General features: G+C 39.3%; 2 protein-coding genes and 1 pseudogene across 2 annotated transcripts; all 3 read right to left on the minus strand.

Annotated features, from left to right (window-relative positions):
- Positions 1-4,197: 4,197 nt before the first annotated feature.
- On the minus strand, positions 4,198-12,036 carry LOC115825522 (major histocompatibility complex class I-related gene protein-like). Its single transcript, XM_030789308.1, has 4 exons — positions 11,880-12,036; positions 5,458-5,712; positions 5,046-5,336; positions 4,198-4,520 (listed from the first exon to the last, which is right to left on the minus strand). The coding sequence occupies exons 1-4, from the start codon at positions 12,034-12,036 to the stop codon at positions 4,198-4,200; spliced, it is 1,026 nt and encodes a 341-aa protein (XP_030645168.1).
- A 24,252-nt stretch (positions 12,037-36,288) lies between these two features.
- LOC115825526 (major histocompatibility complex class I-related gene protein-like) lies at positions 36,289-44,363 on the minus strand. The gene is made up of 6 exons (XM_030789312.1): positions 44,324-44,363; positions 43,590-43,844; positions 43,216-43,506; positions 42,041-42,319; positions 36,643-36,812; positions 36,289-36,429 (listed from the first exon to the last, which is right to left on the minus strand). The coding sequence occupies exons 1-6, from the start codon at positions 44,361-44,363 to the stop codon at positions 36,289-36,291; spliced, it is 1,176 nt and encodes a 391-aa protein (XP_030645172.1).
- Positions 44,364-71,065: 26,702 nt separating this feature from the next.
- The window catches only part of LOC115825527 (class I histocompatibility antigen, F10 alpha chain-like), a 19,034-nt pseudogene continuing 18,010 nt past the window's right edge, over positions 71,066-72,089 (minus strand).

Raw genomic sequence — 72,089 nt, forward strand, 5'->3', positions numbered from 1 at the left:
AGCTAATTCAGACGTGGATTAACAAATCGTGAAATTCTACAGCTTTTAAATGACATACATAGTATAAAAATAAGCCTCATGACCCTAGACAGAACTTTACAAAAGCATAAACTTTGGCGGAAACGAAACAAGGCTGTTGTTGCTGAAGTGGGTCGTTCATTAACCATGAGCTCCAAACTTTGGGTAAACAACAAGGCTACAGATGGATGCACCAGAAGTGTTGGATGGCTACAGACAGAGAGACTGTGCTTCTTCTGTTACGAATAATGGACGGTGATGGGGTAGATCTGCGTGCACGGTACAGTTTGAGACGTCGTGTTTATGCCAGTCGTGTGCCAAATTACGTTTGGCATATAGACGGGTATGATAAATTAAAGCCATATAGAATCTGCATCAGTGGTTGTACAGATGGGTTCTCACGGAAGATTATAGGCCTATGGCTAGAAGCCTACAAAACCAACAAGGACCCACGCATTGTCGCAGGTTACTTTATTGATGCTGTGACAGAAAACAACGGTTGTCCACAGAAAGTCAGGTTAGATCATGGAACAGAGAATAGCCACATTGCAGCAATGCAGAGCTTTCTGCATAATGGTGAGGATGACATTTCAACAGACTGTGTCACTTTGGGTCCAAGCACTGGGAACCAAAGAATTGAGCGCTGGTGGTGTACGTTGCGGAGTGAATGCATTCAGTTTTGGATGGATAATTTCGACCAGCTGAAGGCAGACAGTTATTATGACGACAGCTTCATTGACAAGTCATTAATCCAGCTTTGTTCCCAGAACACCAAACAGGTAGATGATCCCTTCCTAACATGCATGGGTGGGCGGAAATCTCATAGGCTATCACCTTTAGGGGGAGAGGGGGGAACTGGGAGGGTATCCTAATTAGCCTACTACTGAATAATTAATAGACAATAAATGAAGGGATGTTCAAACAGGTTTATATCATTATATTGAAACTACTAATAATTCCCTCATACGTCCAGTAAGTATACAGACTTAGTATTTACAACCAATACCAAGAAAGGTCACTAGGTGGCAACGGTGCGATATCATGTAACAAAACCATTGTCACCTCACCAGACATTAAACTGCTGGCTTCCCTCAGTGGCTTCAATTCAAACAGTATTTGTTTGTTAATGTATTTGTTCACATGCCCAGGCCCTCTAAATAGTCATCAAATGTAGAAAAACTCAAAGTTTAATAATTGTCTTTCAGATATATTATTATAGGTCTTGATCTTCTAATTTTTTTACAACACATATCACTGACTGCACCTGTAAGGAGATTTACTAATGTTTTCAGTGTTTTTATCTAAATATATAGGAGGAGCTTGATGAAGTTGCAGCTGCCTGGAATGGCCATCGCATAAGAGCATCTCACAATCCTAGAGCCTCTAATGGTTGCCCCTCCATACTGTATGCAATTCCTAACCTCTACAGGACTCAGAACTTCTCTCAGCCAGCTGACCAAACCAAGACTGACATTTGTCGAGAGGACTGTTGTTTTAAAGGTTATCCTTGTGATAAGGATTGTTACCACATTTGAACTTATGACTGAGCACAACCTGACAATGTCTGATGACATCTTTGAAATCACTGACCTGTACCTGAAACTTCGTCAGTCGATTCGACATGGGCTGAGGGAATAAAAGTGTAGGTGTAAAGTAAAAAGTAGGCTACCTTCTGTAACAACATAATATCAACAACGTAATATCAATTCATCACAGTACAGAACCTGTGATATTATCACAAACATAACATTAGCTCATCACAGCATAAAACATGCGATTTTATCAAGAAAATAATATCAATTCATTATCATATTATATCTATCACACACACATTGCACTCCAGAACTTTGTTCATTTCTGAACTGAAGTCGGGGTAACTATCATAATGAATGGACAACTCCAGCACACAGCCACATGTGTGTGCTACAGGACATCGTTCTTGTCCTTGGAGCTGGTTGAAGTCAATGGTAATTGTCTTCCCCAGGTACAGATCTGAGCCTGTGCAGAATCTGAGGAGGCTACACAGATGCTGTGTATCAGCGTTCAACAGATATGCGGACGGATGCTTTTGCATGTCCTTCTGGCGGCCATTTAGAGTGTCTGGAAATAAGAGGGACTTCAGAACCTTTTTGCCAGTTGGTTGAAGAGTTGTGTAAACTGTTGTGAGGTCTTCAAAGCTGTGCTGAGAACTTTCGACCACTGTTCGATTACATAAGCAGGCTCTTGAATTAGGGTTTTGTGTGCAAGCTCTTGGAGAATAGCCCTTGCATTTTTGGCTGTTGGTGCCATCCTACAACCATAGTTGTCAAGGACTTCAATTAATTCCTCTGGTGGCTTGTTTTTTTAAAAACTTATTTGCTAGTCAAATAGGGCTGAACCTTAACAGCTAATAACGTTAGCAAACGCATTTTGCGGATTTACACTGACATTATCCCACTATGAGAGATAGCGTAGCTAGCTCACTTAGCTATCCTGCCCAAAACCCACTGACATTATGGTAGTCACACTGACATTGTCGTGACAATAGTCAATGTATGTCATCACAGTATTTCAAAGTTCGAAGAGACTGTAAATGATATCGACAGCTATCTAATTACCTTTTATTCTAGCTCAATCTATGGCTGGCTTTGTGTCTCGCACTCTTCGCTGCTGTTGACCGTAAGCGGCATGCGCACCAGAGATCAGAAACAGTATGGGTCAGCATGTTGTATAGTGTTATATTTAGATGCTTTCTGAAAAAAAAATAATGGTGCAAAGCAAACACTCTGAACACTAGATCAAGAGAAACATTTAGAAAATTTTACATGAAACAATTCTGTCATGTTATAAAATACAATCCCTCTGACCTCAAAAGATTGTTGAAGACAATTTAAAAGAGGATGAAAATACATAATATTCTTCATATTTACAATTCTCTCCTCTCAGGTGTCAGAGTACTCAGCAAGACTAGAGACTGAAGTGAAAATGAAAGGCAATACACTTCTATTTTCAAATCCGGACACACAGCGTTCCTCTCTGATGCATCGGCTTTCAGATATAATCAATTCAATTTACAATTTACAATTTAGTTATTTGGCAGATGCTTTTTACCAAAGCGACTTACAATCAGTTGTATAATTAATGTCATTTCAGATATAATGAACATTAGTCTTTATGAAGTGAATACCAGTCAGATCTTCACCAAACAAGCATTCAAGAACTGTGAGGGCGCACACACACACACGCATGCACACACACACATACACACACACACACACACACACACACACACACACACACACACACAGTCATACACACAGTCACACACGCAAATTACACTCCAGTGATATTTTAACAGAGTTAAACTAATTTGTTCTAGTGGTTCTAGTAGTTAAAGACAGTGTTGGTGCATCTGTTTAAAATAGATAGGTCCATAAAACCAGCACATAATTCAAAGAAATGCACCACACAGCTGAAAAAACATTAATGTCCATAAAAATAAACAAAAATATATTTAAAAACAAAGTAACCATATTAAACGGTTGTCACTGTGATCTCTGACACAGAAAACACATAGGTCTTCTAGTAATGCAGCAGATGACCCACAGTTGGAAACAGAGATAGAGATGCTCCTTTTTGCAGGGGAAGGCAGGTCACTCATTCACAACATGAGAATAGTCCTACATGAGTCAGATGACTGTATGAAAGAGGACAAAGGAGGAGGAAGAAATATTAGAGGGAAGAACTTTTTCTCTCACACCATAAACACGTTAAACTGAGAAAAACAAACAGATAGAAGGGAGAAATTTGGTTTGAAAACTTACCAGTTAAGGATATTAATAATTTTACAGAATGCCAGCTGCAAAAAAGAAATATTGCAGATTAGCCAATGATTTATAAAACACATAAAAATCAAGAATAACTGACACTGATCAAATACACTCACCCTTATGGTTACAATGCCACCAGAACATGAATCCAAATCCAATAATTACCAAAACCCCCACAACAACAGGTATTGCCACAGTAAAGGTGATAGATGAGTCATTTTCACCAGCTGTGGATTTAAAGCCAAATAATTTAGTTTTATTCATTTTTGCTTTAAGGAGGCACATACAGAATACAGAATATGTTTGCCTATGTAAAGTTAACTTTTATGACATTCAGAATTAAAAATGTAAACAAGCCCAGGCACAAAAGTTAAAAGTGATAAATCAGTATTGGATTCAGCAGGATCTTACCCCAGGCTTTGGTGATATTTCCAGGTATGCTGCTATGTTGGACCACACAGCTGTAGTGATGTATGTCTGTGTGTTCTGCTGGTATCACAACACTCTTTCTTATCTGATAAGTCCCATCTCCATTTGGTAGCACTTTGTTTTCACTATCCACCTCCTCAACCACAGGCTGCATGTCTGACCCAAACCACTGAACCTGCACTGTTCGTGGGTAGAACCCAGTCACATGACATGTGATCTCTGTAGTGGCAGATTTTCGCTTCTCAGAGAGTAAGATCTCAGGAGCTATGGAAGAAACAAACAGCAACAAACAAGAGCAGTAAAAATAATCACTCTAACTCATATAGAAAGTAGTAGTTGACTACATTTTCCTGTTTATCTTTCATTTTCTTTGCATTTCATTCCTTTTTCACTACAATTTACTAGAGGCAAATTCCCTTATATTCCTATTTCCCATTTCTGATGTAACCCCCATGCTGGCTGATAGAGGGGGTAGGCTACTATATTCCTCCTCAAGTACATGTGGAGTTACTTACTGCTTCTTTTCACCAAACTGCAGAAGACATTTGTAGGACTGTTTTTCTTTCTTTCTTTTTTTGACTACTGCAGTGTAAACACCATTTAGTAAAACTATACAATATAGTAAATATCTGTGTTGCAAGTCATACAACCTATTTTATTCATTTATTTATTTTATTTACATTGCTTTAATCAGTTGATTTAGGACTTTGGAAGAGAACATAGCTGTTTCAGTGTTATGTAAAAGCAGATTTCTTAAATCATGAAACAAATCTGAACTTTGGAATTTACCTTTCTTCATGTGGAGTTGGGGGTTTTGTTGCTGGAACTCCTTAATTACATCAGCACACCACCTTGTGTTGTAGAAGGTGACAAGGGTTTGAAGGTTGTCTTGATTTCTGTCCCTCAGTGTCTTATAGAGGACTGCTTGAGGCACTGCGGCTGTAAATCTTTTGTTCTCACTATCAAGGCTTACAAAATCCTTTCCATTAAATGCGTGAGTTAAAAAGCCTTGCACAGTTCCATCAGGATGGAGGTGACATCCTCCATAGCCCTGATAAATGTTAACATCAGAGGAAATACCTAAAATGTGAAGAGCCTATATTAGTTCAAATTCATGGCTTTAGAATGTGAAGAGTAGTTGCTCATTGAATGTCATAAATATTAATTTTACAATGTTTTTCGGATAGAGTAATCCATTTACCTGTTAAGTTGAACTGCTGGGTGGCTGATTTCAGTGCCTCTGTTATAGTTCTTTTATTGAAATCTGTTCTGGAATGAATGAAATTCCAGTGTTGCCGTGCAGTTGTGCTGCTCAGCCATTCAGGGAGAGGCACATCGCCTTTCATATTACTGTCAAAGTAGTAGACTTGAATGTCATCCACAGTTACGACCTCAAAGTAATCCGGCAAGTCAAATCCTTGTGATGCAACAAAATACCAGTCTAAAGAATGTACCTCTGTAAATTATAAGAGAATTCGTTATAAGAATCTGAGCTTAGATTACTTCCCAATAAAAACAATAAAATACCACTCTCTGTAAACAAACGAATCAGCTCATCAGTTAATGAACTCCTAAATATTTGAGAACTTAGAAAATACCAGCGATCCAAATAGCACATCAGTCAAGGAACCTATAGAAAACATAAGATAATTCACTTTAAGACCATAACGTTAATTTCAAAGAGAAGAAAGATATGAGATTGGGGGATGAAAATAACAGTTCCACGCTACTGTAAACTGTTACTGCAAAGCGCTAGTATGTTTGTGTGTGTGTGTGTGTGTGTGTGTATGTGTGTGTGTGCGCGCGCGCCCGTGTGCGCGTGCCTACGGTGAACAGAGGTTCGTTCAAATTAGCAAACAAAGGCGAACACACACAAATGGTCTGAAGAGGTAATTATCGTCGCACAGACATGGAGATTGCACTAAGGGAGATGTGTGCCCAGGTGGAAGCTATCCCAGAAAATATTCTTTATGTTCGATTTTATTTAATCTTTTTACAACAATTCAAGTTGTAACTTGTCTAACAGTTGATACTTTTTCTGAAAGCGTATTTTCAGTATGTATGCGATCGTTATCAATCCTTAGCATCAGCTACGACTATTGCTGTCTGTAGACGTAAGTTAGGGACAACTGGCATTCATCACATACGGCTAAAGCGTTTAAATTTTGAAATGATACCCTAGTTGTTATAGTAGCCTAGAGGATTAATGTCGTCGGTGTATGCTGACCTAAAAACCGTTCAAATTTAAAAGTTCAAAGAAAACCCGTTCACCAGGAACGTATGACTCAGTTTGGCAAATTTGAACTTTTATTGCCACCCTTTTCCATATTTGCAGGCTGTGGCAGAGATAGAGGAGATTTAGGGCTCATTGTCATCCATTGGTTCTCTCGCGCACTTCTCAGCACTACTGTAGGCTATCTTTGATAACACGCTACACGCTGTTTTTTTAGAGTTAGCCTAGTGTATGTTTTAAGGGTTTTTTTGTCTTTCCTTTAAACTTAATTGCTGATGTGCACGTTCGCTGGTGTTAAAACCCGTTCCAGTCGCAAGTGCTGTGCTGTTGGTAAGTTAAACAGGCCTACTTTCTTTTAAAAAATACGAACTTTTGGTAAACTAAGCACTCCTACATTAATAATGTTATATTTTCGTTGGACCGAAAGGAAGCTTGATTTATATAATAGCCTACATTTTGTGTTAGTTTTAGCGGTGTAGCTTGTTTTGCGCCGTTTCAAGCTGTATTTTGTTAAATTTAACCATGCGTGCTACTTAATTTAGCAAGAGAGATGCAGCTTCATAGGTAACAGTCTTCTTTCCTCTTGTGCATTCAGCAGGATAGGTTAGTGCCTGGCTAGATTTTCATTTGTTTTATTTAATTTCAAATAAAATTTTTTGTACATTTAAAAAAATACATTTTTAAATGTCAGAGTTGGGTGTTTAAAAGAGAATTAACCGACCTAGTTGTCTAGTTATGCCCCAGTATGCATGAGAGGTAGATGCGTGGATTCTCCTTTATTTTATTTAATTACCAGAAAATAAATCTTAACTGGTACATACAGTTTTTATTTCCTCACACAACGCAGATGAGTCCAGGTACATTTGCCCACCATAAATCTTCAAGTATTACACCCATCCCCCATTTGACCACTTGAGCTAATTTTTTTCTAGTTAGCACATGTAAGGTCTGCTGAACTCAATGAAGGCTATGATTTCTTTCCCCTTTTCTTATTTCTTCTCTCTAATCTATAGATATGTATATGTATCTAGACATTCAACATACAAGTAGGCCAACTCCTTACAAATGAAAAAAAATCACGAAAGGGTTTTATTTAAAAATCTCAAAGTTTTGTTTTACTTACGCGACCCAACCTATTTTCAAGGGCTTGTAGTAGCGACAGCCAAAAAGCCAAAAACTCGGTTTTAAAACGGTTCAAAAAGGTTCTTGTAATTATAACAGCCCATTAAGGGGACTCGCGTATGGCCTAATACGAAGTATTTTGATTAAAAATGCGTTAATAGATTGCACAACGTAAAGCTTATTAATAACCCAATTTATGTTTTAGCTCTAAAGAAGTAATAGCCCTGTTGAATAGTAATTTCCGTTGTTTTCATCACGTATTTTTTCTTGTTTTAAGCTTATACTGTTTTACTTCCTGTTTTGATTAGAGTACTCTCGAGTGCTTAGTTGCCTCTTAGTTACCTTTAGATACTTAGTTCTTGCCACGTGCAACTTTAATAAGGAGTAACGGTAAAAGGAAACAGTAGCCTAAAAGAGAAAAAAGGCAAAACGATACAGTGAAACATTTAATGTATTAGCGTCCCCCGAAGAGGCACAAATCTGAATAAAGGAGATTTGGAATATTGCAGGCAAAAATATATTCGCAGATTTGTAAATTTATCATTTGGGACAGTTAGCTAGACTTAACTAGTAAACAGCTTTTTATGCTGGAGCACACTGAAAATGTGGTCGTATACCGGGCAACTAAATCCTCTGTCACCTACAGCTACTGCTTACGCCAGTCATTCAACCACATTATTCTTCAACGCGTGAAGAATGCTTTATCCATGATCAAAACATCTACATTTTACAATAATTTTATTTTCATTTCATTTTATTTTTCTCCTGTAACCTACAGTTTTACCCATTTATATTATGTGTGATGTGTGAGCAAATTTAGTTTCGATACCAATGGTCACACAGTGATACAAGAGATATCGTAGCTTTAAGATGAACTCCAGTTGAATCCACATCACAGGCAGCAATTTTTCATACCAAATTTATGGGTTCAAACATCGTCACAAAGTCTCTAGATTTGCGACTCTCACGTGGTCTCTGTTCATAATGGCCTACGTTAAGGCAAAGTTGACGCAACAACTTTTTACTCAGCACTTTTCCGGAGATCAGTGAGCTATGTTTTTTTTAACCTTTATTTAGTCCGTGTAAAACAGGTGCGTTTACATGGAGACTAATATTCCGTTAATAATCCGATTCAAACTCAGTCGGAATGTAAATGCCTCGTGTAAACACCTCCATCGGAATGAAATACCCCAATCTGATCGAGAATTCAATCGGATTTAAAGAGGTCGTGCAGATTTCTGATAGGAAAATATGTAAACGTTCAGTCGGATTGCCTTCTGCACTTGGAACTTTCTGCGCACGTTTATTACGCGAAATAAGACGTATTGACGTTTTACTATGCATGACAGAGTCAAAAAACATGGAGGCCAGTGCGAAACGCTGAACGAACTATTTAAGCACTTTTGGGAGAATATTCCACGCAGAGATTATATAATTATTATAATTAAAGTTACAAGTAAAGTTGTCTTAAGTAATTAACTGATCATATCACTGACCTCAAGCAAGGCTGTAACCATATATGGTTGCCCTGGCTCTTTACAAAAGCCTACTTGAATGTGAGCGTTCTTTTCGCCACTCGAACATTATTTATTTCTGCGTATGACAGGCTTAGAGATTTTTATATAGCCTTCCACTACATCGTACAGGTCGGCGCAAGGTTATTTTTTTCACAGTTGCAATGAATTCCGATTGTACGCTTGTGACATGTGAATGCCTACAAACTATCCGACTGCTTTCATGTAATCAGTATGTTCGGAATCATCAAACGGAATGATTTCATTCCGAATGAAAAAATGTATGCATGTAACCGTAGCAGAAACAAGTCAAGTTATTTGTTTGGTGCGCCATTACTGCAATACAACCTGCCCGGTAAAGTTAAAGTCCACTCCTGCTTTCGTCCTTGACACGCGAACTCAACCCAAAACGATTGTTAAAGAAGCACATTATGTTCTTCGCAGTTGTTGTTCTCTGTTATTTACAATATTCTCTGAAACCCTTTATATGAACCAGTTACATGCTCACAAAATATAGATCCCCCATCTCGACTGCTAAACAAAACAAAAAAACAAAAATCCTGGCCTCAGTGTTATCACGGAAAGAAGTTAAGGTGTTCGAGGCTTCATAATTACTACATTTCCTGACTGTAGTATAGGTTTTTGCTTATTTTTAGAATTTCGGACATCAACATCTTTGATAAATGTGTTCTTAAATGTAAAATACAGACGAGGCAAAATCTGTTGATTTGATTCAATAGGTGCGCAATAAATATTTAGTCACAGCGATATTTTACACGACGTTACGATTTTAGACTTCCACGCAGTAAGAATATGCTATCAATTACTGGATTGTTTATTGTTCCATATTATAAGCTACTTTTTCCTCAGTATATAAACAAGCTCACAAGCTCATATGATAGACTAATGTGTAGGTGAGAATATTGATCTACCTCTACAAGTGTAGTTACTTTGTAAGTTCCACGAGTTTAGAAATATGTATTGTTCATACTGGTATAAAGTTTTAAGATTATAACACACTCACCTCCAATCGATTTTTGAAGACAGTTTAAGAGAACACAGAAGCACATTACGTTCTTCATTTTTACAATGATCTATTTTAACACGCCCGGGAAACAGCAGGATTATACAAAGCGAAAGTGAAAGAAAATAACTTTTGAAAGGATATCCATGCGTGTGTCTCTGTCAGTGCTGTACAGATAACTATGTGGAAAATAACTCAAGGTTAAAGTGACTCATGAGAAAAACACTCAAGCAGAAGTTTAAAAATATCTTATATTAAATGTGCTTCAGTATCAATATTAGAAATCAAAGACAACAACAACAACAACAACAACAAAAACTAACCAAACAAAAGAACAAAAAACAATTTCACATTTCCTTGTTGTTTTATACATAGAACAGCACAACAGCGTCCACAAAACTTGACAAAATTACAAAGTTATTGCTAACCCACCATCATTTTTTCCCTTTTCTCACCTACAACTACAGTATCTCCTTCAGTGCAGTCCTGAATCACAGCGCACCTGCACCTACAGCAGCGTTTACATATTTTTCATGGAATAGTTTAGGTTTTAAAGCTGTCACCCACTCACCTCCAAATGACTGCTGAGGAAATTATAATGGGAGACAGAAGCATATTATGTTCTTCATATTTCAAATCTTTCATGCTAAGACATAGGTGAAAGAAATGCTCAAAAAATGTGAGCTTTCCTCAAGCATTTCCACTTGTTGATTGCCCTCGGATTTTACATCAATTACTTAGAATCTTCCATTGCTTGTTTCCATATCCACATTAATACTGCAATGATCTGCAAAACATTCTCTGAAAATGAAAAGGGAGGAACTGCCATTTAGTTTCACAAATTTAACAGCCTCTTGGGCAACCGTTTGGCCAAAGCCAGGGCAAGAAAAAAAGATAAACTGTGAAACATATGCTTTATTTTTGTTTTTTGTTGATGTCCATGATTTTTCAGTAATATATTTTCCAGCACTGGATGCCCTGGTGGTCAGTTCAGCTTCTTCAAAATTCTGTGCCTTTAGAGTTTTGCAAATATCTGGAAATACATAACAACATCTCTTGCAAAGCAGAGAGGCCCTCTCCAGTACACAGCATCCAAATTATTCTCACTTGTACAATGCATATGAGTTTGGTGGTGCTGTTGTTCATAATCTGATGGTGTGAAATGTTCATTGCATATGGAATATCAACTATACAGACAGATTCACCCTCCAGTATATTCTTGGGCCACTCATCAGCAAAATAGCAAGGCTTTCACTGTCAAGTTATCTGGGGAAATTTGCTCCAACGTCTGCCCAAACTTGAAAAAGGCCTTTGCCAACTACAGGGACTGAATGGCACAACTCAAACAGCACTTCTTTTGTCTTCTTTTGTGTTTTATTGATGAGATTCAATTAAGTTTTGAAGTTAGGCTGTTAGATGGTTATGTTGTTAGGTGGTTACATCGTTAGGTGATTGTGTTGTTAGGTGGTTATACCGTTATGGTGAAAACCTTTACAATACCAAGAGAAAACAAACAAAACACAATGCTACCATTACTACCAATTCCACTCCACGTGTACAGAAAATTATTTCTGTACACGCTTCTTAATAAATCACTTAATCATTCTTTTAAAAACATAAACAATTTTCACTTATATTCTACATTTTCTACCAAATGAAATCATTATATAAACCATACACAAGTACTCAATTGCACATAACATATGTCTCATGTGAATTAACTCGCCCACTAGTGGCATCCCTGTAAACAGCCAGTAAGATGAAGCTCTCCCGTTCCAATTTCAGTTCAGTTTTGGCAATTTGGCTGTCACGCAACACTTTATCTTGCAGCTGAAGTTGAAGACGCTTCTGCCGCTGTCTGCCATGTTGGAAATCGCCGCGTTGCATCATGGGAGGCAGTACCCGACGAAGTGAGCTCTGGTTGTATACTGCAAATTTTCACCAGAGTAGTACATCATCTGGGTAACTGTCATGTACTGCAAAATTGTAATTTTTCTTATACTGCATACTATTTAAAGCTTTTACGTCAAGATCAGTATACGACTAGTATGTAGTATGCCATTTTGGACACAGCCACAGTGTAATAAGTCTTCATATGCTTTCTTATAGGGCTACTTTTGATAGATGTTTGTTGTAGCCATGTGTTGTTCGTTTTTAACAGAACAAATAGCCCAACTGATAGCAAACATGTAGTACACTACACGAAAGTTCTCATACTTACATACCATACTGTATAGTAGGATGGGGAGTAGTGTGCAGTACACAGCGTATACTGGGCTAGTATGCAGTATGCAGTACTCTAGTACGCCATTTCGGACACAGCCAATGTCTCGCATTGTGTGCTCCTCTTCCGCTTATACATTTTATACAAGCTTATACATTTATAATGAATCATACATTCTTTGAATCTATACATTTTATAACTTTATAATGTAAATTTTATGATAAATACCACTACTACTACTTCTATTATGATGTCGCGATTGCAACAATTAACGCAAATTCAACCAATCCTTGTGAATTCTGCGCACCTTTGCAATTTTGTCCAATCATCGCAACTTCTCTGCAAATTTGACCAGTCATCGTAGTTTTCCGCGAATTTCACCAACCATAACAGTGCCTTGCGCAAAAACGCTGAGCCATACGTCACCATATTCACTTCTTTTATGCTGTAAAGAGGCAGACAGGTACGACACGATAGTCTCACATTTACCAACAAAAACAACTGCTAAAGATACAGTGACCAGACAACCTGGTTTGTCAGGGATTGTTTCAAGCTGGGTGTCCTGAGTCACAACAAATATCTGTAAAACACTAAAATGTCCCAGTTTTCAATATTTACTACCGATTGTCCCGGGTTTTCACCACAGTTAAAATAATAATTATAATACTATACTTATTTTCAGTGCTTGCATACATGTTTATCATGTTCTGTCCCACTCCTTATTACCTAACCCAATAAAAAACACAAACAACAATGCACCATGTGTCTGAATTCAACAGTTATTTGTCTGTATGTGAGTCAGTCAATCAGTGTGTTGTTGTCAAAGTTGTAGCTATGACGCATGTGGCTGTCTGACAGAATCTGTCAGTATGCTAACGGTTAGCATTATGCCTGAGAAAAATTCGGTCCTTTCTAAAAACCCCTAGAAGGCTGCCTGTTTCTTCATGAAGTAGCCAGCAAAGAAAATGCCGCGTTCTGCACACACTGCAGGAGTATGTTCTCTGTTGCGCACGGTAGAAATGCCAACATAAAAGATGGCCAAACGTAAGCGGCGGCTACAAGCAGGAAGTAGCACTGCTGCGATTTACTTCGCCGAGGCAAACTCTGATGACAGATTCAATTATAATTCAAAAAAAAAAAATTGCAATTATTTTTAAAATTTTCACTTGCTCCCTTTCACTTGCAAAAAAACGCCTTAGGGGAATCGCAACATGCAACGCAAATTTTTTTTTTGAAAAGCTGCCGCGAAATCAGGAATTTTAGGATGCAACAATCCCAAAAAGGCCCATGAAATCCTGGAAGGGCTGATTATTACTACTACAACAAAATAGGCTACTACAACAAAAAAGTGTAAGGCAAGACATTGCAAATATAAAAGGCAGCGCAGGTCACCCAGTGCAAATGTTCACAAATGTCATCACATGATGACACGTTAAATTTGAAATAATTCAAGCTCTGAAATGTAATATGCCCACTCACAGTTAATAGATTAGAAATGTAATTGAGGGACAAAAGTACATGTAAAAATGAACTGAAATGACAAGTCTTACAAATGAGAAAAATGCTGAGGTTGGTAAAAGTGCTTATCTGTTTTAAGGTGCAGACCTATGAGAACAAAGGACTAGTGTATTATTTGTTGGGGAAAAGAGGGGGCTGTTATTCTTGAAAGCTTATGCTATAGTGAGGTATAGTGAAGGTACACTTCAGAGAGAATCTTCAGAGGGCAGGCTTAAGGCTCAGAGGCCTTGGACAGGTGGATGTGCAAGGGACAAATCTCATATTTCTCCTGCTTCCCTGGCAGGTAAAATTAATAAACATCTGTAACAAAACAATGAGACCAGTCATAAACAAGAGTAAGAGATACTCTTTTTTTGTGATGGAGAATCATCCAGTTATGTCCAACATGGAAGTCTCACTACTTCTTTGAGTTGATTCCGTAAGCAAGTAAAAAAAAAAAAATATATATATATATATATATATATATATATAATACCAAAAAAATCCCTCCTCACCTCTGTGGGCAGTCCTCTTTTCCCTCCAAGCTCGGGTCCTCTACCAGAGGCCTGGGAGCTTGAGGGTCCTGCACAGTATCTTAGCTGTTCCTAAGACTGTGTTCTTCTGGACAGAGATCTCAGATGTTCTTCCTGGGATCTGCTGGAGCCACTCGTCCAGTTTGGGGGTCACAGCTCCCAGTGTTCGGATTACCACAGGGACCACTGTTACCGTCAAGTTCAAGTTCAAGTTCAAGTTTATTTAGAGCCCAATATCACTGTTTACAGTCTCAAAGGGCTTTATAGGCCACAACAGTCAAATCAAAACAGGACGGCACCGCCTGACTTAGTCCTCATGGCGAGCCAGAAAAAACTCCCCAAAAACCCAAAAGGGAAATGGGAAAATGGGAGAAATCTTGAGAAGGACCACAGAGAGAGGAGAACCCTCCTTTGCCAGACAGGTGTGCAATAGGTGGCGACCACATGGGCAGTTACAATTGAAAGTAAATTGGAGCATGAACAAAGGGGACGTCGATGCAGACAGGAGGCTGACAGGGGGATGAAAGATGAGAACACCAGGATGGATCGGTCCACAGGGCGGGAGGAGTCAGGATCACTGGTATCTCAGGAGTAGTATGTGTGGCTCGCCAGAGAGAGAGAGAGAGAGAAAGATAGAGAGAGAGAGAGAGAGAGAGAGAGAGACACATTGTTAGATGTTCATTTCCACATAATGGTTGAGGGAAAATATACATCGTGTGCTGAGTGCAGACAGAGACTCCAGCAAGACTAGCTGTTACAGCATAGTTAAAAGGGAGAGCTAGAAGGTAATACAGACATGATGGCACTCTGGGACACAAGGCGGCCACCCACTCCACCATCAACAAACCTGAGTGAACATGTTAGAATGGGGGGGCGACAGCATCCAAACATCCCAGTTCACCAAAAAACACTAAAGTGTATGCTCATAATCAACCTTTAAAAACACACAAACACACGTACACACACACAAACACACACACAAACATAAGCAGACAACCTTTAAAAACACACAAACACACGTACACACACACAAACACACGTACACACATGTGTCACCATTTACATCAACAAACTGATAACGATCAGTCAAGTAGGACCTAAGCCATATGTAGGGGTCGTCAGGCCGTAGAACATATTGCCCATAATTCCCTGCGCGACCGCATGGGTAATCTGTACCCATCTTCTCAGGTTTCACTGTAACGGTATTGGTTACAGCAATGGAACAGATACAGTGATGACGCAATTTTCGCCATAAAACCGCGGAAAATTCCAAACTTTCTCTCTTTTCCAGCTCCTTTCCAGCCCCGCAATTCTGCAACTCAGCGGCTGTCTCTTTTCTCTGCCGAAGAAAAGGACAGCGTAGCAAAGAAGCGAGACATTTGTACAACCAAAGTTTAATTTACTTTCTCTCGCGCAGTTGCAACTTTAACTTCTACCGGCTAGTTACACTGTAACGCACACAGTAATCGACGGAAGAAAAGGCGACCGGATCCCTTTTTACTTCTTTAAACATCGATGAACTAAATCGAGAACCCTTAAAGATCATCGGACGAGTAACGGAGCCCCGAAGATCTTCAAGTGACAAGGAAAGGAACTTCTCCCTGGACCTGCGAATCGCACTGCTCATCAGACTACCAAAGACGCACCTTCGGTCGCCACGCAATGAGCTATTCAAAGTAAGGCTGGCATCTGGGCATGCTTTAGTATTAGGATCATACGCAGTTAACGCGAAGAAAGTGTTATCATTTGAATTCTTTATGATTTTAATGTACACACTGTATTTCATGTACGATGCGGTCTTTAGCCGTTTATTATTTTCTTATGAAGGATAGATCTGGCATGCGTTCTCTCTCTAACTCCCTTTTCCTGATTGCACACCTCCAACATTGGGATTGCAGCGTGACTTAAGGGTTGGGTAGAGTTGTTGAGTTTAGGGCCTACTTACTTGAGACTAGCTCTCAAGTTAGACATTCTTTGGTCTCTCGCACACATGCGCTTCTCGGTGCCACCCCCACTCTAGTTGGTGCCTAGCACGCACGCTCGCGCACTACATCCTCATACCACGCATATTTCTTGCTGTGCACATGCGCACAGCCTCTCTCCCTCGCTCCTCCTCCTCTTTTCTGTGCGCCTGCGCACAGCCTCTCTCCAAAGAACTCCTCCCTCTCTCTTCAGTGCGCAGCTGGGCACACGCCCACATACATGCACGCGCTCTCTCTCTCTCTCTCTCTCTCTCTCTCTCTCTCTCTCTCTCTCTTTCTCTCACACACACACACACACACACACACACTCACTCATCTCTGGTCTAACACTCATTCAGTTCTACACTGAATGCCTGTACATAGACTCATCACCATTTTGTTATCATTTACCTCTTGATCATTGTATTTGCTGCTGATTATTGATTGTACCATATCAGTATTTGTTTGCCAAGTAGGATTGATTATGTTAATAAATAGTATCATTGAAATAAACTGTTGTCCTGTCTGTTTCTGCCACAGTATTCACTGAATGCCAACCTCTGCCATCAAAGCACTCCCAATTACCTTCATCAACCTGGTTGTTCATGAGTGTTATGGGTTTAGTAGTGTAATTGTAATACATTAGTACTGCAATACTCTCTAAGACTGTAGCACAGTGTTACAGCTAGTGTATCCCATTAATCTTAGTTGTTTAATTAACAGAATATTAAACACCCAAATTAATGGTTAATAAATTATATGAGACTGATTTATGAGACTGATTTATAAACCCTATCACACCTACATCTTTTGGTGTCTCTGTGTTAGGATTGCAATTGCACCTACACATAAGAGGGCCGTTCCCTTAACTCCAACAACATTTTCTAGTCTATCAAGGAGAATGGTATGATCAATGGTGTCAAAGGCTGCACTGAGGTCAAGCAACACAAGCAAGGAGACACAACCCTGATCAGAGGCCAGTAATAGGTCATTTGCAACTTTAACCAGTGCTGTCTCTGTGCTGTGATGAGGCCTAAATCCTAAGTGCTGTCTCTGTGCTGTGATGAGGCCTAAATCCTGACTGATACATTTCATGAATGTTATTCTTATGTAAGTATGAGCATAACTGCTGTGCTATAGCCTTTTCTAGGATCTTGGAGATAAAGGGAAGGTTAGATATTGGCCTGTAGTTGGACAACGAACAGGGGTCAAGGTCAGGTTTTTTAATTAGGGGTTTGATAACTGCTAGTTTAAAGGATTTAGGTACGTAGCCAGTGCTAAGAGAGGAATTGATTATTTTTAGAAGCGGTTCGATGACTACTGGTAGTATCTGCTTGAGGAAACGTGTCAATAAGGGATCTAGTGCACAAGTTGGTGATTTTGATGAAGAAATTAGTGAGGTTAATTTGGTCGCTTGAAGGGGAGTAAAACATTCTAATCGCTGATCTGATATAGTTATATTGTTATCTACAGTGTTAGTGATCAAATTATCTGGTTTAAAATTTATAGCCTAGATTGTTTGCCTGATATTTTCAACTTTGCTGTTGAAAAAATTCATGAATGCGTCGAATATTGATGGTGTGCCTGTTTCCAAGGTGCTCTTATTCCCAGTTAGTTTTGATACGATATTAAATAAAAATCTAGGATTATTTTTGTTGTCTTCTATTAGGGTGGAAAGATACATTGATCTAGCGGCACTAAGAGCTTTTCTATAACTCAGGAGGCTCTCCTTCCATGCTAACCCGAATACTACCAATTTAGTTTGCCGCCATTTACGTTCTAATTTTCGAGTGGTAAGTTTTAAGGCGCGTGTGTGCTCACTATACCAGGGAGCTAGTTTTCTCTCTCTGATTATTTTCCTTTTAAGTGGGGCCACATTATCTAAGCTGTTGCGGAATGTTAACTCTAAAGATTCAGTTGCCTGATCAAGTTCTGTGGGGTGTGACAGTGATCCAAGTTCTGCGTAGTAGCTGGCGTAAACGTACATTTATTATGATAGCGTGGCGAGGTGCATATATTATTACCAAGAAACATTTTGAATGAGATAAGATAATGATCTGAGATAGCTTCAGATTGTGGAAATGTGACTATACTTCCTACATTTAATCCGAGTGTTACCTTCACCATCCACATCTTTTCTAGCTCTTCTTTCAGCCCTTGGTATTAGTCGAGCTTCTCAACCTTTGGACTTCCAGTTCATACTCGGCACAGATGTTTCTGTATACTATGCCAGCCACTTGGTTATGCCGTTCCTTGTATGCCCTGCCTGCTAATGTCTTACACCCTGCTGTTGTGCTGGATTGCTCTCTTCCTGATGTAGTCTTGGATCTTTGTTGTCTCATCCTGAATAGTGGCTCCAACACTCACTAGTCCTCGATCTCCTTCATTCTGCTTAGTGTACAGTCTCAGGATGCCGGATTTGGGGTGAAATCCTCCATGCATTGTAAGGAGCTTTCTTGTCTTGATGTCAGTGGCCTCTATCTCTTCCTTTGGCCAGCTTATTACTCCAGCAGGGTTTCTGATGACCAGCAGGGCATAGGTGTTGATAAGCTGGACCTTGTTTTTCCCATTCAGCTGACTTCTCAGGACTTGCCGTATTCTCTGCAGGTATTTGGCAGTTCCTAGCGACCTCTTCGTTGTTCCCATTTGTCTGTGGGATTCCATGGTACTTTCCTCCACATCTGCCATGTTGCCCTCTGGTAGTCCAACCCTCCATTCCGACTACCTTTCCTCTCTTTGTTACCATCCGACCACACTTCTCAAGCCCAAATGACATGCCAATGTCATTGCTGTAGATCCTAGTGGTGTGGATCAGTGAGTCGATGTCTCACTCACTCTTGGTGTACAGTTTGATGTCATCCATGTAGAGGAGGTGGCTGATGGTCGCTCCATTCCATAGTTGGTAGCTGTAGCCATTCTTCATGATGATCCCACTGAGGGGGTTCTGGCCTATGCAGAACAGCAGCGTGGACAAAGCATCTCCTTGGTAGATGCCGCACATGATGGCGACTTGTGCTATTGTTTTGAAGTTGGCCTCTAGTGTTGTTTTCCACAGCCCCATTGACTTCTTGACGAAGGCTCTTAGTGTAATATTGATGTTATGCAGCTCCAAGCATTTCAGGATCCATGTGTGAGGCATCGAGTTGTAGGCTTCCTTGTAGATGTTATATTTAAAATTTCTCAAACCAAATGAGTTTGAAAAAACTGACCTGTAATGATGATTAATGGTGATTTTACATTGTATAATCCATTGGATTAAAAGTACTTTAGAAAAAATGCAGTAAAGTCCAAGGGAAATTGAAGTTGATTATCTATTCAAGTTACAGTACTGCCAGAGACACAGCAGAATCACACCAAGAAGAAATAGGATGGAACCAAGCATGATATGTGGTCTATCATGTTCGAAGGCAGGCTTTTTTACAATCTGCAGATAGAAAGTGAAATAATTTAGTTTTTTTTTATTTTTATCTATACCAAGCACAAACAAACATAGATCATGCCTTGACATTTTAATGTGAGCATTTTTTTTTTTTTTGCATTTTAAAGTGACAAGCTGATTAACAAAGAAAAACTGAAAAGTCACTCCAAGGGTCTAGGATATGTAACATGTATGTTACATATATCATAAATGCCTGTGAAATGGAACTATATCTTATTTGTTTGATTGGATTTATCATGGGTCTTTTTGCTGGTTCATCATGGCCTGTGTTTTGGATGATGACATCAGTCTGCATTCACCGCCTTTTTGAAGAAGAAGAAGAAGAAGAAGAAGAAGAACGTGTATTGATATCTCCCTTTTAAGCTATGTCTAGTAGTACATTAGCTTGTAAAAAATCTACTACTAGACATAATCTTAACAAAAAGGTCTTTGAAATAATGAAGATACCATAAAAAGAAGCTTAGACGTGCCCCATTCTGTACTGACACATGATCCGTTTGTTCATACTGGATAAAATACTGGACAAATATTGTGTTTCTTTCACTGTACAGAAATAAAACATGTATGAAGAAAGACAATGACCTGTGATGATACTGAATGACAAGTTTACAGCATATCATCTGCCAAAAAAAAGCAGACAAGCAATTTGATTAATGAATGTATAATAATAAATGAAATAATATTAAAAGTCCAGCAATAAGTCAATCAGATAAACTTACCATTATGTTTACAGCACCACCTGAACATGAATCCAGGTCCAACAATAACAGAAAAACACAACAGGAATTACCACAGCAGTCACTTTATATGATCATAAAAAGTGTCCAGTACACAGTTTCTAAGCAGTGCAAACAAGTATGGACAATGTAAAAATCCAAATTGGAATTTACTGTAATTTTTCAGTGACCTACACAGAGACACGTGTTTGGATTTTTTAAAATTGGTTATTGGTTATTGGTTATTTGTATGCATCTATTTCAAATACACACATACAAACACATGTGTATTTGAAATAGATGCATACAAATAACCAATTTTAAAAAATCCATTTTACATTTTAAATCTCTTCATTTGTAAGATGACTTTTCCCAAAGCAGCCTACATAATAAATACATATATTATGTGCATAACCCAGCTGGCATGAGACAATGGATTGACAGATAAATGCTGTAGTTCTTGTCACACAGAAAAGACAAAGAACATGACGACCCCAAAAAAAAAACAGTATCAGTCATTTAAATTAACTGTGACAAAATTATGTCCCATCACAATCTGTCAAAACATTGTTATATCACCATGCAAGACTGCAAACGTACATGATCTGGTAATGGTTTGTCTACATTATTACAGAACACTGTTAGTCCTAATAAAATATGAAAGCTAAAAAACATTACTAAAAACACCAAACCATGTTAGAACAGACACCAACAGAACATCCATACAGTTGAAAAACATAATTCTGTTTTGTACCTTGGTTCTGATTAAAATTGTGAATTTTGTACAAATGTACAGGACATGTACACTTAACAAAGAATATAGTGAGATGATTAAAGCTGAATATTTAGAAGTTCAGGCAAATAAAAAACAGTTCAGTACAACTCCCCCTCCAACAGTACCTTTCCACAGTGGGTGGATGATAAAACAGAGAGTCACGTGGACTTTGTTTATGAGAGGTAAGTAGATTAAACTGAATTTTTTTGTATTTCAGGTTGTGAACTACAGCCTGAATTATAAGCAACGAAGAAAAAGGTGATGAGACGATTTGGTGAGACACTGCTGTTATTTTACCTGCATGGTCACTGAAGACACCTGAGAAGGAAAGATACTCTTATGGTTGTACTTATTTTAGTAAAATATGAAAGTGCAGACACTAGGTTCAAGTGCCTATTTCATTTTACTTTTCTCTCCCTCTCTCTTTTAGAGTATCTCCCCCACACTAGATCTCCTTTTAAAGCACAATCTGCTGGACACTAGTATATACAGCAATAAACACAAAAGGTATCTACAGGGAAAATGTACAGAGGCAGTTTGGATGCATATTTATTCTTTTTTCAGGTGACAAAAACACAATGTATGCAAAATCTGCAGAAAACTTGATGGGCTTGGAGAGAAAAAGATAATAATAGAGCATATCTGCTGTTCGGGTGTTCATACAGTGTGTGTGTCTGTATTTGGATATGATACATTTGTAGATCAAATAAATAAATGAAATCTGACCTACAATAAAACCTCAACTCAATAGTTTCAACTAGTAGAGTTAGAGGTGATCCATTTTGTACTGGAGGATGATTCATCTTAAATATGAGAATACCACTCTTTATTTGTCCTTACTGAATATAAAATAAATGAATAAGACTGTTCAAGTGAACACTTGTAAGGGGAAAGAAAAGGGTTTAAAAACTGACCTGTGATGATGATGAATGATAATTTTACAGGATGCCATCTACAAGATAGAAAACAATACTGATTATATAATTAATTATGTACAGTAAAAATATTAAATCCAAGAATAACAGAGGTTAATCAAATGTACTCACCTTTTTGTTTGATGCACCACCAGAACATGAGTCCAAATCCAAATACACAAAAAAACACAACAGGTATTACCACAGCAATCACTATGGATGAGTCCTTTTCCCCAGCTGCAGAAATAAAGAAGTCTGTCCATTTCTGTCCATATAAATCACGCACAAAATATAAAATTGTCATTGTAATGTGAGGATTTAAAGAATTTAAAATGAGACATCTGTGAATAAAAATAAGAGGAAGAAAAAAATCATTTGACAGCAGGATCTTACCCCAAGTTTGAGTGATATTTCCAGGTATGCTGCTATGTTGGACCACACAGCTGTAGTTATGAGTGTGTGCATGTTCTGCTGGTATCACAACACTCTTTCTCGTCTGATAAGAACCATCTCCATTTGGTAACACCTCACCTTCAATAACCCCCTCAACCACAGGCTGCATGTCTGACCCAAACCACTGAACCTGTACTGTTCGTGGGTAGAACCCAGTCATATGACATGTGATCTCTGTGAAGGCAGAGCTTTTCTTCTCAAAAAGTGTGACCTCAGGAACTGTGGAATGAACAAACACCAATAACCAAAACAGTAAACGTAATCACTCTGACACTTAATGAAAGTAGCAGTTGAGTATATTTTCCTGTTTTTCTTTCTTTTTGCATTGTATCCCCTTTTCACTCCAATTTACTCGTGGCCAATTACCTTACATTTCTGTTCTGCATTGCTTAGGCAACCCCCATGCTGGCTGATAGAGGGGTGGACTACCCTGAGCCTCTGCAAATTCATGTGGAGTTACCCACAGCTTCTTTTCACCTTCAACTACAGAAGGAAGTTCAGTGACTGTTTATCTATTTTTTCTTTTTGATTACTATAGTTTAAGCTCAAGTTAGTCAGGATATGTAATACAGCACATCTGTGTTGCAGTTCATTCAACCACTTATTTATTTACCTACATTGCTTTAATCAGTTCATTTTAGACTCTGAAAGAGAGCATAGCTATTTCAGTGTTAAAAGCAGATTTCTTAAATCATGAAACAAATTTGAGCTTTGGAATTTACTTTTCCTCATGTGTAGTTGGGGGTTCTGTTGCCAGAACTCCTTAATTACATCAGCACACCGCCTTGTGTTAAAGAAGGAGAGAACGATTTCAAGGTTAGCTTGATTTCTGTCCCTCATCGTCTTATAGAGGACTGCTTGAGGCACTGCGGCTGTAAATCTTTTGTTCTCACTATCAAGGCTTACAAAATCCTTTCCATTAAATGCGTGAGTTAAAAAGCCTTGCACAGTTCCATCAGGGTGGAGGTGACATCCATCATAGCCCTGATAAATGTTAACATCCGAGGAAATACCTAAAATGTGAAGAGCCTATATTAGTTCAAATTCATGGCTTTAAAACATGAAGAATAATTGCTCTTTGAATGTAACAAATATTCACTTCACAATGTTTCAGATGGAGTAAGCCATTTACCTGTTAAGTTGAACTGCTGGGTGGCTGATTTCAGTCCTTTAGTTATAATTTCTTTGTTGAAATCTGCTCTTGAACAAATGGTATTCCAGTATTGCCGTGCAGTTGTGCTGTTCAGCCATTTAGGGACAGGTATATCGCCTTTGATCTTACTGTCGAAGTAGTAAACTGGTACTTCATCCACAGTTACGACCTCAAAGTAATCTGGCAAGTCAAGGCCTTGTGATGCAACAAGATACCAGTGTAAAGAATGAACCTCTGTAAAAGTCCCTGTAAAAGAGAACACACAAGACAGTGACGTTAATTTCAAAGGGATGAAAAAAAACTAGATTCCAGCAACTGTGTTTGTGTGTGTGTGTGTGTGTGTGTATGTGTATGGTGAACAGGTTTGTCATATACGGGTTTGAAGTAACACTGAAATCCTTTATTGCCACATTTATTCCACGTTTGCAGGCTACAGTAGAGACTAAGAGAACTTACAGCTGATCGTTCTCCTTTGGTTCGCTCATGCATTTCTCAATGCTACTGTATCTTCCATAACACGCTACACATTGTATATTCTCCATAAACATTAGGTAGTACACTTGCACCAGTCAGCTTGGTGTATCTTTTTGTATATATTTTTTGTCTTTCCGTTAAACTTAATTGCAAGTGTGTGTGTAAACAAGACTGTTACTGGTCAATAGACCCGTTCCAGTCACAAGCCTGTACCATTGGCAAGTTAAATACTCTGAAGCACTCACACATTAAAAGTGTGTCGTGCCAATGATATAGGCAAATTCTGGTTAATGGTCCTCTGTGAATATTAGACTTAATTTGAATATCACCTAGCTGTGACCACAACCTTATTTCAGAACCTGAACCCAGTGAAATTACAGTTATCCTGAAAAACTCTATTTGTAGCCCTGCGCTCTGAACACTGAACCTAGAAATGATTCAGAATAACTCTTCATCAGCCATACATTTAATAAATAGCATTAAATAGCATTAAAATAGCAAGTACAATAATACTCTTCGAATCCAACATCTCTAGCTAACTAAGTTCCTGGATCACCACATTCAGTGACTTGGAAATAACACATACTCAGAGTGGGAATACGAATGTGCACGTCTGTTACAACAATCAAATTCACATGGTACAGTATGAATCTAATGTTGAATAAATTGGAAATCAGGTGGAATTCAGGCATATCTGCTACACACACACACACACACACACACAACAGCATCTACTCTCAAGAAGACAAACAACTAACGGTAGACAATAACAATATCCTCGTTACGTATAGTATGTATGAATAAACAACTGCACAAGTATGAGGCATTACTCACGAAGAGGCACGCTTAACCAAAAGAACTATCTGAGTGATGTTCTAGTGGAGTTACTTACACACAAAAAGGGTAGTGAAGGAAGGAGAGGAAAGGGATGAGGAAGAATAAGAGCAGGCCCAGCTACGTTCAGGTATGAGCGACCGGAGTTATTGAGGCTGGCAGTAGGAGACCGTGAGCAAGACTTAGTGTCGGTGCCGGGGAAGTCTTTAAGCGTCACGGATCTTCCTTAGTGATGAGGCTGGGCTGATTCTTCGTGGAGACGGGCAGGACAGAACGGATGGATTTAGGCCTACATTACGGCTGATACAACCAGAGCTCAACTGGAGCTGAATCTTAGCATAGCTGAACCGTAGGATAGCAGGGAGTCTGGCATTTTATCTGATTTGCAGATGGGGGGGTGCTGCTATCCTTTTGGGAGTGTCTCTGCCTGAAGGGAGAAGACACTCCTTGGAGTTTGGGAAGTATTAATTTGAGCTCAGTTGAGACAATTTTACATAACTTTTTCCCATTAAAGAATAGTAAAATTACATCCACATACTCGTATCTGCCACATTTTATGCTCCCGAACAAGACCAAATATAGTTTCTTTATCATTAAAAACAGCACAGTTACACCGATGGTGATACAATTAGCTGCTCGTGACTTGGCTCCTGGTTAATTTTAGGTTTTATGACTATACGAACAGTTATGACTCGATATGCGTATTTAATTGATAATATCGTATGGTTAGTTTCATTTCTCTTTTGTTCTACATAGTTTGTGCCTGAGTGGAGCTATGCAGATGGGGCCTGTGGCATGGTCTGAATTCCATTCTCAAAGAGAAACTAACCTCCCAAAGTAATCTAGTCTCCCTCGCAATTAAATGTTATCAGCATTTTACCAAATGGTCTGGCCGTTGCTTGCGCTAAAACATTGAGCCTGGCGTATGTTAGGTGTTACAGCAAGTGGTTGCATTGGTCTTGGGCGCAGGGAGGTCTGGGCCATAAAAGAGAGAACTGGGATCAAAGGGGATGGGAATAGAGAGGCTGAGTGAAACTGATAGAGTTAAAGAAGGGTGAAAAAGAGGGAGAGAGTTTAATTATGCAACTTTATGCAACTTTAATTATTAAGGAACACTAAAGATTAACAAATGTCCTTTTCTTTCTAACTTTCTTACAGCTGTGCTATTGACGTGGCCTGGAGATTCGGGACTTGGGCTGTGACGGAAGGGTTGCCGATTCAATCTCCAAGACTGGCAGAAAACATCCAGGGCTGAGGTGCCCTTGAGCAAGGCGTCTAAGCCCTTACTGCTCCCTGGGCACAGGTGTGAACTCTCTGTTCACAATGTGTGTGTGTGCAATCACAGGATTTTCTATTCTATTAAACGACAATAAGTTTGATTTATATACAATTTGTGTTAGTTTTAGTGGTGCATCTGAGGTTTTTTGCCTTTTCAAGATTTATTTATTGTTAAATTTAACCATGTGTGCTTTTTAATTTAGCAAGTGAGATGCAGCTTTATTAGAGTTCTTTCCTTTTGTGCGTGCAGCAGGACGAATGCATGGCTAGATTTTCTTTCGTCTTACTTAATCTCCTTTCACAAAGTGATGGCCAATGTGCATCACAGGCAAACCGCAGTCCAAATTATTATTCCTCGACTAGTGCTCTAATTTCTATGACTAGTGCTCTTATTGCTGAGTTGACCTGTTTATCTCATCCAGCACATTTCATTGCACCACTGACCCTGTGTTAACCTACACGTGACTAATAAAACTGAAACAGAACTGAACTATTTTGATAAAAAAGGTGTTAACAAATTGCATAGCTGGGAGCTTATCTAAACATCGCCTAAAAATCAATGCCAAAAAAATAAATACAGCAGGCCTAGTGCCCGGTATTGTGTTGAACAGACATACTAATCAACCTCTGTTGTTTATCTTCGTTTCCGCCACATTTAAAAAAAAAAGTTTGCTTAATTGCGACTTTATTTTCTGGAATTACAACTTTTTTTCTCACAATTCTGACAACAAAGCAGGTGTGTGAGAATCAGTCCGTTTTACTTTTATACATATGGGTACATTTTAAAATACCTGGACAGAACAGTGTCATGCGCTGGTCCTGCTCTGTCTCCTTTCTGTCCACTTTTTGTCATTTAATCTCATTGACTCTCTCTGGTGTCAAGTCTGGGTTCTGTTCCACTGTTTCTCTTGTTTCCCCCCTCCCCCCTCTTCCTGTTTAGTCCTTTAGTTCAGTCAATGTTAACACCTGCTTTCAGTCTATTTGCCTTGTTCTGTTTGATTTAAACACTCCTTAGTTTCCCTTGTTACGCTGTTCTAGTATTGTTTGTAGTTATCCATGTCATGTTGATTTCTTTGCCTGCCATGTTCCTGAACCTGCATTCTGTACATCTCTGAAAACCTTGTGTTATCTATTGTAAATAAATGAACACTGACCTGCATTTGCATCCAGTCTCATTCAACAGTTTGACAGAATGCCAGAACTATAAATGGATGCAGCAGACCAGCTACTGGAGCTGTATGATGGGTCTTCTCAGAGGTGCAGGTAGTTCTTGGCAGCTTGCTCCCTGTACTTCATATATACAAGGAGATCCATGGGGACCTCGAGCGAATTGATGCTGTCATCAGCTGCCTGTCGAATGCCTGATGGAGTCCTCATCATGCTTTGCAGATCTCCTTTGCAGAGTCACCTATGAGGCGTTTCTCGCCCAGTTCTTTGTCACCTTTGATCCCCAGTTCATGGCTTTGGGGGAGAGGAGCTGGGGGTGCTCTGCCATCAGGGTGGTACAGCAGAGGATTTGTTGCCCTCTTCCGGCTCTGGACCAGTCATTGCCTGTTCCGCCTCCAGAGCCTTCTGGCGCTCTAGATCCCATTTCAAGAGCTCTTCCTCTGACTCTGGACCAGTCATCCTGACCCTCTGGACCTGCCGTTGGCTGCATCACCTCCAGAGAATCCGGATCACCTTGTTTCGTCTGCTGCTCCACCTTCAGAATGCCTGGCTCCTGTTCCCATCACCTCGAATACTCCTCTGGCTATGGACCCACCGTTGCCTGCTCCACCTTCAGAACCACCTGACCCCCTGGACCCGCCATTGGCTGCACCACCTCCAGAGCCTCCTGACCCTCTAGACCCTCTAGATCCACCGCTGTGTGCTCCCTGAATCTCTTGGTCCTCCCAAGTGTCTGTCGGTGTCCTCCCTGTGTTTCTGGGTCTACCCCTGGTATCTAGTGTCCTCCCTGTATCCCCTGGTCCACCCAAGCTGTCTATTGGTGCCCTCCCTAAATCTCTTGGCCCCTCTTTCGAGTTCACTCCACTCCCCAGGGTGCTGCTGTTTTGTCTGTATGTTAATTGGCTTACTTTTTTTTCTGCTTTGGTTTGTCGGTCCGTGTACGAGTGCTATCACTGATCTGTCTTCCTCCATTCTGTTCTTGCCTGTTGGTTACTTGTGTTTATTTTCTTTGGTTTAGCTGGTTGTTTATTTTGAAGATTTACTGTCCCTCCCTGTGTTATTGTTTTGTATTACTATTGTTATTAGTTTGGTGGCTGTATTTAGTTGGTTATCCTGGCATGCATGTGGCTAAGCAATTGCTGGCCATGTCGCCTTCCCCTCTTTTTGTTTGCTTTTCTTTCATTTTTTTCTCCATTTTGTTTGACTGTATATCTGGTTGTCTGTATTGAGGGTTTACTTTGTTCCTTTGGTGTCTTTTTGTATCACCCTTCTTGTTATTAGTATTGGCTTTGTCTTTCCTTCCCTATTTTGTTTTCTTTATTTTGTTTTGTTTGCCACTATTTGGTTAATGATACATTACTGTGGGGTTGCCAGAGCTTCCATTTACTGTTTGGTTTAGTCATTGTGTGTTCTTTAGTTACAGTTGCCTGTTATGGTTGTTTATTCTGGCATGATATACGACGTGGTGATGGGGTGACTACAAGGCAGTGCTGGTGATCCTCCTGGCTTGAAACGATAAGTGACATTAAATGAGGACCTTGCTATTATCAGTTTGGCTGCTTGCCCCCCACATGGTGTCATTTTGATAACTGTTGTGTTTCTTGTTTGCCTTCTCCTTTTCTTTAGTTGGACGGGAGCTGTTGGGCCAAAGTGGGTGGCAGACCGCTTCCTAAGTGGTGGAATCCCTTCACTGGCCCTTTATGGTAGAGCACTCGGGGTGTTATTTTGATTGGTGTATTCACATGTGGTTTTTAACCTCAGGACCCCTTCCCCCTTCATCTAGCCCCCTTACTGCCACAGTTAGCTCCAGCCCTGCTCCTGGGTTTCTTTGCTTCTCCCAGTGTAATAAGTATCTACATGTTCATTGTGTTTTGTGTGTTTAAGGTTGTCAGTGTCCATTCCGGCTGCCACTGGTGTACTGCCCCACTAATTGGTGGGATGATCATTTGTAATTTTAAATAAATTGTTAAAATTTGATTATTTGGTGGAATGGCGTTTCTGGTCTCTTGAGTGTTATGACTTTGTGTGGCGTTTTTTTGGGGGTGGTTTGGGTTCCAAAGTAGTTAAAAAGTAGTTCTAATTTCCTGGGAGTGAGAGTCCCCTAGGTGGTGCTGTCGACACCCTAACTTTCCACACAATTTAACCAAATTTCCTTGTTCTTCCACCACCACTCACCTCACGCAGACTTGCAGTGTTTTGGGATGAATTCCAGTCAGAAGAAAATGGCAGCTGTGAAAACTCATTGCACTTAACCATCTGGGATCTCTTTCAATGCCCCATCACTCCTCATTGCATCAAACATTTGTAATTAAAATCTTCCATTGCTTCCTACTATTTGCAACTAAATAGGCTACTCGTCTCCTTCCCTAAGTGTACTCACGCAGAAAAGTTAGGTGCGCCATGAACCATACATTCATTGGCAGTGGAAAATCTTGTATTTGGTTTTTCATTTTGGACATTGCATTTTAAAGGATAATAGAGATTAAATGGAAATGCAGAAGAGGAAGGCAAATGATTCATTGCTGGGGAGCACACACAAGAAACAGTGATTTCTATCATTGAATTTTAACCAAATTACATCAAGTACATATACAGACCAGTTGGTGTCAAGATTTAACATCATAAACCACTCACCTCCAAACGATTGTTGAAAACATCGGAAAAGAAGACAAAAGCACATGAAGTTCCTCATATTCACAATCTTCTATTCTCAGGCACCCAAGGAACAGGCTGATTCCATTAGATACTTTATTGATCCCAAGGGAAATTTAAAAATGAAATTAAAGGAGACTCCTTTGGAAAAAAAATCTTACCCCTTCGCAACCACACGAATGTTAAAGAAATCTAGAAACAGTACAGAGGCATCATACACTCTGCATAATTGCTGTTGTTATTTCTCTGTAAGGTTAATTCCAGTGATTTCTTCCCCAAAAGAAAAACTGAAACTGATTTCATGTCACGAGATACATTGCATAACCACAGGCTCTTAGTAGAATCTATTCTTCAAGAGCACTTATTACTAAACTATCTCAGTGCATAAGACAAACTATGCCTTGTTGCTATCTGATGACACAGTATTTTTTGTGTGGTTTTAAAAACCAAGCCTTACATACCATATAACACCATGCACATGATCAATGCAGTCTTGTGACTACATGTATTTCACATCAAAGTCACCCACCTCACTTAAAAGAGACAAAAACCAGGAAGTATTCTTATTCACACAATTTTGTTAAAACACTATAAAGTCTATCCAAGCTGCATACTACTGTATATTATCAAATTGCCACTGAAATTTTATTCCATAAAGTAAGCACTCGAAACAAGTATGTACAGTGTTGAAAGTTTCAGAAATAGTCTAGAAATATGAGTCATAAGCTTGTTACTTCTCTTATGGTGCTAACAGTTTGCTTGCTATCACAGAATAGGGAAGGAAAAGCTACCTTGGACCTCCAGTCACTGGCCTACCTTAAAAGCACACTAAGCAGGTGCACAATTGCAGACTGCAGCCCTTTTGTTGCTAGTCAGAATTTGTCAGCCATCCTCTACTCATTCATCAATGGTCAGTTTCTGAACAGATATTACTTGGGTGGCAGACAATTCTCAACTCAGCAGTAACTCTGACATGGTAGTGACATGATAGTGACAGGGTATTGACATGGAAGTGGGTGTCATGCTGGTGAGAGTGTATCAGGCAGAGCAGCATGGCTGGGGTTTTTATTTATTTATATAACAGTGCCACTGCTATTTTGAGAGTGGATGGCCACCCAAAAATATCTAGCTGACAGTGGGTCTGTGATAGGAAACTGTCCACTAATGAAGAGCTAACGTAGATTGCGCATGGCAACAGATCAGTCATAATGTGTAACAGGACGCCAACAAGGTATACCCTCACTGGTCCCTTTATCTAATAAATGAAGTGACAGTACTAACGAGTCTGTGCCTGTATTTGAACTGAACAAAATGTAGTATAAAAATAAAACTTCCGTCCAGAAATACCAAATTTAACAACCATTATACCAGTTTGACTTGCTTAAACTGAGATTGTTAGCCTTTAGCTGTAACATTTCACTGTGTTGTATTCCTCTGTGGTGGTTACAACTGCAATCTGTCAAACAACACTGAATTACCTACATACTCACATTAAATCTCTGGAAGACAGGAGGACAGAGAACTGTGGGGTTGGACTATAAAGACTGGAAAGAATGGTATAATATGATATGATATTATGATATATTTATGAATCTAAAGTAATAACAGGTGAATGTGGGGAACCCTGAGTCCTGGTTTGAAAGTTCTTAATCCTGTTTGGTACTAGGCAAGAACTCAGAGAACAAATGGGAACCGACTGTGCAACAGCAATCATAAGAGTAAATACTAAGCAACAGATACTGTCTCATACTCGAATAATAAGACTATTTAAGTGACTTTAACATAATTTTTATTTTTATGCATAACGCCAGAGAATGTCATGGAAGGCAACTCTATGGTGTCAACCGGTGTATTAACAGTAAGCAAGGCTGGCATAGTCTAATGTTGATGCTGAGGTTATCCACATCTGTAAAAGTGGGTGGTGGATGTAAATGTGAGGATGTCAGGTAAGGCTTCAGGTCAAACCACCATCAGGAGAGTCTTTGTGTCACATAACATACAATAACCCTTTTCTAACAGTGGGCTGAACCATCAGCAGAGTTGATCATCCAGGAAGCACAGTCTGTTGAACTGTAGCCAGTTCACTTTCGGTTCAGGCAAACTTTTTGTTCCCACTTTTTTTAAAAGAACATGATATCTGATTTTGATAACTGTCTTGTGAACTATCCATGTTAATTATTTTGTAATGAAACTAATTAACACAAACAAAGTGTTAATGAGCTAGACACAAACAAAAAGTTCTTTGAAACAGTGAAGAAATCAGTCAGGTGGATATACAAGTGACAGAAATAATATTTCACTTTCAGCAATCACAGGTAGGCTATGCAGCAATGCATGGCCAAAAAAAAAAAAGGAATAAGCACGAACCTTAGATGTGCTCCTTTCTACAGTAGAAGATGAATCAGTTGTTGACATGGGAAAAAATTAGAGAATATAAAGAGAAGAACAGGGGTTACATATATAATATCTATTTCTCTCACTGTACACAAATCAAACTGTGAAAACAAACACATACAAATGGAGAATAAGGGTTACGAATGACCTGAGATGATAATGAATGACAAGTTTACAGCATATCATCTGCCAAGAAATAAAAAAACAAACAAATAAGTTTTGGTTAGTCAATGAATAATGATATAGTATTAAAATCCAGCAATAAGTCAATCAGACAAACTTACCATTATGTTTACATCACCACCTGAACATGAATCCAAATCCAACAATTACACTAAAAAAATACAACAGGAATTACCACAGCAGTCCTTGTCATGAACTGCAGAGATAAAATGAAATAAGTCATATCTCATTTTGTCCATATAAAGAATGTACAAAATACTGAATGTGTCTTCCCATTCAAATATTACAATTTACAAAGTTTCACAATGATTTTGAAGCAAAACTGAGAATTCATCCCAAGTTTGCATGATATTTCCAGGTATGCAAATATACTGGACTACACAGCTGTAGCTATATATGTCTGTGTGTTCTGCTGGTATCACAACACTCTTTCTTGCCTGATAGGTACCATCTCCATTTGGTAGCACTTCACCTTCAATAACCCCCTCAACCACAGGCTGCATGTCTGACCCAAACCACTGAACCTGCACTGTTTGTGTGTAGAAACCAGTCACATGACATGTGATCTGTGTAAAGGCAGAGCTTTTCTTTGCAAATAGTCTGACCACTGGAACTATGGAATGAACAAACAGCACCACTAATAACAGTAAACTTGATCACTGTATCATACATGGAAAGTAGTGGTTGGCTATGTCTTTACTTATTTACTGCAGCACAGTGCTTGAAGTAGTAATTTTGCTGTAATTCATACAACTTTTTTCCCTCTCTTATACTGCTTGTTACAGTTAATTTCATATTGTGAAAGAGAACATCTCTATTTCTTTGTTAAACATAGACTGCTTAGGTCATGAACACAAATATGAACTTTAGAATTTCACAAATTTCGGTCAGTACACCACATTTTGAAGAAAGAGGCAACGGTTTCAAGGTCGGCTCGATTTCTCTCCCTCGGTCTCTTATAGAGGACTGCTTGAGGCACTGTTGCTGTAAATGTTCTACTCCCAAGATCAAGGCTGTGGAAGTCCTTGCCATTAAATTTATGAATTAAAAAGGTTTGTGTAGTTAAATATGAACGGAGATCACATTGGCCATGGCCCTGATAAATGGTAAATGTTTATATATGTTAAATGTTAACTTGTCAAGTTAAACTGCTGAGTGTCTAATTTCAGGTCTGTTGTTAAATATTCACTGTGGATATTTGCTGTGGTAGCAGAATAGCTCCAAATTTGTGCATTTGTGCTGTTAATCCATTCAGGGACAGACACTGCACCTGCCATATTGCTGTCATACTAGAAGACTGGCATGTCATCCACAGTAATCACCTCAAAATATTCTGGCAGGTCAAGGCTATGTGATGCGACAAAAAATGCATTGAGCGATTGTACATCTGTAAAATACAAGAGAATTCACTCTGAAAATGTGACCATACAGACTGGAAAAATAAAAAATGTCTTGTCAGAATGGATATATTATTTTCAAATCACAGCAAACTGTTTACTGTATAAATAAAAACAGTTTTCTAACATGTTGTATATTTTAGAATGTTACACAAATTAAGAATCAGATTTGAAGTTTCAACAAAATTTTATCCTGTTTAATCCCAAACTTTACTATCTTATGAGAAAACTTATACCCCTTGAATGAACCCATTACAGAAATGGTATTCTTTTTGTGTGTGTATATATATATATATATATATATATATATATTGCCTGGGAGCTTGCCGGTCCTGCACAGTATTTTAGCTGTCCCTAGGACTGTGCTCTTCTGGACAGAGATCTTGAATGTTCTTCCTGGGATCTGCTGGAGCCACTATCCCAGTTTGGGGGTCACAGCTCCAATTGTTCTGATTACTACCCTGCTGTTATGTGCCAGATTGTCTCAGGGGTGTCTTTGCACAGTCTGTGCCTTGGGTCCTGCCTGATGTAGTAGATCTCGGCGTCTATTGATATTGTACTCGGGGCCTGTTCCTGTGCTGCCATGATCAGTGCCTCTGTGCTGTCCTTCAGTCCAGCCTTGTCCAGCCACCGGTAGGATTTCTCGACGTCTAACACTTCCTCTATTTGACTGTTGTACGTGCCGTGCAGGGGCTTGTCCTTCCATGATGATTCCTGCTCCTGTTCTTCTTCCTTCAGAGGTTTCTCCTGCCTGAGGTATTCACTAAGCACTTCATCACTTGGGGCCATCTTCCTGATGTAGTCTTGGATCTTTGTTGTCTCATCCTGAATAGTGGCTCCAACACTCACTAGTCCTCGATCTCCTTCATTCTGCTTAGTGTACAGTCTCAGGATGCCGGATTTGGGGTGAAATCCTCCATGCATTGTAAGGAGCTTTCTTGTCTTGATGTCAGTGGCCTCTATCTCTTCCTTTGGCCAGCTTATTACTCCAGCGGGGTTTCTGATGACCAGCAGGGCATAGGTGTTGATAAGCTGGACCTTGTTTTTCCCATTCAGCTGACTTCTCAGGACTTGCCTTATTCTCTGCAGGTATTTGGCAGTTCCTAGCGACCTCTTCGTTGTTCCCATTTGTCTGTGGGATTCCAAGGTACTTTCCTCCACATCTGCCATGTTGCCCTCTGGTAGTCCAACCCTCCATTCCGACTACCTTTCCTCTCTTTGTTACCATCCGACCACACTTCTCAAGCCCAAATGACATGCCAATGTCATTGCTGTAGATCCTAGTGGTGTGGATCAGTGAGTCGATGTCTCACTCACTCTTGGTGTACAGTTTGATGTCATCCATGTAGAGGAGGTGGCTGATGGTCGCTCCATTCCATAGTTGGTAGCTGTAGCCATTCTTCATGATGATCCCACTGAGGGGGTTCTGGCCTATGCAGAACAGCAGCGTGGACAAAGCATCTCCTTGGTAGATGCCACACATGATGGCAACTTGTGCTATTGTTTTGAAGTTGGCCTCTAGTGTTGTTTTCCACAGCCCCATTGACTTCTTGACGAAGGCTCTTAGTGTAATATTGATGTTATGCAGCTCCAAGCATTTCAGGATCCATGTGTGAGGCATCGAGTTGTAGGCTTTCTTGTAGTCAATCCAGGCGGTGCAGAGGTTGGTTTGTCTGGTGTTGCAGTCTCAAGCGACTGTCTTATCTACCAGTAGCTGGTGTTTTGCTTCTCTGGTGTTCTTTCCGATACCTCTCTGGGCCCTGCTCATGTATTGAGCCACGCGCCTACTCTTTTTATCTGCTATGATGCCTGACAGGAGTTTCCATGTTGCGCAGAGGCAGGTTATTGGCCTGTAGTTGGATGGGACTGCTCCCTTCTGGGGATCCTTCAGGATAAGGACTGTCCTAACTTTGGTTAGCCATTCAGGGTGGGTCCCATCCATTCTTAGCTGGTTCAGCTGTGCAGCCAGGCACTCATGGAGTGAAGTTAGCTTCTTTAGCCAGCAGGCATGGATCATGTCAGGGCCCGGCGCCGTCCAGTTCTTCATACCTGAGACTCTTTCTTGGATGCCCGCCACTGTAATAGTTAATGGATCTTACTTAGGGAGGGTGCAATGGTCTATTCTCAGGTCCACTAGCCACTGAGCACTGGTGTTGTGTGATGCCTCTTTCTCCCATATGCTCCTCCAGTATTGTTCAGACTCCAGCCTCGCTGTATCTATTCCCTTGTTATTTCCCTGCCACGGAGAGTATACCTTGGATGGTGCAGAGGAGAACATCTAATTTATTCTCCTGGCTTCTATTGCTGAGGCGTACCTCTTCAGGTGGGTGGCCAGGGCTGTGAGTCTTTGCTTGGCAGTTACTAGGGCCTCAGGTATGGACAGCTTGTTGTACTTCTCTGGTAACCCTTTCTTGCTTTTACCTTTCTATAGTTCTGATATCTGACTAACCTCCGTCCATGTTGCCTTGATCTTGGCCTCCAGCCTCCGTCTCCGTGGAGCGTACTGCTCCTTGTGGCTAGTGTCTATCTTATAGCCAAGCATCTCAAGGATCACTGTTGCTGTACTGTATATAATCTTACTGGTTTCAGTGATGGTCGCAGTATGGATTGTCCATCGTGCTGCATTCACACCCTTGAGTAGACTTTTAGGAGGTACTTCACTGATAACCAGCAGGGGTTCCAGGTGTACAGTTTAGTTATGATCTTCAGTTTCAGGTCAGCTGCTCTTGCATTCAGCTCGCAAGGGCTTATTGGGGCTTGGTACCCAATCTCGGGGTGTGGGGATGATGACATCTCCCCCCTGACCTGTCATCCTGGCTCCCCCATGCTGTACCAACTGTACTGCTCTTTGTGGTCATTAGTTTAAGCTAACTCGCATACATCACATACAGCTAAAGCGTTGGGTGTTTCAATTTTGAAATGATACCTTGGTTGTTAGTAGCCTTGAGGATTAATGTCGTTGGAGTATGCTGACCTAAAAAACGTTCAAATTTAAAAGTTAAAAGAAAACCCGTTTGCCTCTCTTTGCCGCCTTTGAACGCACCTCTGTATTCGCTACCAGATGGGCTGATCAACCAAAGCGATTATTTCAACTACCCTCTCAGTGATGTTTTTGACCTTGTCTCGAGGAAATTTCTCTCTCCTTTTAAAAGTATATCCTCCAATGTGTGTTGCTTCGGAGCAGCCTTTGCCTGTGTTACCTGAGTTAACTCGTTGTATTCCGCTGAGTGTTTATTTTTTAGGTGCCATATCAAAGTGGTAGTAGCCTACTGAACGCAGCTCTGTGCTACTACCACCTTGCGAAATGGTCACATTGCAAATGTGACCGGGTGAGGAGGAGGCTAGGGCAGATAGGTAGGTAAAAGGGCACCCCCTGAGACAATATATATACAGACAACGCCACTTTGGGAATTTCGCCCAAAGAAATACTTTTAAACCTAATCCCTCAGTAAACAGCAAGTGTTGCACAGGACCTTTATTGTAAAACAAGAGCAGAGACGTGGTTTTCAAGTATCATAAGAGTAAAGTTTATTTGAAGTTGCTGTAATGGGGGAAAAAGAGCTGCAAGATATTGTTCGTGCAAGAGAAACAACACTTTATTTAAATACTAGTAAAGTTTGCTAATTTAATAAATAGCTAGAGTTAATGTCAGCCTACTCCCACCTTAAATTCATTAGGGAAAGTTGGACAGACTATTCAGGTGTTTGGGAAATAACCCTCAGCATAATTTTGAGTAATACACCTTTTCTTTTGCGTGTGCTGCACGAACCATCCACTGTCTGCCTCGAGAAACCAGACATACAATTTTATTGAGTCTAGTTCGCCAGTGTTAGCCCTGCTTGTAATAGTCAATTAAAATGCCTTTCCTTTTCCATCCCCTTTTGTAATAAATAGTTGTAAGCCTTTGAATTTTCACTACTGCTTAGTCTTATATGAACAGCAAACAGCATGCATCAGAGAAGTCCTCATTGAATACGTGCTTTGTGCTTGAATGCTAGGTGTAATTACTCTTGCTGTTTGTATTTAGAATGTGATAGGCTATAATGTTGTTTAGCAGTTTCTGTGTGAGTGTATGAGCACAATGATTGGCAGAAGTGGCTGTGATGCAAGGGGTACCAGCTAAAATCTTGCCTAGGGCACCAAATTGGTCAGGGCCGGCTCTGCGCCTGAGTATAATCATGGAAAGAATTTTGTACCTATTTGCTACATGTACATTAAGGATATTCACGATTTAAATGTGATGAGCTCTGAAACTGAAAATATAGGTGAAGTAAAAAACAGTGACTGCAGTCAAAGAGCGATAGAGATGGAACCACATTGATGTTTGTCATGACGTTTCAATCTATTTGTGACGTTCGCACAGAAGAATAGAAGATTATAACACGCACACAATTCCTGTCGTTTGTTGAAAAAATTCCAAAAGAAGACAGAATCACATCAATTTCTTCGTATTTACACGAGTCTATTTTCGGACACCTGAGGGACAGCCAGACTACGGAACAAATGAAATGGGATACATCTTTGTTGTCAAAAAGGGGCGTGTCTCTGAACTGAATACTCCAATACTCATTTCTTTACCGAAGTTCACTCTTATTAGCAAAAAGGGAAAGATTCAATGCAAGATGCTGAAATGTCCCTCTTATCATGATTCAGAGTGTTTCCACCCCAACTCCGATGCATAAGCCTGACCCACTTCACTCTCCATTTGGAAAACAAAGGCACTGTCACATTTTCTTTTTTAAAGCATGGCACACAATATTACAAACCCAATGTTTTGTATACACTTTGAATAATAATAATAAATGTAAGCATTTTATTTTAAATGAGATGGGCACATTCATGAATAAAGGTCATATTTAATCTTTCTTTTACTGATCAGTGTTTCCTGGGTCAAAGCCACACGACCTACTCCAACAGATCCCTCCTGATGTGAGTGGACAGTAAAACAGGGTCTGATAGACTTAGAATTTGTTGATAAAAGGAAATGAGATTAAATTGAATTTTCCCATGAAGCAGAGCCTGAACTATGAGCGGGGACAAAAAAAAAAAAAGGTGAGACAGTTGTTCAAAATGCTGAATGCTTGTGAATTTAGTTGGGAATTTACTGGCATGCTCAGTTTAAGACACTTGAGAGGGAAGTATGCTGTTGTGGTTGTGTATGCTGTAACGAAACACTCTTCAAAAAAAAAAAAAAAATCCTGATAAGCAGTATAAACTTCCCTCCTTTGTACTTATTTCATCCCTCCCCCTTCTTGTGAGTAGTTTCCCAAAAGATACACCAATAACCACAGCGCCATCTAATGGGCATTTGTGTGTATGTCGGTAACAATTTAAGGAAAATGCTTCTCCAGTTACTTGAAACTGAAACACTCAAAAAAGATATGTATCGTAAATGAATGACAATTTCTCACCATGCCATAAGCAAGACTTAAAAATTTAGCACACAAAAAAGAAAAAAAAAAAAGAAAAGAAAAAAAAAGCAGATGGTTTAAAGTGCCTTACACAGTTCAATTTACGATGGATGCATCAAAACTGGCCATGACCCTGATAGATGTTGATGTTAGAGGATATACTTCAAATACTATTAAAGTACTTTTTTAGTTCCCATTCTTAACATGCTACCATTTAGAAGATAGCTCACCATCATTAATGAACTCTAAAAGCTCACTGAGTACACAAAATGTTAAAATGGTAAATAGGCCATTTACCTTTCAAGTTAAACTGTTTGATGGCAGATTTCAGAGCTTACATTGGCTTTTTTGTTGTTGTTGTTGTTGTTGTTGTTGTTGTTGTTGTTGTTTTCGCTCTCTGCGAGACAGTTTATGTTCCTCCAATCTTCGCCTGTAGTGGTGCTGTTCAACCATAACTGACACTTTTGGGTGCCATGGCAATAAAGAATTATAATATTAATTCAAAAAGGAAAACAAGACTCATGCAAGGCACAGTTATAGGCTCAGACTTAAGATAAAACTAGAATGCTTTAAAAAAAAAAAAAAGGAAAGAGCATACTTCTTTTCCAGCCAATATGATTTTAAGTGTCTTGAAAGAGGTTTCTTCTAAGAATGTTTATGGCTGAACCAGCTATTAACATTCTGAGAATTCTCAATTCATTCACTCATTCACATTAGTAAAAAGCTGAGAATTCCTTTTGGCACAGTTTATAAAACAAAGAGCTGAGGTCTCTCTCTCCAGGCAATATTGTTGCCTGATGACCCATTCAAAACATTCAGTGTTTCCTCTCATGGCTCCAATGTACAAACCTTACACACCATCCACCGTCATGCAGGGTCACAGCAATTTTGTTCAAGACAACTGTAAATGATTCACATCAAATTCATCCAACTCAGATAAGGCATATAACAAAAACAAAAAGTATTTTTTATTTGAAATGCTTTATTATTACACTAATATGTACTGTAATATTGCATCAGTAATAAAAATATCTGCACATGTTGTACAGTGTTATATAGTATTTATATGCTTCTTGAAAAAAGTGATTGTGTGAAACAAACACTGTGAACTATAGGTCAATACAAAAATTCTACTGGAATAATGTGTCATGTTTTACAATAATATCCCTCTACCTCTAAACAATTGTTGAAGACAATTTAAAAGAGGACAATAACATGTCTAATTCCTCATATTTACAGTCATCTCCTCTCAGGTGTCAGAGTAGGTGTCAGAGACACCAAGGATAGAAGTTTAATTGAAAATGAAAGGCAATACTCTTGTATTTCCAAATCTGGACACACAGAATTCCTCTCTGATGCATCACCCTTCAGATATAATCTCCTGAACATGAGTCTTTATGAAGTGAATACCAGTCCGGACACCAAAACAAGCATTCAAGACCTGTGAGGTCAGGCACACACACACACATGCATGCACGCACAAACACACAAGCACTCATGCACATGCGCGCGCACACGCACACACACACACACGCACGCACACACACACGCACACACACACACACACACACACACTCACACTTACACTTACATGTATATCTCCAGATTTGCCTCTTGACATCTTCTCCTCAGCTCCCTCCACACAGCAGACTTTAGTGATACTTTAGAGTGTTAAACTAATTAGTTTTTCTAGTTGTTACCTACACAGAGAGTGTTTATACATCTGTTTAAAATAGATATATCTGTAAAACCAAAACATAACTGAAAGAAAAAGAAATGCACCACACAGATGAAAAACATCATTTTGCACTTTGTACCTTAATTCCCATAAATATAATTATATGTATATTGAAAAACTAAGTAACTATAGTCAACTGTTTTCACTGTGATCTCACACAGAGAAGAAATGAGCCTTCTAATAACACAGCAGATGACCCACAGTTGGAAACAGAGATAAAGATGCTCCTGTTTGCAGGGGAAGGCGGGTCACTCATTCACAACATGAGAATAGTCCTACATGAGTCAGATGACTGTATGAGAGAGGACAAAGGAGGAGGAAGAAAAATATTAGAGGGAAAACATTTTTTCTCTCAAACCATTAACACATTAAACTGAGAAAACAAACAAATAGAAGGTGGAAATTTGGTTTGAAAACTTACCAGTTACGGATATTAATAATTTTACAAACTGCCAACTGCAAAATAGAAAAACTACAGATTAGTCAATGACCCAAAAAAACCCTCAAGTTATATTTAAAAAATTCAAGAATAACGGAAGCTGATCAAATATACTTACCCTTATGGTTACAGCACCACCAGAGCACAAGTCCAATGTGAAGTTAATATTTACAATATTTAGAATTAAAAATTTAAACAGACAAGCCAAGAGACAAAAGTTCAGGTGTTAAATCAGTATTGGATTTCAGCAGGATCTTACCCCAGGTTTCAGTGATATTTCCAGGGATGCTGCTATGCTGGACCACACAGCTGTAGTGATGTATGTCTGTGTGTTCTGCTGGTATCACAACACTCTTTCTTGTCTGATAAGAACCATCTCCATTTGGTAACACTTCACCTTCAGTAACCCCCTCAACCACAGGCTGCATGTCTGACCCAAACCACTGAACCTGCACTGTTCTTGGGTAGAACCCAGTCACATGACATGTGATCTCTGTAAAGACAGAGTTTTTCCTCTCAAAAAGCCTGACCTCTGGAACTGTGGAATGAACAAACAAAAACATCACCAGTCTGCTTCTGCATACAGATGTGTGTGTAGTTTCTGATCTCTAATTGTGATTTTGATGCAATGGTACTGCTTTGCTGCTGCTAATGACTGTGACTTGTGTGTCTGCACTGTTTGCGTCTGACCCCTTATATAAATAGAATGCCCCACTGCAGAACTACACACAAATTGAGGTAATGTAGAGGAAAGTGAGAGTGTGTCGTGGTGTGGCCACAAAACTCATATCTGGACATTTGCCTCAACCCTTTCTCTAACTGGACACACAGCAAACGATCACCACTCCACCCTGATCACCCCTCGAAATTTATCCGTGGGGTAGTGGAATAGATCCCTGTCTCTTTTTCATAAACTGAACCTTGGTTGATTGCCCCCTCAGTGATAGCAGCACACCCTGTTTCCAGATCAGCTAAAAACCTGACACCCTCCTATCCTCTTTAGTCAGTTGTCATGCAGTCTGTTTATCTTGTCATCCTGGTCACTTTACTGCTACCACTTAATGTATCTTAATGCTAATGAAGAGCTGCTCTGAATAATTTCTAGGTTCATTGTTCAGAGTGCTGACCTATAAATAGACCTCTTCTGACTGTGTTTTGACTGGGTTCAGATTCTCAGGTAAGGTTATGGGTACTCCCATGCGACACGAGTATTCAAGCTAATGTTCATGATGATCCAGTAACTCTAACTTGACTCTACCGTTTGAATAACAATAGTAAAGCTATCTGTGTGGTAGGCTAATTCACGCAACTTTTCTTTCCATTTTTTCATTGCTTTTCTTGGTTGATTTCAGACTGTAAAAAGAACTCTTCTATTTCTATCTCAGAAACAAATTTTTGAAGTCACAGATACAAATCTGAACTTTGGAATTTTACCTTTCTTCATGCGTAATCTGGGGTTATATTGCAGGAACTCTTTAATTCCTTCAGCGGTCCGCCTCTTGTTGTAGAGAGAGACAAGGAATTCAACATCTGCTTGATCTCTCTGCCTCATAGTCTTATAGGACACTGCTTGAGGCACCGTGGCCAAAAATGTTTTACTGTCGTAATCAAAGCTTATAAAATCCTTGCCATTAAATGCATGACTGAGAAAGCTTTTCAAAGTCCCATCAGGATGGAGGTGATGTCCACCATAGGCCTGATAAACGTTGATGTTAGAGGGAATACCTAAAATGTGAAGTCTTAATTAGTGTACATTAAGTATTTTAAAACATGAACAATAGCTGTTCACCTAATGCAATGCCATTTACCTGTTGAGTTAAACTGCAGGGTGGCTGATTTCAATCCTGTTAGCAGTTTTTCTTTTTTAAAATGTGCTCTGTTAGTCAAGAAATGCCAGTATTCCTTTGCAGTTGTGCTGTTCAACCATTCAGGGAAAGGTACCACACCTTTCATATTACTGTCATAGTAGAAGACTGGCACATCATCCACAATTACAAGCTCAAAATATTCTGGCAAATCAAGGCCTTGTGATGCGACACAATGCCAGGTAAGAGAATGTACATCTGTAAAATATCAGACAATTTGCAATACGAGTTTTACCACAGATTATTTTACAATATAAAACTTAAGACAGCAAAATGATAAAAAAACAACAACAAAAGAAAACAGCACATCAGTTAATGTATTTGGTAAAATATTAATATTAAAGAAATTAAGTAATATTAATATGAATGAACTTTGGTAAAAGGGAACTCACAGTAAGACCGTGACCACAGCTTTGAAGAATTAGGTTTCAGAATAAAAATAACGTGTGTGTGTGTGTGTGTGTGTGCGTGTGTGCGTGACTCTGATCTTTGAAAAGCATATAAATTACACTCATCCCTTTTGTTTTGCTTTCATAAACTCCCTACAGAAATCTTCTAAAGGGTTAACACGGTTGACAATCAAAACCCAGTTTTAAAAGCTGGAAAACTGCAGATAGAGTGTAGTCTATCAGAATGCAAGAAATGCCTTAATCTCATGTGAATTATTAGTTCATTACTTACAAATGTTTCTCCTTGTCTAGAGAAGTTAAGTTCCATGCTCCTATATGGCATGATTTTCCTGCTCTGCTCAGACCTGTTGTATATTGGCCTGTGATGAAAGTAACACTGAAAAATTATTTTTTCAACTTATTTCAATTTATTTCAAAGTGACACTGAAAGTCACAAAGTCTTGCAGCACATTACATGAAAAGCCAGGTCTAATTTATACAAGTAGTGGGCCTAAATCTTATATTTCTGTTTTATTCTGAAAAGAACATGCGATCTCGATTAATACTGTTTTGCAATTTACAGATTCTCTGCCACCATTACACAAGTAACTGTGCTGTGCCTATATGCTGTTGGAGTTTGAAACAGTAGCTTAAACCCACGCACAGTCTGGATTGAGAGTCCATCTATTTTAAGCCTGCACTCTCTTCCTCGAGGAGGACACGGTGGACACAAAAACAGTGCACATGCGCATCGCAACTTCATAGCTTTGATGTGTGAGGAAAGCAAATATCCACGAAGGAATGGAAAGACGAAAAGTGCGATCGCTTATTAAATCTTGTGAAACCATTCCCTATATCGGATGATCTGATTTGGGGAAGAGGCGAAATGTTCACAGGAGGAATATTAAAGGGGAAATAACTAAATATAAATAGGGATTACATGCTTACTCGTTCGTTACATTTATTCTGAAAATGCGTCTCACGTCTGTTTTTTCGCCAAGGATAAACTTGTGTAGCCTAAATAATCAGACAAACAGGTACCCAGACCACTGGTTTGTAATCGGCGAGCAATAAATAACTTCCGCACAGATGTCAAAGATGTGTGTAAATGTATACTAGTGTTTTAAAATTATAACCCACTCACCTCCAGATGATTGTTGAACGACTTCTAAAAGAAGACAGAAGCATATCATATGCTTCATATTGACAGTCCTCTGTTCCAACGCATCCCAGAATCAGTAGGAAGCCATTCGAAAGTGAAAGGGAAAGTGAAGGAAGATGACGTTTTTGTAGCCTAAGTAAAGGTACTCTCTGCGAATTCAGCCGTAATATCCATACCTTGTGTACTTGCAGACACAGGCAACGGATTATATTCTTTAATATATCCTTGCATTAATTCCTTATCAAAAGAAAACTGAGACATTTAAGAAAACTCGAATGCCTCATCCATCTGTCAGTCATCCTCTTTGCATTAATACCTGTCACTGAAAGTCTTGCATTGCATCTTTGCATGAGCACATAAATTATATGCATTACATTTACAGTCCCCAGTTCTTACGTGGTCAGTGACATATAAGGACAACACACAAAGGCTAAAAAGAAGGATTTATCTTCTACAGCCTAATCAAAGTTGTATATTTAAGATAGATTTGTAGGTTGGTCAATATCAGGGTGTTTATGAGATGAATTCCAGTCAGTTTTTCACCAAAAGAAAAACTGAAACTAAATTGTATGCGATCGGACACTTTGTATCATCAAAGTTTTTGAATATTCAGTGAGCAAGCCCAATATGACAGTGGCAATGAAAAAAAATCCCTATAATGACACAAATAGAAGGAAGAAACCTTAGGAGGAAACGAGACTCAACAAGGGGAACCCTTCCTCCTCTGGCTGGCATGTAGAATAAAGGTAGTATATGTGACTGATTCAGAGTGCATTGTAAAATATGTCCACAATGCACAGATTCTTTATTTCACAAAGTAAGTAGTGCAAACAAGTATGGACAATGTAAAAATACAAAATTGCAATTTATTGTAATTTTAACAATGACCCACACAGAGACAAGTGTTTGTACATATGTATTTGATACAGATGCATACAAATAACTAATGATAATAATAATAAAAAAAATCTTACTTTTTAAATCTATCAGCAGCCTACATAATAAATTATGTGCATAACTACAGGGCCAGCCCAAGCCTTTATGGGGCCATGAATAGAATTTGATTTGGGGGCCCTGGCCCCCACTGCCTCTGCGCCGCCAATACTATTGACTATTGTCAGTGCTTGGTCATTTGCACATGTTTAATGTTTGTTTAAGAGTTTATTTAAGAGTTTGTCATATGTAGGTTAACACAGGGTCAACAGTACAATGAAATATGTGAGAGACGAGAGAAACAGGTCAACTCAGCAATAAGAGCACACTAGTCGTAAGATAAGAGCACAGTAACGGGTCAAACTAAACTCCCAAATATGGTCTTCATGGTTAAATGAAACCCAACAGTCAAGATGGTCAGTTGCACAAAATAGATTTATTAAATACAATAGAAATGTATTATTTTCACTCACAATAAAATACCTTTATAAAAAAAATAAATAAAAAATAACAACCAAGCATGGAAAGGACAATGTGACAGACAAACCAGGCAGCACACAAGGACACAGTAGGGGAATAATGAATGAGGGTGAGAGATAAAGAAAGAAAAAGCAACCAACTTAACACACACGATCAAACACGATATCTTGTGAATCACTACAAACCACTGCACCCAGATCAGTGAGGTATTAAAGTGCGACAGACGTGCGCCCCAACTGCGCCCCACGACGCTGCCAAGAGGGAAGAAATAAAAGACAGACTCCTACACACAGGGCAACCAGACATTAATAATACCAATCGTCAACCAAACATTTACACACTGTAACCTTTTATATCAACAAGATTAACTACAGTCAACTAAAGTAGACAACAATCGGTGCTATGACGACTGTAAGAAAGGCTGGTATTTTAGTTTAACTGTGGACCATTCTGGATCCTTGTGATTGACATTACAGTGGATCAATCAGAACAGACCCGCCCCATGTTCCCCCAGAACTCCCTCGTTTTACCAACAGAAGCGGTAGAGAAAAGTTGTTCACTGTTAGTTGTAACATGCAACAAGTTTCAAGGACTATAGTTTAATGTAATACTACACTAAAAATTAATGTAGTAATAATGTGTTTCAAATAAAACTTTTTGTTTTAGTTGTGTGCCTTATCTGAGTTGGATGAATTTAATGTGAAACATTTGCGGTTATCTTGGACAAAATTGCTGTGACCCTGTGCGTGGTGGTGGATGGTGTGTAAGGTTTATGCATTGGAGCAATGAGCGGAAACACTCTGAATGTATTCAGTGTATCATCCGGTAACTGTGTAGCCTAGAGAGAGAGAGATTTCAGTGCCTTGTTTTATAAACTGCTCCAAATGGAATTCTCAGCTTTTTTCTCACATAAGTAAATAAATGGATTTGGAACTCTAAGAATATCAACAGGTGGTTCAGACACAACTTCTTTCAAGACACTTAAAATCACATTGGTTGGAAAAGTAGCATGTTTTGTAAGAAAAAAAAGAACTCTAATTTCACCCTAAGTCTGAGCCTATAACTGTGCAGTCCTGTCTTCCTGTCTGATCCTTGTGTTTCCTCATCGATTCCTGAGCCCAATACCTTTCAATCTGCCGAATAAAGTCACCCAGACTTGCACGTGCACCCAGTCTCTTCTGAGTTACCTGATACCTCCAAACTCCCCCTCTATTTATGTGTCTGAAGATTTATTTTTTGACTAATTAATATTGAAACTTGTAGGAGAAAGCAAAAAACAAAACAAAAAAGGAAAAAACAGCCGACGGGATCTCTGCCATCCAACAGTTTAACTTGACAGGTAAATGGCCTGCTTGCCTTACTATTTATTATACTCAGTGACCTTTTTTAGTTCATTAAGATGATGGTAAGCTATTTAACACTTCTAAATGGTAATGTGTATATGAACGTAAACTAAAACAGACTCTTCATATTTGAAGCATTTCCTCAAACATCCGCATTTATCACGATCATGGTCAGTTTGAATTTGTCCATTGAAATGGAACTGTGCAAGGCATTTTAACTCATACTGTGCATTTTGTTGTTGTTGTTGTTGTTGCTGTTGTTTTGAAATTTCATTTTGTAAAGTCTTTCTTATGGCATGGTGTGAAATCATCATCCATCTAAGATGCAGATCTTTTTTTCCAAGTCCAAGTAATTTCAGTAGCATTTTCCCGTCGATTCTTAATATAATATACACACTCAAAAGGTGCAGGCTATTTGTTGGTACCTCGAGTTCTGATGGCTACAGCAGGGGGCAGAGCCTTCTCTTACAGAGCCCCACAGTTATGGAATAGCCTCCCAATTAATGTTCGAGACTCAGACACAGTCTCTATGTTTAAGTCAAGGCTGAAAACTTATCTGTTTAGCCAAGCCTTTTGCTAATAGCTCTTTACTAGGCAAAGGAGCAGATCTGGAGGGTTCTCGGGCATAGATTGTTTGGTGAACTGGGATGTTTGGATGCTGTCGCCCCCCCACTTTAACATGTTCACTCAGGTTAGTTGACTGTGGAGTGGGTGGCCGCCTTGTGTCCCAGAGTGCCATCATGTCCGTATTACCTTCTAGCTCTCCCTTTTAGCTATGCTGTACTAGTTAGTCTTGCTGGAGTCCCTGTCTGCACTCGGCACACGATGTATATTTACCTTAACCATTATGTGGAAATGAACATCTAACAATGTCTCTCTCTCTCTCTCTCTCTCTCTCTCTCTCTCTCTCTCTGTCGAGCCACACATGCTACTCCTGAGATACCAGTGATCCTGACTCCTCCCGCCCTGTGGACTGATCCATCCTAATGTTATCATCTTTCATCCTCCTGTCAGCCCCCTGTCAGCATCGCCATCCCCTTTGTTCATGCCCCAATTTACTTTCAATTGTAACTGCCCACGTGGTTGGCACCTATTGCACACCTGTCTAGCCAAGGAGGGGTCTCTTCTCTCTGTGGTCCTTCTCAAGATTTCTCCCATTTTCCCGTTTCCCTTTTGGGTTTTTGGGGAGTTTTTTCTGCCTGCCATGAGGATTAAGTCAGGGGGTGCCGTCATATTTTGATTTGACTGTTGTGGCCTGTAAAGCCCTTTGAGACTGTAAACAGTGATATTGGGCTCTAAATAAACTTGAACTTGAACTTGAACTTTTTTTTTGCCTTGCATTACTTTTAAACTGTATATTCTTGGAGGATAAGGTGTTGTGGACATCATGACTTGCATGAAATGCATGATTTTGCATTGCTAATGAGGAGGAGGGGCTTCTGAGACTATAAATAGGGGCTTATGTGTGGTCATGATGCTGTATGGCTCTTCTAGACTCCCCCTAGCCCCCAAAACTCATTCAGTCCACGTAGTTACACAGCTGTTCTGCTGGTATAACAATCTGGTGAATATCCAGTGATGAACCAGAATTGACTCCTCAGATCTAAAGTTTGTAATGATTAACTAAGAAAGTTAAGTTTGTCCACACCTGCCAGATCTGGAGTAGGCGACCCTCCTTATTCTGATCTGCTGTGTGTGTGTGTGTGCGTGAGTGTGTGTGTGTGTGTGTGTGTTTGTCTCTGAATTGAACTATAATGTAACAGAGGTAAATTTAGATGTAAATTTGTATTTGTTTTTTTTTTTAATGTATTTTTGTTTTGTTAGTTTGTTTCAGCCATGTTTGGTTATTTTGGTGTTGGCTTTATGTAGTTCTTAGTTCAGGAAAAGGCTTTGTCAGGCCTTGTGTCGTATAGCTCTATCATAAACATATCTCTGACGCTGCATGAAGAAGCAGGCTTTTGTAAAAACAAATGAACGATTAAATGATCTTTTGAATATTTTGTTTAAAATATTCCACTAAAAAGTGATCTGTCTCTGTATATTATGTTGGAGTTGGAAAAATAATGAATGATGAAGTAATGCTTCTATATTTTGAGTCTCGTGGAATGTTGCACTATGCATAGCAGCCTCAGAGGGGAGATGATGGAGCTGTGAAGATGGATTTCTGAAATAAAGATGCCTTGACTTCTATCCAGTGTGTTTCCTGTGTGACTGCACACGCACGTGAAATTGAAACTATTGCATGTCATTCAAAATACACATCCGGAGCTGAAGTGAGAGCAAAGCAATGACTTTTCTAGATGAAAATATAATTAGTCAGTCTACTACATGCTGTGTAACACAGGTTAATGTTCTGATTGACTTCATGGCCTCTAGAGTTAGTGTTTTCACCTGAAGTATTTTTTTTTGTTCTGCACCTGACTTCTTGATGAAAGCTCTGGGTAGTACCAAGGTCATGTTACTGTGTGTGTGTGTGTGTGTGTGTGTGTACGCGCTTTGTGCTGATGGGTAAAATGAAACCTTTAAAAGACTCAGACTTGAAGTGAAAGCGCTGGAAAAAGGTTTGGTGTTTCAAAGTATTTCACACCCAGCTGCTTGCTGACCTTCCCTGATGGTTTTTAAAAGTTGTAAAGGTTAATGATGAATCATTTCATTTGTCTCACTGTGACCCTTCAGGTGAGGCCTAAGGTTTCACAAAAAGCCACCTGAAGTATTTGTATTTCCTTTTGGACATAGTCATTGTGTCTAAACTAACCGCTGAATGTGACTAATTCACCACTTTGGGTGACAGCCGTTAAAGGGCTGACAAAGACTGGCAGGAAAGCTGATAATTACACATCTGCAAAGTTTGCAGATACATTGCCATGCTGATACATTGCCATGCTGATGATTTATAGTAGTCAATTTTTCTCATAAAAATCCTGAATAAATACTCGCATTCCTGACGTGTGGCACATGTCAGGGAAGAGAGAAAGACATTTTTTGTATGTATGTATGCCTATATGTATGTATGTATTTGTTTATTTCTAAGGAATTTTTTCATTTATTTATACCCATGTATGCCTGCTAGCTCGTGACTGAATAAATAAACTCCAGCTCCAAGTTTAGCGCTTTACCAATAATCTATTATAATATAGTGTACTTACATGCAATCTCTATTATCGGCATTTAAAAAGCAGGGATTGAAATCACGACCTGGAATTCGCCGTCTTTGTGACGACATCAAGCATGACGACATTCGTGAGAGACACAATAAATAAAGCGATCGCAGCTGAAAGGGCACCATTCTGGTATAGAATTAGCGACGGAGCGAATCAACGAATCGGAGCTATTGAATCTTTTCAGCGACAACTGTTCAACAGGACGTTTCTGAGGGTAAGTTTGATTTTCTTTTAATTGCACAGCACCACATTAGGATAAGAAAATGATTTGGACCTGTATGTTCCTTAGATGTAATACTGTAGCCTGCTTTTTAACTGTAAGCCGGCCGTCACCTCGGGGAGACAGTCCGATGGCACGGATCCTAAGACAAATTGACAGTTGACAGTCAGTCATTAGGACGTCTTTCCACGGGGGCAAGCTCAACCGGGCCACTGCCCTCGTCTGGCTTTTCTCGGCCGACCAGCGGCAAATCCCCGTTACAGGGCAAACTTGTGCTTGGATGTGCTTAACGTAACCTGATATTATACCGCATACTATTAAGAATCTATAACAGTCTATAGAAAGTCGGTCACTTTTGTAGCGGATGTTCTGTAAACATGGCGACTTATTCCATCGCAAATGCTCGGAATGGATCGCACCGACCAGGCGAATTCCTGTTTGAATATTTGCGATAATGTGAAGTATATAAGTAAGTCAAAGATCAGAGTGCATGAGATTTCGGAATGGGTGAACTGATTTTAAACTCATTTAAAATGCAGAATGAAAGGTAGTAATAGTAATAGGCGTTGACTAAGTAAGATGTTTAAGACGCCCACGTTCAGAGAGAGAGGTCAACGTGTGTAAAACTGACGTTTAAAAAACGTTCAAAACGTTTGATCCGCAGTTCAGTGTATGTACTGTGGAGTAGGCGTACTAAGTAAGTTACAGTACTCAATTCTAAATGAATCTCTGGGTATTTTTAGTTCTTCATCTTTGAACAGATAGAGATGGATAAGAATAAGGAGGATATGAAAGGCAGTGAGGTTGCCAGGGAGGAGTGCGACCAAGTGGCAGCTGCAGTGCAGAACAGCGACAGGCGAAAGTTTCAGCTAGAGGAAAAGCAAGAAATGATTGTGGCGCTGAAAAAGACCCTTCAGCTCATGGACAAGGAGAGAACAGAAGCAGAGAAAGGCTACAAGCTTACTATTGAAATGCTTCGTTCCAAGATCGAAGAGCAACAGGCGGCTCTTCTGGCATTTCAGCGCTGGTCGGATGACCTGAAGGCAGAAATTCAGAAAGACAAGGCAAACCTGCGGACCGGTCAGGGAACTCCGGGTGAAGACTCGGACGAGTCCAGTGAGGAGGACGAGGAGTCGGAGGCGGAGTGGCCAGAGGAGGAAGAGACTCTGGAGATGCTGCTGGAGTACAGAGACGGCATCGAAGAGGAGCGCAAGAAAGAGAGGGAGGCACTGGCTAAAGAACTCCTGGACAAAGAGAAGGAGATCGAACAGCTGAAAAAAGCTCAGCTGAAGGACCGTGAGGAGCAGAGCATGATGGAGGCAGTTCTGCTCGAAGAGTTTACGAAGGAGTTTGAGTCTCAGGAGATAAAGGTTCAGGAGCTCGGCAGAGAGAAGGAACAGGCTTTGGCCCAGCTGGCAAATGAGAAGGAGGAGAAGGTCAGAGTCCAGGAGCTCCTGAGACAGACTGTGGAGGAGTTGGAGAGAGAGAGGATTCAGCGAGCCACAGAGGAAGAAAAGTGTGGCGAACTGATGAGAGAGCTCAAGGAAAGAGAGGTCCGCGCGTTGACGGCCATGCCAATGACGGCCGTCTTCAAACTCAAACTCATGCTGGAGCTGAGGGAAAAGCACCCCGCTCCAGCAGAAGAGAACCTGACAAAGAAGGAGATTAAAGAAAGACAGAAGTTGGAGAAAAAGAAGGAGAAAGAGCTGAAAAAGCTCAGGAAGGCAGAGGAGAAAAACAAGAAAAGCGCTAAACAGGCGGAGAAGAAGGAGAAGATGAAAAAGGAGAAGGAGGGAGAGCAAGCTGGAAAAGCAGAAAAGGAAAAGAAAAGAGAGGGAAAAGAGAAAAAGAGAACTCTGCTCCAACGCATCATGAATGCAGTGAGGAGGGTTTTTTAAAAAAAAAAACAGACACAGAGAGAAACAGAGGAAAAATCTCCATAACGAAACGGACAGAGAGAGGATGAGTGTCATAAAACAAACCAAACCAAAACAAAAAGAAAAAAATGAAGAAAACAGACAAAGGACAGAGGAACACTTACCAGGCGACAACCAGCACAGAATGAAGACTCAAACAAACAAACAAACAATAATCAGAAAAGCTTTCTTATGACATGAATTCATTTAACAAATGAAAGAAATGAATTTTAACAAATGAAGTGGAGCCGACCTCAGTTCCAGTACATGCTGGTGCCGTTTTGAGACTCTTTCAGTAAAAGGTCTGCTCACAGCCTGCTTTTCTTCTTATGGAGCCATAGAAGAAGGAAAGTGTGCATGGCTGCTGAGAGACGTTAAGGAAAGAGAAGGCCGTGCATTGACAGCTATGCCAGTGATGGCTGTCATCAAACATAGGCTGCTGCAGGAAGTCCAGGAGAAGAACCCCTCTCAAACAAAAGAGAATTTAAAGAAGATGGAGATTTAAGAAAGACAGAGGCTCCGACACACATCCTCAATGCAACAAGGAGGAGTTTTTAAAAGGAAAATCCTCCACATGAAACAGACGGAGATTCATGTTGTCAAAATGCCTGGAAAAACTGAAGAGAACAGAGAGAGGACAGAGACATACTGTCCAGATGACAACCAGCACACAATTCCAAAATCAGACAATCTTGCTGATTACATTAATGTTTACCATCCTCCAAATATACCACTTGCAGCATACGCCTATGCTATTTCAATAAAACTTTTGCTCATAACTTGCGTTTGTCATTTATTGTGTCTCTTAGTGAGACAATAGTGTGTCAGTCCACCCTGACGAGGGGGGAAAGTTCTGGCTGTAGTGTGTCTTGTTTATTCACAAAATGTGTGATATACTGTATGTAACAGGGAGAAGAAGAAACAGCGAGAGGATGAAAAAAATAAATGAAGTTTCATTATGAAAGTACATTTTTTTTGAAGCGCTAATGTGTCAATACACTGCTATGTAAACTGGTTTAAGTTGTCATGTGGACACTGTGCAAATGAAGTTTCATTAGAACACACAACCATCAAATATGTTTCTTTTTCTGTACAGAATACTTTACCTGTGTATTCGATGTATTTCAAAATATTCTTCACGTATCCGTCAGTAAAGTTAGAAAAAGTCAGAGAAGTTTTATTCTTCCGTCGCTGAAAACAATGCATATTTATCTGATTTCAGACAAAGACAGGCTTATATTAGACCTTGTTTAAATAATATTAAATACTGAAAAAGTCCAAATATTTTCTTTGGTCTATTTTATTTTATAACACCAGTAATGAGATCTTGCTGCTGTCAAAACAGGACTGACATGAAAGTTAAACTTGATCAGGAATTTGATTTATCTCAGGGGTGGCTTAAACATAAGAGCTATATTAAGTGAGTCCAGTTGTACTGACTATGAATCCAAAATTACTCGCACACCCTGAATCATCCACTAGGTGGAGCCCACAGTCAGTGTAAGGCAAAGGGAAAAGTAAGTAATGAACACAGACAGACTCTGGACTGATAAGAACTACATTTCAACTTTGCAGAATCAGTCACCGAATAATAAGGATATGAAAGATATGAAATTACTTAAGGTCATTACATTTTGTGTCACAGTGACTCAACACGCCTAACCCGTGCCAGATTAAGTCAATTTGACAGAGTTGCTTGTAGAGGACATTTTAACTTCTGTCTGCCTCTCTCTCTCTCTCTCTCTTTCTCTCTCTAACACACACACACACACACACTACTACTACTACTACTACTACTACTACATTGACTGTACTTTTGACAGCTCTTCATTAAAGTTGGTAATCTAAATGTAAGCCCAGTGTTCCAGTAGAAGACCCTCTGTAGCAGGAATGTGAAAGACCTGTTTTTTTAATGAAGAGGGATTTCCATGCAGTCCTTCACTTTTGATGTTAAGTGCAGTTAAGTTCATCAGTAGTGATGTTCCTTTGGTCTGTGTGTGTGTGTGTGTGTGTGTGTGTGTGTGTGTGGTGCATGTTTGTTTGTGTGTTGCTGGTTGTAATAGATGAGGTATTTGTGAGTGTGTATGTGAATGTGCATGTTTGTGTGTGTGACTTGCGATTGCATAGACTTGCTGTATCCTGGTCTTTGTTTCAGTGATGAGACTTGGGAACTCTGCGGAGGCTCTGGAGGCGGCCAAACGGGCGGTGCACCTGTCGGACTGCGTGCTGCGTCTGTGCATCACTGTGGCACACCTGAACCGGGTCATGTATTTTGCCTGCGACAACATACTGTGGGCGGGCAAGACCGGTCTGCTAGCCAACCTGGATCAGAACAAATGGAGCCAGAGATCATTCAGGTGTGTTTCGATGTTACGTGGTCTTTTTGATTTAGATTAGTTTTTTTTTCCCCTTACAAACAGCTTGACTTCACCCACTCTCTGACTCATCTTCCCTCTGAAAGGAAGTCGCTTCAGGAAATGACAATGACTCTGGGTCATAATGACTTTAAAACAGTGTCTTCAATTGGCTGTTTCACATAATTACCCCTAGATTGCACATTACTTTACATTTAATCTATCTATCTATCTATCTATCTATCTATCTATCTATCTGTCTATCTGTCTGTCTATCTATCTATCTATCTATCTATCTATCTATCTATCTATCTATCTATCTATCTATCTATCTATCTATCTATCTATCTATCTATCTATCTATCTTATTCTTGAATCTATCTGTCTGTCCGTCTGTCTACTTACCTACCTATCTACTTGTCTAACTTTCTGTCTGTTTGTCTACATATATATTGTTACCTCCTTGGATGTATTTTTGTTTCTGTTTGGGTGTTTCTCTCTCTCTCTCTCCCCGCCCCATTCTTCCTTTCAGATTGCTGGTGGGTCCTGATTGGCTGGAGAAGGTGTGAGGGAATTTTAAAAGACGACGGCTGCACAGCGCACATCTGGCTGATCCTCCTGTGAAACTCCTGCTGCCGTGTCAATAGAGTCTTTTCTGGTATAGACACTGGCTGGTGATGATGATGATGTGGACTGCTGAGTAAATAGTTGTAAATAATCGAGTTATCGTGTTGTTTTCGTTTCTGTGGTTTTCTTAGTCAACAGTAGTAGGGAGTGGATGCTGTTTCAGCTGAGCATATTTTCTCTTATTTTTGTTTGTTAGGGAGGGAAGTTGGTTTGTCTTGTTTTTTTTTGTTAGGTTAGGTGAAACTCATGAATGTCTTTATTGCTGCAAACCGGGACATTGAATTGCGGATTGTAAAGCGTGGAACAAGAGGCATCAAAACCCAAAAAAGTGTTGCTCTTTTGCAGACTTTGTCTCAGTCACCCACTGCTTCAGTTGCACCAGGTGGTGGTAGTAAAACTATGTGGTATATGTGGTATATACGTCTACATGGGCTGAGCACATGCAGATTTTATCCACTGTATTTGGACGCTTGCTTAGAGGCTTCCCTCACCCTTAACCTGGCTAAGTGCAAATTTGGCAAAGCCACTGTAACGTATCTTGGTTGAAAGGATGGCCAGGGTCAGGTGCGACCCGTGAAAGCTAAGGTCTCTGCCACTGTGAATTTCCCCCTGCCCAAAACCTGACGAGAGTTGCACAGATTTTTAGGCATGGCCGGCTATTATAGAGCTTTTTGGCCAAACTTTTTCCAGCGTGGTGTCGCTGCTCCGGGCAGATAAAGAGTTGGTGAGGACGACAGAGTGTCAGTGTGCATGTGACTCTGTAAAGTCTCTTCTGTGTAAAACACCTGTGCTTGCCACTCCCCGTTACTTTGGCCTGGCTCACCCCCCAAGTCTTTTGTGTTTTGTAAGTAGTTATATTTAGTAATAAAAGCTGACCAGTGTTATATCGGTGTTGAGTGTTGGTGTTTTGGGTCACTGTGGTGGCAGGAGAAGGAGGTTTTACCACGCGTTTTATGTTTCTCCCCACCCTAGACGGGGTCGTAACACTTTGTATTATTGCTACTTGCATTAAATCTTTTATTTCTAATTTGGTCTCATGTTTTGTGGTTTGAATATTTCATTGGAATTATGCAGTAATTTGTTCATTCCTGGCATTAATTGTTAATCCATAGTATTGCCTGATTTTAATTGTCACAAGGAGCTTGAGTATCAGGCAACAAGTAAGCAGGATTAATTCTAGATCACAGCAGGGTTGGGTGAGAGTCTATAACACACAGGCTTCTGACCGTGCTAGACTGATCACCTGTTTAGTCATACTGAAAAGGATATCCCTTAGTCACTGAACTAAACTAAAGTAATATAGTTATACTGAATAGGTTATTCCCACAGTCCCTAAACTAAACTAAACTAAACTAAACGGTCGTCATTCAGTCCCTGAACTAAACTGGTATAGTTATACTGAAAAGGTTATTCTCTCAGTCCCTGAACTAAACTGGTATAGTTATACTGAAAAGGTTATCCCCTCAGTCCCTGAACTAAACTGGTATAGTTATACTGAAAAGGTTATTCTCTCAGTCCCTGAACTAAACCGGTATAGTTATACTGAAAAGGTTATTCTCTCAGTCCCTGAGCTAAACTGGTATAGTTATACTGAAAAGGTTATCCCCTCAGTCCCTGAGCTAAACGGAGTGGTCGTCCTTCAGTCCCTGAACTAAACAGACTGCTAGCAGGTTGCATAAAGCAAAAAAAATAACACAAAACTCAAAATGAGGACGGCCTGTTTCAAAGATGAGCCCAACGACATTCATCGTGATATGCTGAAGATCGTTCAGAATGGAACAGTTCCTTCTTGCTTCTCTCAGTGGCATGTCAGAGCCTCAGACTGCCGTCGAACACAAAGCGAGGAGGAGGAGGAGGGAGGGAGGGAGGTGGGAGGAGTGGAAATATGCGGGCTGGAAAAGGAGATGTGTGAGAAGAAGGATTAGAGGTGACATACTGAGACTTTGCATTAGAGACGTGAAGAACATGCAGGATTGTGACGCGGTGGCCGGGGGTTTATTGACCCTGATCAGAGCAGCAGTGGGAACAGTACAGATCAGTGTGACTAGGTGTCTGTGGAGATGACACTGCAAATGTTTGACCTCTCATAAGGCCACCTCATCTACCTGCATTCATAGCATGATTGTACTGACATTACATTTCATGTACACGCGTGATAAAACATACAGGCAAGGCCAAAGACACACTTTTCTCCTGTTTAGTATGAGCCTGTATAATCTGTGAGTTTTATAAAAAAAAGTTTTCTGTCAAATTATATGTATGTTTTACAATTAGATTAATTTAACAGACATTTTTATCCAAAGCTACTTCCAGGAGAGGCAGGATGCAATCCAAGCATATGTTCGAAAAAGGTCACATTAACGTTATCGAGAGGTATAAGATTCCTATCAAAATACATTCAAAAATGAGATTTTAAGTGGCTCTGGGATCTATCGTATTTTCTTGAGGAGCAGGCCATACCTGTCAATATTATGAAATGAATATTGTTTACACAGTGAGAAATGTCTGTTGAGAACCAACGTGTATTGTGTTTGCATCTCAGTTTGCAGTAAGGGATCCATCCATGTGTTGCAATCGAAAATCAATAACCAGTAGGAGTTCTCTCCTCTGCTTCGCTTGTGGGAATTCAGGAAAGCGAAAGGAGTGACCCTTGGCAGTGTCTTAGACTCATCAGAGTTTGCACCCTCAAAGCTAGCGCGATATTTTAGTGGAATATGTGCGTTAGTGATATGTATGCGAACACGTACATGTAACAGGACACAAACACAAATGAGCTCTGTATAACTATGGAATATGGAATGGAATAAGGTTGGTGTGAGGGAGAGGATGCTGCTTGCGGCCTGAGACAGAGCCCTCTGTCACACTCTCCTTCAAGGTGAGCTCAAGCAAAGCCTGGTGAGTTACTTCGAAAAAAGATGACATTACATTATATTTACATTCATTCATTTAACTGTTGCTTTTATCCAAAGCAACTTCTAAGAGAGGCAGAATACAAACCATATAACAATCAGACAGCGCTTGGATATCTATCTGACGCTAAAAAAGCTCTTGTCTTGTTGTTGGCAGTACAGTAGCAGTTACACGTTTTAGGGTACAATGTTAAGATAAGCATCAAAAATACATGGATCAGCTCCCGTAGGTTTTAAAACGATTGCCCTCTTAACTCCAACAACAAGTTGACTAAATTTTTTAAAAAGATAGAAGTACACTCAGTTCTGTACATTAGCAATCCCCTAATGTACAACAGGACTTTTCAAGATTTGCCCTCTTAACTGCTTTGAATTATTTTTTTTAAAATCCAGATTGTATATAACCATTAAGGATCACATTTGTTCTGCATCAGTTAAAGTGGAAGATTCTGTTTAGTCTCAGCGCATAATGCAGTGTCCTAAGATTTCCATGTCTCGTGTGTTTCCTCACATGATGTAAGCTCTTACACACTAACCTACCCTCACACACAGTGTTGGCATGGTCTTTTTTAAGATTACTGCAAATGTTAAAGTTTCATCTAGTGTAAGTAGTTTTATTTACCTCCGATAAAGGAGACAACAAGCAAACACTACTTTTATTTACACAAATTCTTCACTTATTCACACACCCCTCTGTGATTTCCATTTGGCAGCTGACGTAGATTAATCTGTCACAGATGACAAGCACAAAAAATGTTTGCAGTTCTGTAATTTTTTTTAAAAAATCATCCCTTCACTGTTTAAAAAAATCATTTTTTGCCACACTCCCTCCCTCATTTTCATTCTGTCCTCTTTTGTCCTGTCTATATTGTTATGCCCAGCCTAGGGGTTACCGGGCATAACAAAAGTTTTCCTATTCCCAGTGATGACCAGTGCCAGCGAATACAATCCAAAAAGTGATTTATTTACACAAGTGGTAGTAAAAACCTTCAGGGGTGAGCGCGGCCAAAACAACAAACAAAACAATCTATATTTTCCAAACTAAATAAACTACTTCCCAAAAATAAAAGAAAAGAAAATACAGAAATCTTCCCTACTCCCTAACGAAAAACAGGAGAAAAGAAGAGCGAACAAAAATGGCTTCACACCCCCTACCACTACCCGAACAGTTAATACAAAAATTATTTACAATATTTTACAACGCACGTCTACCAAAACTTAACACAACGAAAATCACAAACACACAAATAAAGCTTTACAAACTATACAACGAATCTCTCTCAAAAACACACACAACGAGTTATCGAATCACAAACGAAAAGACACGGACAAAGTGGCCAGGACAAACGAGAGGCAACCGGCATCTGGATGGCGCGTCTTTTTAAAACTGGAGCCGTCAAACTGTGGGCCAATCCTCGATCGCCACCTGCAGAGTAACACATTAAAGACACAGAGAGACATACGGGAAAACACTACAGACAGGGGAGGAAACAGCTCCACACACAGGCAGGGGGAGAAAACCCACAGCACACAAAATAATACCCTCTTATGACTCAGGGTCATAACATATATTGTGTCAAATCTGTAAAGTGTTACTTGTGCAACTGTTAATCAGTTTCTGCTAATGTGGGTCTCAGGAGAGCTAACCTGTAAGTCCTCATTTACCTTTAAGTCCTCTTCTATTGCTTGTCGCAGTCAACAAAGAGAAAAAAATTACAGGCACTGATTGGCCAAGCTGTTTATCTACGGGGTGATGGAGGACATCAAGATTTTTTTAATCATTAAAGCAACTTATAAGTAAAACAATAAGGATTTGGTTTTTTTTCCAGTCATTTTCAGATAATCCTGTTTTCAGTGATAATATACTAGTACACATACTAGTATAGTACACATACTAGTACACCTGTGTGGTTAAACTACTGAACACCCTCTCAGTGTGCACATCTTTGAGTCTTTGTTGCATCAACACTGTAAACCACTTGCCTCCAAATGATGGCTGAAGAATTTTTAAAAGAAGACAGAAGCACATGAAGTTCTTCATATTTACAATATTCTATTCTCAGATATCCAAGGAACAGCCATATTACATTAAAATAAAAGTGAAAGCAGATACACCTTTGTAGACTTAACAAATTAACAAAATTAACAAAATGCAAAACAATGAACTGAACTGGTGAGTCTTCCAAATGAGGCAAATGCTGAGGTAGGGAAGCATTCCTATCAGTCACGAATCAAGAAATACTTGAAAGAAAAGGTGGAAATGATTCACCAACTAAACATACATGTAAATATCCATTAATATAGAACTGAATAAAGAGCCAAGGCTTCAAAACTGGTTTGAAAGAAAATAATTAATTCAGCATGAAACTTGAGAGTGAGTTAATATATAGCTTGTCTGTCTGGCATGGAATGTGACTAATATATCATTGTGAGAGAAAAAAGAGAGTTTTGTTGTTCATAGAAAGCTTATACTATAGTGAGATATGGTAGAGTATACTGCATGTACAATCTTCAGGGACCAGGTTTAAGGCTTTTGATTGGTGGAAGAGGAAGGGACATATATTTGTCTTGCTTCCCTGACTGAAAAAAGTAGTCAAAAGGCACAATCAAATAATGAAACCAGCCAGAGGCAAAAGTTAAAGTTGCTCTATTTGTCTGGGGAGTTATCCAGTAGTTTGCAAAATGGGGGTCTCACTATTCCCTTGAGTTGACTCAGTAAGAGAGATATTATGAATATTTCACATTTCTCCGGCTAGAGGAGGTGCCAAAAACTCATCTGTAATGATAATTAATTATAATTTTACAGCTTAAAATCCACTTGGTTAAACAACAACAATTAATCAACAAATAATAAAACACAAAGAAATCCAAGGAAAACTGAGGTTGATCAAATATGTTTACTCTTGTTTACAGTATCCAGGATATTCTCTGTGTTTATTGTAAATCCAGAAGCATAAGAGAATCACACAAAGACACACTAAGAAACCAAGTGTGATGTGTAATCCAGTATGTTCCCGCGTAGCAGACACAAAGTGAAATAATTTTGTTTTTATTCATTTTTATCTATACCAAACACAAACAAAACATAGATCATGACTTGCCGTTTGAAAATGAGAATTTATAGTATTTTAAAATGACAAGCCTATGAATAAAGAAAAACTGAAAAGCCATTCCTGTATCCAGCAGGATCTTACCCCAAGTTTTGGTGATATTTCCAGGTATGCTGCTATGCTGGACCACACAGCTGTAGTGATGTATGTCTGTGTGTTCTGCTGGTATCACAACACTCTTTCTTGTCTGATAAGTCCCATCTCCATTTGGTAACACTTCACCTTCAGTAACCCCCTCAACCACAGGCTGCATGTCTGACCCAAACCACTGAACCTGCACTGTTTGTGGGAAGAACCCAGTCACATGACATGTGATCTCTGTGAAGTCAAGTTTTCGCATCTCAAACAGTTTGACCTCAGGATCTGTGGAATGAACAAGTAACGCCAGCAACAAGAACTGTAAACATAATTGTTCTGTCTTATATAGAAAGTAGCAGTTGATTACATTTTCCTCATTTTCTCTCTTTTTCTTTCCCCTTTTTACTCCAATTTACTAGAGGCCAGTTCCCTTATATTTCTGTTTCCCATTGCTTATGCAACCCCCATGCTGGATGATAGAAGGGTAGACTACCATGCACCCCCTCAAATACATGTGGAGTTACCCACTGCTTCTTTTCACCAAACTGCAGTAGCCATTTGTGGGACTGTTTTTCATTTTTTTAGTTGTTTGAATTTTTTTTTTTTACACTACTGCAGTGTAAAGTTCATTTTGCAATACTATATAACATATAAATCCCCCTATTGCAATTAACAGTCTAATTTATTTAATTAATTAATTTATTTAAATTTCTTTAATCAGTCAATTTTAGACTCTGAAAGAGAGTACGGCTGTTTCAGTGTTAAATCATGAAAACAAATTGATGAAAAATGAGAACAAGATCATGAAAACAAATTTGAAATTTGTAACTGACCTTTCTTCATGTGTAGTTTGGGGTTTTGTTGTCGGAACTCCTTAATTACATCAGCACAGCTTGTGTTGTAGAAGTAGAAAAGGCTTTCAAGCATGGCTCGATTGGCGTTACTCCGTCTTATATAGGGGTGTGCTTGAGGCACGGCAGCTGTTAACATTTTCCTCTCAGTGTCAAAGCTTAGGAAATCCTTTCCATTAAAAGCGTTTTTTAAAAAGATTTCCACAGTTCCATTAGGACGGGGGTGACATCCACACCTGCCCTGATAAAGGTTAACATCCGAGGAAATGCCTAAAGTGTGAAGAGCCTATATTACTTCAAATTCAGAATAAAGAATAGTTGCTCATTGAATATAACAAATATTAATTTCACAATGTTTTTCAGATGGAGTAAGCCATGTACCTATTAAGCTGAACTGTTGGGTGGCTGATTTCAGGCCTTCAGTAAAAACGTTTTTGTTGAAAGGTCCTCTGTAACGAAAGAAATCCCAGAATTGCCGCGCAGTTGTTGCAGTTGTGCTCTTCAGCCATTCAGGGACAGGTACATCACCTTTCATATTACTGTCAAAGTAGTAGACTGGTATGTCATCCACAGTTAAGACCTCATAATAATCCGGCAAGTCAAGGCCTTCTGATGCAACATGATACCACTCTACGGAATTTACCTCTGTAAAATATGAGAGAATTTGTTATGGGAATGTGACACTGTAATCGGTTAAATCAGCACATCAGTTAATTAACTTCTTTTAAATATTAGAGAACTCACCATATGACTGTTATCATAACTGTAAAGATTTTTTTAAAAATTAGAAACGTGTGTGTGTGTGTGTGTGTGTGTGTGTGTATGAGTGTGTGTATGAGAGAGAATGTGTGTGTACAGTGAACAGGGCACATATAGGTTTGAAGTGACATGGAAAGCCATTATTGCCATCTTTATTCCATGTTTGCAGGCTGCAGAAAATATAGAAGAAACTTACAGCTAATTGTTATTCTTTGATTGTCTCACATGTCTCTCAGCACTATATAATCTTGTAATTGCACGAGTCAGCCTTGTGTGTCATTTAAGATTTTTGTCTTTCCTTTAAACTTAATTGCTGATGTGCACATCAACAAGACTTTGTTGGTGTTAAAACCTGTTCCAGTCGCAAGGACTTTACCATGTTAAGCATTTGTGCATTAAAAGCATTATATTTACTTTGAAGGGACAGTAAGTTTGATTTATGTTCATTTTGTATTAGTTTTAGTAATGTATTTTAGGTTTTGTGCCTTTTCAAGATATATTTTTGTTCAATTTCACCCTAAAGCACCAGTTCTTGTTTTCTTTGACATCAACAAGCCGACCATAGTGAGGGCTGATGCAAGCCGCTATGGACTAAGAGGAGTTCTTCAGAATCATGATGGACAGCTACGTTCTGTTGCGTACTACTCTCGAACTCTGATGGATGCCAAGACGAGGTACACACAAATTAAAAAAGACTGCCTGTCTGGGGTTTAGGCTTGTGAAAAATTTTCCCAGTATTTGTACACCTTAGACAGTTTTACTCCTCAAACAGACCACAAGCTATTGGTTCCACTCATCAGCTTAAAGGAATATTGACATGGTACCATTCAGATGCCAACGTTTGCTCCTGCGAATGAGGAGATTTCAACACAAAAGCCGAGTATGTTCCCGGCAAGCTGCTCATCGCAGCAGACACACTCTCAAGACATCCCTCCACAGCTCTACAGGTTGACTCTGCTGAACTGACTGATGACATCACCGCACTAAAGAAGCCACAGAGGCAGCGTGGCCTATGTCACATTCATGTCTGGAGGAATTTCAAGTTTCAAGTTTAAAGTGTCAAGTTTATTTAGTGCCCAATATCAATTTAAAATCTCGCAGGACTTTACATGCCCACAACAAACAAAACAGGACGGCACCCGCCGACTTAATCCTCGTAGTGGGCAAGAAAAAATTCCCCACAAACCCAGATGTAACAGGGAAAAAATGGAAGACTCCTTGAGAGAGACCACAGAGAGAGGAAACCCCTCCCTGGCCAGGCAGGTGTGCAATAGGTAATGACCCAGCAGGCAATTACAAGTAATACAATCATATTGCAAAAGAAAACACACTAGCACACAAAATAAAGACAACAAAAGCAGGATGAGGGGATGGCGATGAAGAGGAGGCTGGCAGGGAGGGATGAAGAGGACAGAGGGGAGTGGGGCACATCTGGGAGGAAGGCTCACACTCACAAAGCATTCATAAAAAAATTTAAAGTTGAGGAAGAGCCCAGAGAACGACAGCCATCTTAACGGCACAAACAAAGAATGACCCTGAACTACAAATAGTGATACTATATGTGAACAATGGATGGCCGAAATATTTACCAAGTGAGCCTGGGAGCCTTAAGCCCTACTACATGGTAAGGGATTCCCTCACAACATGCCATGACCTGCTAGTCTATAGTGATTGAATAACCATTCCCAAAAGTCGGAGGTCAGAGATCATCGAGCAACTGCATGATGGACACATGGGAACTGTCAAGTGTCATGAGCATCCTCAAACAAAAGGATCCCTTACTCACTCTTCCGGCCTACAGAGCTATTCCCATACAAACTACAGGTTACAGCCCTGCTCAGCTGATGCTTGGACCTGTTTCTACACTCAAGGAAAAGCTGAGTACCAGGTGGCCAGATCTCTCTGTGGATGACAGAGCAAAGGCCAGCTATAAACACTATTATGATAAGCACCACTCCAGCAGGCCATTGCAGAAGTAACAAAAATCGCTTGCTGTAAACGATAAATGTCAGTCGCGTTGATTATCAGGGCAACACCATTTCAGATTAAATGTCAATCAAATTGATCAAATCAACTGACAATTTATTTTTCAGTTCACATACATTTTACCCCTCTATTTTTCAGTTCACATGCATTTTCATCACCTCCATTCTTATCAATTAATTTTTACTTCCACCCCTCATAAGAGAAAGAAAAATGTAATGTAATGATACGTGAATGCACCAGTTGTTACTGCGCACTCATAATGTGGCCAGTTGCCAAGACAGCTATAAAACTTCCGTTTCTATGATTTGATACTGCAGTAGTAGTTGAGTTCTGTTGTAGTTTGTGTTGCCCTTGTGTTGTCTATCCCGAAGTTCATTTTTATTAAACAATTATCAGTCACATCAGCGCGCTCTGTTATTTACTAAACATTACACACATTACGCCAAGTCATTCAGTCACATTCAATGCCTGCAGAATGTGTTATCCGTGAACAAAACATCCACATTTCACCATAAGCTCATTTTTTCACCACAATCTCTTAGCGTCCAGTTTGACCGGTTTATATTATGTGTAATGAATGAGCAAATTTAGTTTCGATTAAAGAGACACAAGAGATATCGTAGCTCCAGGATGTACACCAGCTGTCAGCAGTTTCTCATACCAAAATGTATGAGTTTAAACATCGTTACAAACTCTTTGGCGCAGATCCGCTACTTTACGTGATCTCTGTACGTTAGTAACGTTAGGGCTAAGTTTGAATGTTTCACATGGACTAATCATTTTTTTCTCTATTATTATTTATCTATAACATAAACGTAAACAAAAACATAGTTCACTGATCTCCGAATAACTGCTGAATAAAAATTCTTCTGCCACAGCAAGTTATCTGTTTAGTGCGTCAACACTGCGATAGCTCCTGACTGGTAAAGTTGGATTCCAGTCATTCATGCTTGACACGTAACTCACACCCAAACGATTGTTTAAGATGTACGTTACATTCAACACGCGTGCTGTTCTCTCTTACTGTATCTATAATCCTCTCAAATCTTTTATATAAATCAATTAAATATTTAAAAAGTAGAAATGCCCCATCTCCGACGACTGCTAAACAAACAAACAAACAAACAAACAAAAAGAAGTTAAGCTGTCATGACTGCTATATTTACTTAGTGTTGTAAAGGTGGTTTGGTTGTTTTTTTACGTAGACACCAACGCGTTGATTCTGTGTACATAAACGGAAAACACAGATGAAGCAAATCTGTCTATTTAATTCGTAATCTGTGCCTATTAAATATTGAGTAACAGCGACATTTAACACGACATTAGGATTTGTATTATTTACATTGGTGTTAAGTTTTAAGATTATAACACACTCACCTCCAAACGATTTTTGAAGAAAGTTTAAGAGAACACAGAGGCACATTATGTTCTTCATTTTTACATTCTTCACGCAGTCTTCAATCTTCAATCTTCCATCTACACGCCAAGGAAACAGCAGGATTGTATAAAGAGAAAGTAAAAGAAGATACCTTTTAAAGGGATAGACAAGGGTGTGTCTCTGTCAGTGTTGTACAGATAACTGTGTGGGAAATGACTAAAGTAAAAGTTGAAACAACTCAAAACCACTCAACTATTAGTTTTAAAATATCTGATATTAAATGTACTTAAGTAGGCCTATCAAAAGTACAAATCAAAGACATATTAAAAAAAAGCAGTTGCACATTTCCTTGTTGTTTTATATGGTTTATATATTGTACAAAAGTAGAATTTTATAAACTGTTAACAAAACAAAGCAAAAGAAAATAAAATCATGGTCAGGCATACCACAAGTGAGAAAAGAAAAGAAAAGAAAAGAAAAGAAAACCCTTAAGAATGGGTGAACAAAATAATTAAACATTTAAGTGATTTTATGGGTTGGTTAGACAAACATACATACATACTTACAGATGTATATACATACATACAAACATGCACATACATACATGCATGCATACATACATACATGCATGCATACATACATACATGCATGCATACATGCATGCATACATACATATATACATACATACATGCATGCATACATACATATATACATAAAGCCTATTAGCCCACATTAAGTCAATATTATTTTCCTGCAAATGGTAAACCAAATAGGCCACTCAGTTAAAATGCAGAAGAATTTCTATCTCTGCCTATTGAATGACACAGTATAATCTTTAACATGCCAACAATCTCCAAACTTCTTCTGAGTAATACACCCAACACCTACCCTTTACACTCTCCACCCTTTCATTTTCTACAGACCATTACTCCCACTTTTCCCCCTTCACTCGCTTTCACCATCAATATGTCACTCACAACAGGAACATTCCCCATCATTTTTAAGCAGGCTCAGGTTACTCCACTGCTCATGAAACCAGCACTCAATCCATCACATATAGAGATTCACACTAGTCTCTCCCCTCCTGTTTCTGTCTAAAACCCCTGAACAGGCTGTCTTTAACTGGATTAATGTTGTTCTGAAATAGAATAATCTGCCAGACACTGGCCTGCTCATGGTTGTGGACAATCTGTGGGTGACAAGGACTGCCTCCAAGTCATCAGTCTTATTTCTGCCTGAGCTGTCTGTAGCCAATGACACTGTTAATCACCAAATCTGGACACTCCAAATGTGGACCAGAAACAAGATTTACAAGCTTATACATTTTCATGAATTATGCATTTTATAAATCTATACATTTATAAAATGCATAATTCATCATTTTAATGTAAATTTTACAATAAGCACCACTGCTACTACTTCTACTGTTACTACTACAACAAAAAGGCTGCCAAAGTATAAGGCAACACATTGAAAATATAAAAAGTAGCTCAGGTTACCCAAATGACATCACATGATGACACCTTAAATTTTAAAAAAATTCATACTCTGAAATGTAATACGGCCATTCACAGTGAACAGATTAGAAACGTAACTGAGGGACAAAAGCATGAGTAAAAATGAACTGAAATGATGAGTATTACAAAAGAGAAAAACGCTGAGGTTGGGAAAAGTGCTTATCTGTTTTAAGGTGCGGTTCTATGAGAACATATGAGTAGTGTATTATTTGGTGGGGAAAAGAGAGGGCTGTTATTCTTGAAAGCGTATGCTATAGTGAGGTAAAGTGAAGGTACACTTCAGAGAGAATCTTCAGAGGGCATGCTTAAGGCTCAGATGCTTTGGACAGGTGGATGTGCAAGGGACAAATCTCATATTTCTCCTGCTTCCATGGCAGGTAAAATTAATAAACATGTGTAACAAAACAATGAGACCAGTCAGAAACAAGAGTAAGAGATACTCTTTTTTGTGATGGAGAATTGTCACAACCTGCACCGCCATTTTGGACTTTTGTTTGACATGTCTTTGTGCTCCTGTTCTCTGTCTGTCTCCGCCCCTCACCTGTTCCCGTTTGTCTCATTATTACCTTGTTAATTTCACCCAATCCTGTTTTGCCCTGTTCAGTTCTCCTTCTATTTAAGTCCTAGTGTTTGCCTTGTACTTTGTCTATCGTTGTTTGTGTTTTTGCACACTGTTATGCTGCACCTTTTTGTTAATGGCTTTTGTTATTAGTTTTACACCTGTATTTTGATCTTCGTTTTAAGTAAAGTCTTCCGTTTTTTCACCCACATCATCGTGTCTTTGCACTTTGGTCCTGCACCACACCACCTGCGTGACAAGAATCATCCAGTTGTTTCCAACATGGGAGTCTCACTACTTTTTTGAGTTGATTCTGTAAGCAACTAGTAAGGAAACAAAAGGCAGAAAAACAAAGCACAAACAAAACATATATCTTGCCTAGACATTTTAGTGTGAGCATTTTTTATAGCATTTTGATTGGATTTATCATGGGTCTTTTTGCTGGTTCATCATGGCCTGTGTTTTGGACGATAACATCAGTTAGTCTGCATTCACCGCCTTTTTTTTTCTTTTGTAAAAAATGTACTATTAGACATAATCATAACAAAATGTCATTGAAATAGTGAAGACACCAAAGAAAGAAGCTTAGAAGTGCCCTTTTCTGTGCTGACACATGATCCATTTGTTCATACTGGATAAATGAAGGGAAAATGAAGAACAGAACAGGGGTTACAAATATTATATGTGTATATGTCTCACTGTAGACAAACCAGACCATGACAACAAAGACATATGAAGAAAGAAAATGACCTGTGATGATACTGATAAGTTTGAGTTTACAGCGTATGATCTGCCAAGAAAATGCAAACAAACAATTTTTTATTAATTAATGAATAATTAAATAATACTGAAATCCAGCAATAAGTCAGACAAACTTACCATTATGTTTATAGCACCACCTGAACATGCATACAGATCCAACAGTTACACAAAAAAACACAACAGGAATGACCACAGCAGTCACAATGGATGAGTCCTTTTCATGATCACAAAATATGTCCACAGTGCACAGTTTATTTCACAAAGTAAGCAGTGTAAACAAGTATGAACAATGTAAACATCCAAACTGGAATTTACTGTAATTTTAACAGTGACCCCCACGGAGACAAGTGTTTGTATATGTGTATTTGAAATAGATACATACAAATAACCAATTTAAAAAAATCCATTTTACATTTTAGATCTCTTCAGTCCTAATAAAATATGACCAGAAACACCAAAGATAACCACGTTAGAACAGACACCAGCTGACCATCCATATAGTTGAAAAACATAATTCTGTGTTGTGTACCTTAGTTCTGATTAAAATTGTGAATTTCGTACAAATGTACAGGACATGTCCATTGACAAAGAACATAGTGAGATGATTAAAGCTGAGTGCTCAGTGGTTCAAGCAAACAAAAACCAGTTCAGTATGACACCTCCCCCAACAGTACTTTTTCATAGTGGATGGAAAACAGAGAGTCACGTGGACTTTGTTTATGAGAGGTAAGTAGATTAAACTGAATTTTCTTGTATTTCAGGTTGTGAACTGGTGCCTGAAATATAAACAGTGAAGACAAAAGTGATGAGATGATTTGGTCAGACACTGTGTTGTAATTTTACCTGTATGGTCACTGAATATATCTGAGAAGGAAGGATACTCTGATAGTTGTACTTATTTTAGCAGAATTTGAAAGTACAGACATTAGGTCCAAGCACCTATTTCATTTTCACTTTTCTTTCCCTCTCTCTTGTAGAATATCTCCCCCACACTACACCTTCAGCACCATCTGCTGGACATTAGTATTTACAGCAATAAACACAACAGGTATCAACAGGGAAAATGAACAGAGGCAGTTCAGAGGATTGGCAGGAAAAGGAATGAATTTTAGTGACTGGGATAGAGGACACAAAAACATAATTTACACAAAATATGCAAAAAATGAGACAGACTTGGAGAGAAAAAGATAATAATGGAACATACCTGCTGCTCAGGTGTTCATATGTGTGTCTGTATTTGGACAGGACACATTTGTAGACCCAATAAATAAATAAAATCTAACCCAGAATAAAACTTCTACACTTTAGTCTTAACTAATAGGCTTAGAGGTGATCCATTTTCTGCTGCAGGATGACTGGACCCCAACGAGTCGGCCCCAGAGCCGGCCGGACACATAAGCAAACTGAGCGTCTGGTTAGGACCCCTGTGGCCACCAGAGGGCCCCCAAGAGTGCTTGAAATGTCCTACTAGAGCACAAGAGAGCTTGAGGTTTTTTGTTTATATATTTTTGTTTATTTATTATGTTAATAGGCTGATGCAAGCACAGTCAGTCAGACTAACTGTAGGCTATAGTCCTCTCCTTTGCATCTATGGTGTAATATTGCAAAAAGGACATATCTTTGTGTTTATCTACATTATTGGATTTTAATCACAGCTGATTACAACGGAGCAGGAGGGCCACAAATTCTGAGATTTCAAGAATAAGGTCGTAATATTGCGAGAATAAAGTCATAACTTTAAGAGAATAAAGTCGGAATTTTGCAGAAAGCAGTCATAATATTACGAGAATAAAGTTGTAATTTTAGGCTACGGGAAATATCAGAGGAGCAGCCTGCCGCCTGTGTTAAAATGAGGAATGAACCTGTAAACCTCCAATTGCTCAACAAGCAAAACTGCGCTTATCGAACATTTAATGATCAGATGATCAAGTAAAGTCACCTGTTGACTG

This window comes from Chanos chanos, chromosome 12 (assembly GCF_902362185.1).
Source record: "Chanos chanos chromosome 12, fChaCha1.1, whole genome shotgun sequence".
Classification (NCBI taxonomy): Eukaryota; Metazoa; Chordata; class Actinopteri; order Gonorynchiformes; family Chanidae; genus Chanos; species Chanos chanos.

Coding starts and splice junctions, on each gene's coding strand:
- LOC115825526 (XM_030789312.1), bottom strand. CDS start 44,363: ATGGAACTTAACTTCTCTAGACAAGGAGAAACATTTGTAA. Junction 43,845..44,323: donor ACAAGGAGAAACATTTGTAA/GTAATGAACTAA, acceptor GATATTTTACAG/ATGTACATTCTCTTACCTGG. Junction 43,507..43,589: donor CCTGCAGTTTAACTCAACAG/GTAAATGGCATT, acceptor TTCACATTTTAG/GTATTCCCTCTAACATCAAC.
- LOC115825522 (XM_030789308.1), bottom strand. CDS start 12,036: ATGCAACGCGGCGATTTCCAACATGGCAGACAGCGGCAGAAGCGTCTT. Junction 5,713..11,879: donor TGTTTACAGGGATGCCACTA/GTGGGCGAGTTA, acceptor TATAATTTACAG/AGGTACATTCTTTAGACTGG. Junction 5,337..5,457: donor CCAGCAGTTCAACTTAACAG/GTAAATGGATTA, acceptor TTCACATTTTAG/GTATTTCCTCTGATGTTAAC.